Below are 72089 nucleotides of genomic sequence, written 5' to 3'. Positions count from 1 at the left end.
GCAGGGTGGGCTTTTAGATGACAGGTTGTATTGGACCTGATCTGATGGATAGGAGTGCTAGGGGGGGGTGACAGGAGGTGATTGATGGGTGTCTCAGGGGGTGGTTAGAGGGGAAAATAGATGCAATCAATGCACTGGGGAGGTGATCGGAAGGGGGTCTGAGGGGGATCTGAGGGTTTGGCCGAGTAATCAGGAGCCCACACGGGGCAAATTAGGGCCTGATCTGATGGGTAGGTGTGCTAGGGGGTGACAGGAGGTGATTGATGGGTGTCTCAAGGTGTGATTAGAGGGGGAATAGATGCAAGCAATGCACTGGCGAGGTGATCAGGGCTGGGGCCTGAGGGCATTCTGAGGGTGTGGGCGGGTGATTGAGTGTCCTAGGGGCAGATAGGGGTCTAATCTGATAGGTAGCAGTGACGGGGTGATTGATGGGTAATTAGTGGGTGTTTAGGGTAGAGAACAGATATAAACACTGCCCTTGGGAGGTGATCTGACGTCGGATCTGCGGGCGAACTATTGGTGTGGGTGGGTGATCAGATTGCCCGCAAGGGCAGGTTAGGGGCTGATTGATGGGTGGCAGTGCCAGGGGGTGATTGATGGGTGGCAGTGCCAGGGGGTGATTGATGGGTGGCAGTGCCAGGGGGTGATTGATGGGTGGCAGTGACAGGGGGTGATTGATGGGTGATTGACAGGTGATCAGTGGGTTATTACAGGGAAGAACAGATGTAACTAATGCACTGGCGAATTGATAAGGGGGGGGGGGTCTGAGGGCAATCTGAGCGTGTAGGCGGGTGATTGGGTGCTCGCAAGGGGCAGATTAGGGTCTGATCTGATGGGTAACAGTGACAGGTGGTGATAGGGGGTGATTGATGGGTAATTAGTGGGTGTTTAGAGAACAATATATGTAAACACTGCGCTTGGGTGGTGATCTGATGTCGGATCTGCGGGCGATCTATTTGTGTGGGTGATTAGATTGCCCGCAAGGGGCAGGTTAGGGCTGATTGATGGGTGGCAGTGACAGGGGGTGATTGATGGGTGGCAGGCAGGGGGTGATTGATGGGTGATTGACAGGTGATCAGTGGGTTATTACAGGGAAGGACAGATGTAAATAATGCCTGCGAATTGATAAGGGGGGGGGTCTGAGGGCAATCTGAGAGTGTAGGCGGGTGATTGGGTGCCCGCAAGGGGCAGATTAGGGTCTGATCTGATGGGTAACAGTGACATGTGGTGATAGGGGGTGATTGATGGGTGATTGATGGGTAATTAGTGGGTGTTTAGAGGAGAGAATAGATGTAAACACTGTGTTTGGGTGGTGATCTGATGTCGGATCTGTGGGCGATCTATTGGTGTGGGTGGGTGATCAGATTGCCCGCAAGGGGCAGGTTAGGGGCTGATTGATGGGTGGCAGTGACAGGGGGTGATTGATGGGGGATTGACAGGTGATCAGGGGGGATAGATGCATACAGCACACAGGGGGTGGGGTCTGGGGGGGGGGTCTGGGGAGAATCTGAGGGGTGGGGGGGTGATCAGGAGGGGGCAGTGGGCAGGGGGGGAGATAAAAAAAAATAGCGTTGACAGATAGTGACAGGGAGTGATTGATGGGTGATTAGGGGGGTGATTGGGTGCAAACAAGGGTCTGGGGGGTGGGCAGGGGGGGGTCTGAGGGGTGCTGTGGGCGATCTGGGGCAGGGGGGGGAGAAATCAGTGTGCTTGCGTGCAGACTAGGGTGGCTGCAGCCTGCCCTGGTGGTCCCTCGGACACTGGGACCACCAGGGCAGGAGGCAGCCTGTATAATACACTTTGTAAACATTACAAAGTGTATTATACACTTTGTATGCGGCGTTCGCGGGGTTAACATCCCGCCGGCGCTTCCGTATAGCTGGCGGGATGTTGCGGCGGGCGAGCGGTGACGGGCGCCGGCGGAGGATCGCGTCACGGATGACGCGATCGCTCCGCCCATGCCCTTAAATGGACCGCCGCCTCTGTGGGTGAGGCGGTCCTTAAGGGCTCCACTTCCCGGCCGCCCCTGTGCGTTAGGTGGTCGGGAAGTGGTTAATGGGCTGCAATTCCTGCGTGCCTGAATAGCAGCCATGGGCTCAAATTCGGATTCGGGTGATCTGGATAGTTGCTATCCGGATTTCACCCAGTAATGCTGTGCGGGCTGGGTGGGGGGGAGGGGAGTCAAGCTTACCTGTCTGACGTCTTCTTCGGTCCGTCCCTCGGCGCCTCCCACGATGCGCTCCAAGCGGCGGTCACGGGATGACAAACACTTCCTCCTTCCGGGTTGAAGGAGGAAGGGTTTGTAATCCTGTGACGCGCGTGGACTGCATCGTGGGAGGCGCCGAGGGGCGACTGAAGAAAACGTCAGACAGGTAAACTTGACCCCCCCCCCCGGCCAGCGTTACTGGGTGAAATCCAGATAGCAACTATCCGGATCACCCATTCGGATAATCCGTATTTTGACCCATCGCTACTGAATAGGCTTGGTGAGTTCAGGCTGTTTCCATTGTCCCTCTGTTTCCCTACCCTCTGTGTTGCTCTCTGTCCCCCCTGGTGTGGCTGTCTCTGTCCCCCCTGGTGTGGCTGTCTCTGTCCCCCCTGGTGTGGCTGTCTCTGTACCCCACCCCCTGATGTGGCTATCTGTCTCTGTACCCCCCCTGATGTGGCTATCTGTCTCTGTACCCCCCTGATGTGGCCATCTGTCTCTGTACCCCCCTGGTGTGGCTATCTGTCTCTGTACCCCCCTGGTGTGGCTATCTGTCTCTGTACCCCCCTGGTGTGGCTATCTGTGTCTCTCTCCCCCCCCCTGGTGTTGCTATCTGTGTCTCTCCCCCCCCCCCCCCCTGGTGTTGCTATCTGTGTCTCTCTCCCCCCCCCGGTGTTGCTATCTGTGTCCCCCCCCCCCCTGGTGTGCTATCTGTGTCTCCCCCCCCCCCCCCTGGTGTTGCTATCTGTGTCTCTCTCCCTCCCCCCCCCCCCCCCTGGTGTTGCTATCTCTCTCTCCCCTGGTGTGGCTTTCTCTCTCTCTCCCTGGTGTGGCTTTCTCTCCCCCCCCCCCCGGTGTGGCTAATGCTTTGTACACACTTGCGATAACTATCGTTTGCAAAGAACGATAGTTACCAGACAACGATAGTGGAAAGATTGGTATGCAACGATGGGATGCAGCGATCATCATACACATTTTAACCATAGTTCTCGCAGAAAAGAATGATCAGAAGGAAATGTTGCGTACATATTTATATAAAATAAAAAAAATAACCACTGACATGGAGTTACAATAGATACAAATATGATTGTTAACTTGAAAACAAAGTTTAATTGAAATGAGCAATGTAACAATTTTTACGGCCGCGCTACAAAGGAAGTACTGAAGCTGGGCAGAATTCAACGCAGGCGCATTGGCCCTTGTAACGATCGTTCTCAGCCAATGTCTGTACACACTATAGTTTTGTAACGATTGTCGGTAGATATGATCCGTCAGGTTGGATATTTCCATCTTCCTGATGTCGTTCTTTGTCGTTCATGTTAATGATCGTTGGGTAAAGTTCTTTCCCCGATTGTCGGCGGAAGGATCGTTAATGAGCTGTTTCAAACGACCATAGTTGCCAGTGTGTACGCATCATAACTCTCTCTCCCCCCTGGTGTGGCTGACTCTCTCTCCCCCCCCCCGGTGTGGCTGTCTCCTCTCCCCCCCTCCCTGGTGTGGTTGACTCTCTCTCCACCCCTGGTGTGATTGACTCTCTCTCCACCCTGGTTTGTCTCTCTCCTCCCTGGTGTGGCTGACTCTCTCTCTCTCTCTCTCCTCCCTGGTGTGGCTGTCTCTCTATCACCCCTGGTGTGGCTGTCTCTCTCTCTCTCTGTCCCCCCTGGTGTGACTGTCTCTCTCTCTGTCCCCTCTGGACTGGTGTGGCTGCCTCTCTCCCCCCCCCCCGTGACTGTTTCTCTCTCTCTGCGTCTCTCGCCCTGATGTGGCTGTTTGTCCCTGTGATTATAACTTTTTGTAAGGTGCTGACAATTTCGCCATGTTATTTTTAGTGACCTTTAACCTATTTTGGTTCCTGGACGTAGAAACTACGTCCAGGAACCATGCGCGATACCGTGGCCGATCGCGCGCGTGCACGCGCACTCCCGGCCGCGGATTCGGTAGCCACGGAATCAATGTATCGGGCTATGGTGCCCGATCACTGATTCCTCTCCCCCCGCTGAAAAGCGACAGCTTCTCTCGGAAGCTTCGCTTTTTCTGGCCGTTCCTTCCCCGATGCGTCACTCTAAGCGTGTGTTACGCTTAGAGTGACGTCATGTAAACAAACTCATGGCCGCCATCTTGTGGCCAAAAAGTAAAACTACAACAAAAAGTAAAAAAATTAAAATCAACACACAATTACATTAAAAAACTATGGTTTACATCCCACCCTCCCAAAAATACCCAAATAAAATGTTTAATATAAAAAAAAAAAACCATACACAAATATTATACAAATCATAATATCATAATTTTTTTTTTCCCTTCAGTGTCTCTTTAACCACTTGCCAACCGCACACTTATACCGTGCTGCGGCAAAGTGGTAGCTGGAGGACCAGCGACACACATCTGCGTCGCCAGGTGCCTACCTAATTGATCAGGAAAGGCCGCTCGCGCGAGCGGCCGTTTCCTGTTAGATCACGGAGCGGGTCTCCGTGAATAGCCTGCGAGCCGCTGATCGCGGCTCGCAGACAAAATGTAAACGCAGGTGACGTTTGTCTCCTTTGTTTACATTGAACGGCGCTGCTGCTACAGCAGCGCCATAAAGCAGATCGGTGATCCCCGGCCAATCAGCGGCCGGGGATCGCCGCCATGTGACAGAGGACAGCCTGTCACAGGCTGCAAAGGACGGATAGAGTCCTGTGCAGCCCCAATCACCAGGGGTGAGAGGGAGGGGGGAATTTTGCCGCGGAGGCGGGCTTTGAGGTGCCCCCCCCCGCAACACCCAGGCAGGCAGGAGCAATCAGACCCCCCTGCACATCATCCCCATAGGGGGGAAAAAAGGTGGGTGATCTGATCGCTCTGCCTGCAACCTGATCTGTGCTGGGGGCTGCAGAGCCCACCCAGCACAGATCGTAAAATAACACGCTGGTTGGGGGGGGGGGGGGGTAAAGGCTGAGTCATGTGTTTTGAGTATTTTGTATAAATTGGCATGTTTGCACTCTGTGATAAGTTAGGGAATTTTGGGTCGCAGTTTGGGCACTTAGCTTCTAAAAGGTTCGCCATCACTGCACTAGAGGTATGTGATTTAAAAAAAAAAAATCCCTCATAGCATTGCATTAACATGAACTTTACAAATCACTGGTGCTTTGAAAGCGCTGCAAGTGGGTTTCAGGCCTTAAGCCACCAGCCAGCAATAAAATACTCAAATTAACTTTTCAGCACTTTTTAAGCTGAGAAAGTGCAAATTACTGTCTAAATTATTTTAACTGCTCTGTGACTGCCTAACGCCGATGGGCGGTCGCAGAGTGGTTCCCCCAGGACTGACTAATGCCTATTGACGTCAAAAGGGGTGGGTGGAGATAAGTGGGGAATGTGCGTGTGGATGCGCATGCATCCCCGCTGAGTTTCCGTAAACAGCCTGTCAGCTGTGATCGGAGCTGGCAGGCTGTTGGGAAAAAAACCTGATTTTCTTTTGTATAGCACTGCAATCTAGCGCAGGGCTGTACGGGGGGCAGCTTTGTCACTGTCCCCTGTCACTGAGTGGCTCACAATCGGAGACCTCTCATAGGCTGATGCCTATGAGGGGTGATTATAGTGCTGGATCTCGGAAAAGAAAAAAAAATACATGGTGGCAGCAGAAATAAGATTTCACCAACAGAAAGCTCTGTTGGTGGGCAGAAAAGGAGGTAAGATTCATTTGGCTGCTAAGTTGTATGGCTGAGTAATAAACTGTTAAAGCTGCAGAGTGCTGAATTGTAAAAAAAAAATAGCCTAGTCACTAGGGGGGTGTAAGTCTGTAGTTCTCAAGTGGTTAAATAGAAGCTGAAAATGTATCACCTAGGAGAAACCTTAGGAGAAAAAGTGAATTGAATAACTACCTTAAGGGTTGCACACACTTAGCATTACCTCCCTGATTTCATAATACTGACCTTAACCACTTGCCGACCGCACACTCATACCGCGCGTCGGCAAAGTGGCAGCTGCAGGACCAGCGACGCAGTTCTGCATCGCCGGCTGCAGGCTAATTAATCAGGAAACAGCCACTCGCGCGAGCGGCTGTTTCCTGTCATTTCACGGTGGGGGGCTCCGTGATTAGCCTGCGGGCCGCCGATCGCGGCTCGCAGGCTAAATGTAAACACAAGCGGAAATAATCCACTTTGTTTACATTTTTACAACGCTGCTAACAGTAGCAGCGTTGTAGTAGATCAGCGATCCCCGGCCAATCAGCGGCCAGGGATCGCTGTCACATGACAGGCAGGAGCCTGTTAGAGGCTGCACAGGACAGATCCGTTCCTGTGCAGCCTCCGATCTCTCGGGGAAGGGAGGGAGGAGAGGGGGAATCCTGCGGTGGAGGGGGCTTTGAGGTGCCCCCCCCCCCCGCCACCCACAGCATGCAGGAGTGATCAGACCCCCCCAGCACATCATCCCCCCTAGTGGGGAAAAAGGGGGGATGATCTGGTCGCTCTGCCTGTCATTAGATCTGTGCTGGGGGCTGTAGAGCCCACCCAGCACAGATCTGAAAAAGCAGCGCTGGTCCTTAAGGAGGGGGGGGGGGGTAAAGGCTAGGTCCTCAAGTGGTTAAAGAGAGTACACGTGCTATATGAAACTCAACCAATAATAACCACCTCTGCTGAGAAACCAGCATGTGTACAATATCCCCGATGCCCCCAACCAGCGATCTGTCTTAGGAGGCTGCCATATTTTTTTTTCCTTTTAAGCAATACTAGTTGCCTGGCTGTCCTGCTGATCCTCTGTCTTTAATACTTTTAGCCTTAGACCCTGAACAAGCATGTAGCAGATCAGGTGTTTCTGACATTATTGTCAGATCTGACAAGATTAGCTGCATGCTTGTTTCTGGGCCAAATAGATCAGCAGGTCTGCCAGGGAACTGGTATTGTGTAATTGGAAATAATTATGGAGGCCTCCATATACCTCTCACTACAGTTGTCCTTTTAAGCGTGTGTACAGTAGTGATGGTCAAGTAGACACAAATAACTGAGTTGATGCTTCATGCAAATGTATGCAGATTGAAAATGAACCAATCGAATTTTACCTCAGCGGGATTTGATTGGTTCATTTTCAAGCTGCATGAATGTGCATAAATATGTGCATACATTTGCATCAACTCGAATTTATTTGCATCTGCTTCACCATCACTACTGTACATGCCTTAACACTAACCTCTTATCAAACAGACATTGACACTATCCTTATCTGATACTGTTGCTTAAAGAGGAACTTTATTAACCCTCCTGGCGGTTTGCTAAAAAAAAAAAATTTTTTTTTTTTTTTTTTTCATGTAGCGAGACAAAGACAAAGCTCAGCGGCATCCCCCCAGCCCCTCCGATCGCCTCCGGCGATCAGGAGATCCCGTTCAAAGAACGGGATCTCTTGGAGGGCTTCCCCCGTCGCCATGGCGACGGGGCGGGATGACGTCATCGACGTCTTGACGTCAGAGGGGATTCCGATCCACCCCATAGAGCTGCCTGGCACTGATTGGCCAGGCAGCGCACGGGGTCTGGGGGGGGGGCGGCTGCAGCGCGACGGATAGCGGCGGATCGGCGGGTAGCGGCGGCGATCGGGCACTGCACGCAGCTAGCAAAGTGCTAGCTGCGTGCAGCAAAAAAAAATTAATGCAAATCGGCCCAGCGGGGCCTGAGTGGTGCCTTCCGCCGGCATAACCCGAGCTCAGCTCGGGCTTACCGCCAGGAAGGTTAACTTCATTCCAATCGGTAGCTGATACCCCTTTTCCAACAAGAAATCTTTACCTTTTCTCATATAGATCAGGGACATTTAAATGGTGGATATTGTGGGGAAACCCCTCCCACTGGGTGATGTCATGATCATGGTCCTGATAGTTTGCTGTCTGTGAAACTCGCTGCATTGTGGGAAAGAGCGGCTTTTTCCAACTGCCAAGCAAGCAATATCGCCCTCTGTGCATAGAGCTCTCAGTAATGAACATTACGTACAGATCATCTGCCAGAACTAAAGCTGTCACCACAAATGATACATTTCAGAATGTAAAGATTTTATAATGGGCATACACTGTCTAAATAATCTATAAGGGCTGGTGCACACCGAGCGGCTTTTTGGGCGTTTTCAGATCCGCTTGCGGCTGCGGATCTGCTTGGTCAATGTATCTCAATGGGGTGGTGCACACCAGAGCGGGGGGCGTTTTGCAGAAACGAAAAATGCCTGGGTGAGGCATTTTTTGGATTGCGGGTGCGTTTCTGCCTCAATGTTAAGTATAGGAAAAACGCAAACCGCTCTGAAAAACGGCACTTCAGAGCGGTTTTGCAGGCGTTTTTGTTACAGAAGCTGTTCAGTAACAGCTTTACTGTAACAATATATGAAATCTACTATACTGAAAACCGCAGCAGCAATCCGCAAAACGCCTCATAAAAATAAAAAAAAGCGTTTAAAAATCTGCTAGCGTTTTGCGGATCTGCTAGCGGGTTTTGGTGTGCACCAGCCCTAAATGATTATTATAAAAAAAAATGCAATTTTATTTTTACTTCAGTTCCTCTTTAACCACTTGCCGACCGCACACTCATACCGTGCGGCGGCAAAGTGGTAGCTGGAGGACCAGCGACGCACATCTGCGTCGCCAGGTGCCTCCCTAATTAATCAGGAAAGGCCGCTCACGTGAGCGGCCGTTTCCTTTTAGATCACGGAGCGGGTCTCCGTGAATAGCCTGCGAGCCGCTGATCGCGGCTCGCAGACAAAATGTAAACGCAGGAGACGTTTGTCTCCTTTGTTTACATTAAATGGCGCTGCTGCTACAGCAGAGCTGTAAGGCAGATCGGTGATCCCTGGCCAATCAGCGGCCGGGGATCGCCGCCATGTGACAGAGGACAGCCTGTCACAGGCTGCACAGGACGGATAGCGTCCTGTGCAGCCCCGATCACCAGGGGTGAGAGGGAGGGGGGGGGGGGGAATTTCGCCGCGGAGGGGGGCTTTGAGGTGCCCCCCCTGCAACATGCCAGCCGGCAGGAGCGATCAGACCCCCCCCCTGCACATTATCCCCATAGGGGGGAAAAAAGGGGGGGGCGATCTGATTGCTCTGCCTGCAACCTGATCTGTGCTGGGGGCTGCAGAGCCCACCCAGCACAGATCATACAAAACCACGCTGGTCCTTAAAGTGAACCTCCAGACTAAAAATCGACTCAGCAGCACTGAAAAGGCCTGGTGTTTCTTTAACAGTTTCACAGCATCAGAACTTTGTTCCTCTTATACAAGCCTCATTTTTAGCTGCACAGAAGAAACCTGCCCGGGCATTTTCCCCTTGATTCTGTGCAAAGCATGATGGGATTTCTGATGTTGTTCTCCTTCTGCTGTTTTTGTGCAATTTTTTTTTTTACATTTTGAATTTGACATTTGAAGCCTAGCGTGTGCAGCTGGGAGGGGTTATCAGGACACAGGACAGTTGGAACCGTGTCTCCTGCCCCTTTTCACCTCCTTTCAACCAAAAAGATGGCAGCCCCCATGAATCACAAACATTTGCCTGTTCTTTTAAAACAGGGTGGGTAAAAAAATTATATTACCTATCTATTCTAATTAACATAACTAATGTAACTTAATGACAGTATGTTTGTTTAGGCTGAAGTTCCCCTTTAAGGGGGGGGGGGGGGGGTAAAGGCTGGGTCCTCAAGTGGTTAAATGAACAATAGCAAACAAACCAAAATATCACAATCCTTTCCCTGTCTACACATTCCAGATGTTCCAAACTGGCATCACTTACCTATCAGCATCTGAAGTGCTTCTATTTGATTTTTCTGCCCATCCCAGTATCATCCACCACCAATATGGTCTGCTTCTTGCTCAGTGGCAGAATAGTAACTGTATGCGTCATCTTAGTGTGTTGACAATGACTCAACAAATTGACCTTCATTGTTTTTCCTGCGGGTACATTGTAATTATTCTGCACGCAGGCAAATAAGCTTTCCAATGTCAGTTTAGTCACGTTATTAAAATCATTCACTGCAGGTACACCAATTATTTTGCAAGCATGTAAATAACCCTTTCAATGTCAATGTGGTCACATCATTTAAATATATTTAAAAAAAAAAAAATCACAAATAGGTTCTAGATGCTTTACATTGACATTGTTTTATTTGACTTAGTAAAATAAAAAATAACTGATTAATATCAAAGTACTTAAGATTATATTATTAGTGAACGGCGCGCCTTTCGATTCTGTTCTTGATTATACAATCTTACCACTTCTATGTAATATGGGGGAGAACTATTTATGGAACTACAAGTCACACAATGCATTGCAGGAGTCTGACAGCCACAGTCATGATTCATAAAGGCAAATGCATTGTGGGACTTGTAGTTCCTTAACAGCTGGAGAGCCAAGTTTGCAGATCACTGATCTAAAGTATCTATTCTGATTATATTCATTCTGGTTACCCTTCTAAAACGTTGAGCAGACCACCCATGTGACACTTCCTTTAAGAGTCCATTTCCACTAGCGCGGAAACTGCCGCAATTCCGCAGTTTCCCCGCACAGGAAAACTCTGCCATAGGGGAGAATGGAGCCGCCGGCCAAATCGCTTGCCCTAGCGATTCGGCCAGAACCCCCTGCTGAATTCGCGGCGGAGGCTGTGATTCCCATAGCCGTGCATGGCATGGCTGATGGGAATCACCTGCAATCCCGCCCACCAGCTCAGTGCCGGCGTGCATCTCGCAGATGCACGCCACACTAGTGGAAACGAGCTCTAAGAGGACCTGAGCGTTTTTTCTTCAGAAATCTGTTTTTCTGAACTCTGACATAATGCTTCAATAGGAAATATTTCCTCCTTCTGAACCATAAGCCACTTTTGGTAAGAATTTAGGATTCAGAGACATACAGTAACTATTCTTTTGTGAAGAATTCTTGGGCAAGAAACTGCAGGATAAGATGAAAAAAATCTGCCGGTCTCCTCACAAAGGAAATAGAGCTACTTATAACAAACAGTTTTTGTGATTTTCTTCCAGAGGTTTTGTCAGATAAAGCCCGTATCCTTCAGGAGAATGGCCTCACAATTTACACTTCGAAACTACAGCTTGGTCCTAATAAGCAACACACTTAAGCTATCATTCATAAAGCGTTCCCGCATGCGGACATGCTAACAGCCGGCTGTGTCCGCATGCGAAGCGGACTTTTCCGAACAGAGCGATAAATCACCACATTCTGCGGTGATTCTATGCGGAAATGTAACAAAATGTAAATTCATAAAAACTAACGCAGCCAGTATGCGGACGGGGATTACTGCTCCCCTGGATGTAGCGAGAAGCATGCGGAATACATGTAAGTGAATGGGACAGACCTCCCAAGCAGCAGCAGAGAGAACACCGCATGGAGGGACTCTGCCAGCTTCTCCTGTTTCCGCATACCTACCGCCAGCCTACCGCGGGATATCTCCGCACTCCTACCGCAACAGGCAACATTTTTATGAATGACCACCCAAAAGGCTGAAATACCGACAGCGGTATTTTCCCACACGGATTTTGGGTACCGACAACACTTTTATGAATGATAGCCTATGCCTCAATCAAAAAAAAAAAACAGGAGACCTAAGAACTAAAGTAAGGGCTGGTGCACACCAGAGCAGTTCTGGAGCGTTTTTTAAAACGCTTGCAAGAGGAAAACCGCTTGGCTAATGAAAGTGAATGGGATGGTGCACACTAGAGCGGCTCGCTTTTTCCACAAACGGGCTGCAGCATTTTTTTTAGATTTCTGAGGCGTTTCTGCCTCAATGTTAAAGTATAGGAAAGTGTAAAACGCTAGATCAAAGCGGTTTTCCAGGCATTTTTGTTACAGTAGCTGTTCAGTAACACCTTTACTGTAACAATATTTGTAATCTGCTACAAAAAACGCTCCAAAAAGCGCTAGGCATGTGTAGAAAACATGACTAGAATCACTCTGAAATCTGCTTCAAAAACCTCTAGTTTTGGAGATCTGCTAGAGGTTTTTGGTGTGCACTGGGCCAAACAAATGTATACAAAGCAATCGCTTCTCAAAGGCTCCTAAAATTCCTGCAAAAACACTGCAAGAGCCATCACTTCCACATGGAGAAAATTTGGAACACTGTCAAATCTGCCCACGAGTGGGCATCCTAGCAAAATGACTCCCAAACTAATGTGAGTTTGTGTGGGAAAAGGTTGCAAATGTATATGTATATGTATATATATATATATATATATATATATATATATATATATATATATATACACACATACACAGTGCAAGTACATTCTTTGAAACAAGATGGCATTGCCAAATCAAACCTAGTTTGAGACTTAGGGGAAGAGTGTATACAATAGGCAGGAGTATGGAACTACAAAATACGTAATTACGAGGAAAGGCTAGTGCACTCCTGAAAAATGAAGGCAATTCTTACTCGTGCAATTATGCAAAGTGTGATACCAGTGGTAAAGGTTAATTTCAGCATAAACAAACATACTGTCATTAACTACTTCCCGACCGCCGTATAGACAAATGGCGGCCGGGAAGCAGACGCCGCAAGGACCGCCGTATTGACAAATGGCGGCGGTCCTTGTTTGGGCATGGGCGGAGCGATCGCGTCATCCGTGACGCGATCCTCCGCCTCCGCCTGTCGCCGCTCACTCGCCGCAACATCCCGCCGGCCATACGGAAGCGCCGGCGGGATGTTAACCCGACGATCGCCGCATACAAAGTGTATAATACACTTTGTAATGTTTACAAAGTGTATTATACAGGCTGCCTCCTGCCCTGGTGGTCCCAGTGTCCGAGGGACCACCAGGGCAGGCTGCAGCCACCCTAGTCTGCACCAAGCACACTGATTTTCTCCCCCCCCCCCCGCCCCAGATCGCCCACAGCACCCATCAGACCCCCCCCTGCCCACCCCCCAGACCCCTGTTTGCACCCAATCACCCCCCTAATCACCCATCAATCACTCCCTGTCACTATCTGTCAACGCTATTTTTTTTTTATACCCCCCCCCTGCCCCCTGCTCCCTCCTGATCACCCCCCCACCCCCCAGATTCTCCCCAGACCCCCCCCCATGCACTGTATGCATCTATCCCCCCTGATCACCTGTCAATCACCTGTCAATCACCCGTCAATCACCCATCAATCACCCATCAATCACCCCCTGTCACTGCCACCCATCAATCAGCCCCTAACCTGCCCCTTGCGGGCAATCTGATCACCCCCCCCACACCAATAGATCGCCCGCAGATCCGACATCAGATCACCTCCCAAATCCATTGTTTACATCTATTCTCTCCTCTAAACACACACTAATTACCCATCAATCACCCATCAATCACCCCCTATCACCACCTGTCACTTTTACCTATCAGATCAGACCCTAATCTGCCCCTTGCGGGCACCCAATCACCCGCCCACACGCTCAGATTGCCCTCAGACCCCCCCTTATCAATTCACCAGTGCATTCATTACATCTGTTCTTCCCTGTAATAACCCACTGATCACCTGTCAATCACCTATCACCCATCAATCACCCCCTGTCACTGCCACCCATCAATCAGCCCCTAACCTGCCCCTTGCGGGCAATCTGATCACCCACCCACACCATTAGATCGCCCGCAAACCCGCCGTCAGATTACCTCCCAAATGTATTGTTTACATCTGTTATCTTCTCTAAACACCCACTAATTACCCATCAATCACCCATCAATCACCCCCTATCACTGTTACCTATCAGATCAGACCCTAATCTGCCCCTTGCGGGCACCCAATCACCCGCCTACATGCTCAGATTACCCTCAGACCCCCCCCCTTATCAATTCGCCAGGGCATTATTTACATCTATCCTTCCCTGTAATAACCCACTGATCACCTGTCAATCACCTGCCAATCACCTATCACCCATCAATCACCCCCTGTCACTGCCACCCAACAATCAGCCCCTAACCTGCCCCTTGCGGGCAATCTGATTACCCACCCACACCAATAGATCGCCCGCAGATCCGACATCAGATCACCACCCAAGCGCAGCGTTTACTCTCCTCTTTTACTCTCCTCTAAACACCCACTAATTACCCATCAATCACCCATCAATCACCCCCTATCACCACCTGTCACTGTTACCCATCAGATCAGACCCTAATCTGCCCCTTGCGGGCACCCAATCACCCGCCTACACGCTCAGATTACCCTCAGCCCCCCCTTATCAATTCGCCAGTGCAATATTTACATCTGTTCTCCCCTGTAATAACCCACTGATTACCTGTCAATCACCTGTCAATCACCTATCAATCACCCATCAATCACCCCCTGTCACTGCCACCCATCAATCACCCCCTGTCACTGCCACCCATCAATCACCCGCTGTCACTGCCACCCATCAATCAGCCCCTAACCTGCCCCTTGCGGGCAATCTGATCACCCACCCACACCAATAGATCGCTCGCAGATCCGACGTCCGATCACCTCCCAAGTGCAGTGTTTACATCTGTTCTCTACCCTAAACACCCACTAATTACCCATCAATCACCCCCTGTCACTGCTACCTATCAGATTAGACCCCTATCTGCCCCTAGGGCACTCAATCACCCGCCCACACCCTCAGAATGCCCTCAGACCCCAGCCCTGATCACCTTGCCAGTGCATTGCTTGCATCTATTCCCCCCTCTAATCACACCTTGAGACACCCATCAATCACCTCCTGTCACCCCCTAGCACACCTACCCATCAGATCAGGCCCTAATTTGCCCCGTGTGGGCTCCTGATCACTCGGCCAAACCCTCAGATCCCCCTCAGACCCCCTTCCGATCACCTCCCCAGTGCATTGATTGCATCTATTTTCCTGTCTAACCACCCCCTGAGACACCCATCAATCACCTCCTGTCACCCCCCCTAGCACTCCTATCCATCAGATCAGGCCCAATACAACCTGTCATCTAAAAGGCCACCCTGCTTATGACCGGTTCCACAAAATTCGCCCCCTCATAGACCACCTGTCATCAAAATTTGCAGATGCTTATACCCCTGAACAGTCATTTTGAGACATTTGGTTTCCAGACTACTCACGGTTTTGGGCCCGTAAAATGCCAGGGCGGTATAGGAACCCCACAAGTGTCCCCATTTTAGAAAAAAAGACACCCCAAGGTATTCTGTTAGGTGTATGACGAGTTCATAGAAGATTTTATTTTTTGTCAAAAGTTAGCGGAAATTGATTTTTATTGTTTTTTTTCCACAAAGTGTCACTTTCCGCTAACTTTTGACAAAAAAATAAAATCTTCTATGAACTCGTCATACACCTAACAGAATACCTTGGGGTGTCTTCTTTCTAAAATGGGGTCACTTGTGGGGTTCCTATACTGCCCTGGCATTTTAGGGGCCCTAAACCGCGAGGAGTAGTCTAGAAAACAAATGCCTCAAAATGACCTGTGAATAGGACGTTGGGCCCCTTAGCGCACCTAGGCTGCAAAAAAGTGTCACACATGTGGTACCGCCGTACTCAGGAAAAGTAGTATAATGTGTTTTGGGGTGTATTTTTACACATACCCATGCTGGGTGGGAGAAATTTCTATGTAAATGGACAATTGTGTGTAAAAAAAATCAAACAATTGTCATTTACAGAGATATTTCTCCCACTTAGCATGGATATGTGTAAAAATACACCCCAAAACGCATTATACTACTTCTCCTGAGTACGGCGGTACCACATGTGTGGCACTTTTTTACACCCTAAGTACGCTAAGGGGCCCAAAGTCCAATGAGTACCTTTAGGATTTCACAGGTCATTTTGCGACATTTGGTTTCAAGACTACTCCTCACGGTTTAGGGCCCCTAAAATGCCAGGGCAGTATAGGAACCCCACAAATGACCCCATTCTAGAAAGAAGACACCCAAAGGTATTCCGTACGGAGTATGGTGAGTTCATAGAAGATTTTATTTTTTGTCACAAGTTAGCGGAAAATGACACTTTGTGAAAAAAAACTATTAAAATCAATTTCCGCTAACTTGTGACAAAAAAATAAAAACTTCTATGAACTCACCATACTCCTAACGGAATACCTTGGGGTGTCTTCCTTCTAAAATGGGGTCATTAGTGGGGTTCCTATACTGCCCTGGCATTGTAGGGGCCCTAAACCGCGAGGAGTAGTCTTGAAACAAAAATGACCTGTGAAATCCTAAAGGTACTCATTGGACTTTGGGCCCCTTAGTGCAGTTAGGGTGCAAAAAAGTGCCACACATGTGGTATCGCCGTACTCGGGAGAAGTAGTATAATGTGTTTTGGGGTGTATTTTTACACATACCCATGCTGGGTGGGAGAAATACCTCTGTAAATGACAATCTTTTGATTTTTTTTACACACAATTGTCCATTTACAGAGGTATTTCTCCCACCCAGCATGGGTATGTGTAAAAATACACCCCAAAACACATTGTACTACTTCTCCCGAGTATGGCGATACCACATGTGTGGCACTTTTTTGCACCCTAACTGCGCTAAAGGGCCCAAAGTCCAATGAGTACCTTTAGGATTTCACAGGTCATTTTTGAGAAATTTCGTTTCAAGACTACTCCTCACGGTTTAGGGCCCCTAAAATGCCAGGGCAGTATAGGAACCCCACAAATGACCCCATTTTAGAAAGAAGACACCCCAAGGTATTCCGTTAGTAGTATGGCGAGTTCATAGAAGATTTTATTTTTTGTCACAAGTTAGCGGAAATTGATTTTAATTGTGTTTTTTCACAAAGTGTCATTTTCCGCTAACTTTTGACAAAAAATAAAATCTTCTATGAACTCACCATACTCCTAATGGAATACCTTGGGGTGTCTTCTTTCTAAAATAGGGTCATTTGTGGGGTTCCTATACTGCCCTGGCATTTTAGGGGCCCTAAACCGTGAGGAGTAGTCTTGAAACGAAATTTCTCAAAATGACCTGTGAAATCCTAAAGGTACTCATTGGACTTTGGACCCTTTAGCGCAGTTAGGGTGCAAAAAAGTGCCACACATGTGGTATCGCCGTACTCAGGAGAAGTAGTATAATGTGTTTTGTGGTGTATTTTTACACATACCCATGCTGAGTGGGAGAAAGATCTCTGTAAATGGACAATTGTGTGTAAAACAAATTAACAAATTGTCATTTACAGAGATATTTCTCCCACCCAGCATGGGTATGTGTAAAAATACACCCCAAAACACATTATACTACTTCTCCTGAGTACGGCAATACCACATGTGTGGCACTTTTTTGCAGCCTAACTGCGCTAAGGGGTCCAAAGTCCAATGAGCACCTTTAGGCTTTACAGGGGTGCTTACAATTTAGCACCCCCCAAAATGTCAGGACAGTAAACACACCCCACAAATGACCCCATTTTGGAAAGTAGACCCTTCAAGGTATTCAGAGAGGGGCATGGTGAGTCCGTGGCAGATTTCATTTTTTTATGTCGCAAGTTAGAAGAAATGGAAACTTTTTTTTTTTTTTTTTTTTCTCACAAAGTGTCATTTTCCGCTTACTTGTGACAAAAAATAATATCTTCTATGAACTCACTATGCCTCTCAGTGAATACTTTGGGATGTCTTCTTTCCAAAATGGGGTCATTTGGGGGGTATTTATACTATCCTGGAATTCTAGCCCCTCATGAAACATGACAGGGGGTCAGAAAAGTCAGAGATGCTTGAAAATGGGAAAATTCACTTTTTGCACCATAGTTTGTAAACGCTATAACTTTTATCCAAACCAATAAATATACACTGAATGGGTTTTTTTTAATCAAAAACATGTTTGTCCACATTTTTCGCGCTGCATGTATACAGAAATTTTACTTTATTTGAAAAATGTCAGCACAGAAAGTTAAAAAAATCATTTTTTTGCCAAAATTCATGTCTTTTTTGATGAATATAATAAAAAGTAAAAATCGCAGGAGCAATCAAATAGCAGCAAAAGAAAGCTTTATTAGTGACAAGAAAAGGAGCCAAAATTCATTTACGTGGTAGGTTGTATGAGCGAGCAATAAACCGTGAAAGCTGCAGTGGTCTGAATGGAAAAAAAGTGGCCGGTCCTTAAGGGGTAGAAAGCCCTAGGTCCTCAAGTGGTTAAAGAGACTCCGTAACAAAAATTGCATCCTGTTTTTTATCATCCTACAAGTTCCAAAAGCTATTCTAATGTGTTCTGGCTTACTGCAGCACGTTCTACTATCACCATCTCTGTAATAAATCAACTTATCTTTCTCTTGTCAGACTTGTCAGGCCTGTGTCTGGAAGGCTGCCAAGTTCTTCAGTGTTGTGGTTCTGTGATGCATCTCCCCCATCCAGGCCCCTCTCTGCACACTGCCTGTGTATTATTTAGATTAGAGCAGCTTCTCTCTTCTCTCTTATTTTTTTACAAGCTGGATAAATGCTCCTCTGAGCTGGCTGGGCTTTCACATACTGAGGAATTACAGACAAGGGCAAAGCTGTCTGCACTCTGCAGGAAGAAACAGCCTGACACTTCAGTAGAAGATAGCTGCAGGGGGAAAGAAACACACAAATGATCTCTTGAGATTCAAAAGGAAGGCTGTATACAGCTATGTGTGGACATACTGTACATCAATCTACTTCCTGTTTTGGTGGCCATTTTGTTTGTTTATAAACAAACTTTTTAAAACTGTTTTTAACCACTTTTAATGCGGCGAGGAGCGGCGAAATTGTGACAGAGGGTAATAGGAGATGTCCCCTAACACACTAGTATGTTTACTTTTGTGCGATTTTAACAATACAGATTCTCTTTAAGTTACATTAGTTATATTAATTAAAATAGATAGGTAATATAGTCTCTTACCCACCCTATTTTAAATAAACAGGCAAATGTTTGTGATTTCATGGGGGTTGCCATCTCTTTGGTTGAAAGGAGGTGACAGGGAGCATAAGACATAGTTCCAACTGTCCCGTGTCCTGATCACCCTCCCAGCTGCGCGCTCTTTCAAATCTAAAAAAAAAAAATTGCACCAAAACAGCAGAACAAGAACATCATCAAAAATTCCATCATGCTTTGCACAGCATCAAGGGAAAAATGCCGGGGCAGTTTTCTTCTGTGCAGCTAAAATGAGGCTTGGGTAAGAAAAAATAATTTCGAATGCTGTGAAACTATTAGGGCCCGTTTCCACTATCGCGGTTTCCGCCGCAATTCCGCAGTTTCCCCGCACATGAATCGCATGGGGAAACTCTGCCATAGTGGATAACGGCGCCGCGGCCGAATCGCTTGCGGGAGCGATTCAGCCAAAACCCCCCGCTGAATTTGCGGAAGAGGCTGCGAATCCCATAGCCGTGCATGGCAGGGCTCATGGGATTCGCCTGCGATCCTGCCCACCCGCTCAGTGCCGGACTAGTGGAAACGAGCCCTTAAAGAAACACAAAGCCTTTTCACTGCTGCTGAGTAGATTTTTAGTCTGGAGGTTCTTTAATGATATATCCAAACCGATTAGGATAAGGGAGTTGCTAGGAGTGGGGAAAGCCCCCAGACAAGTTTTCGAGCCATATACCAAAGAAAGATTTATTAATAGAGCAACGCTATTCCGTTTAACTCCTGTCAAGACTCACCAGATAATTTTTTCCAACTCTTGCGCAGCCTTCTCAGATGACTTCTGCTGCTCCTGCCTAGCTTTACCGGATGGCTCTTATTGCTCCTGCTCAGGTCTTACTGGCAACTCCTACCTAGTCTTTACAAATGAGCCCATATGCAATTAACTTTTTGTCCTGAGTTATCTTCTAGGACATAATTTTCATCTTCTCTTTAAAATAACTTTTCAGCATTTTACAATCGAAAAAGCACCAAAGATTTTGGTGGTAAAAATGCATTTTATGACAAGGTGTGGAAATATCACCTAGGTGAAAAGTCACTAGAAAAGGTGAATTGCATATGGGTCATGGTTTCCTTTCCCCAATAGGCCTTCAAGAGTCCTCCCCTACATTTTGTTCCAGTGCTTTCAGGACTCTCACCACTTGGGGTCTTGAGGAAAGAGCATCTCTTACTAGATAACCTAAAACACACCCTCTAGGTATGCATATTGTATACTACCCCACCTATTCCTTTCGATTGTAGGTTTGCAAGGGCAGGGCTCTTCCACCCTTTTGTGTCTTGGAATGTGTTATTTATTTTGTGTCTTGCAGTTTGTTATACATTTTTTTCACATTTGTCCCTTAATACCAATTCTGTATTTTGTACCAATGTCTATATTTGGTGTACTGTACACCATTGTCTGTATTATGTACTCTATGCTTGTTTCTTATACATCAATAATAAGGGTGCATATTCACTAAATAGCAGTAAATGTGCCATGTGTAGGCAGCAGATGGCAATTTTAACATTCCTCATGCCAGTTACATAGCAAGTGTTGCAAACCAACGCTACTTAGGTAAGGTCATGTTGTTACAGTAAGGCACGTTAAATAAACAATACACGTTACCTAGGTAACCAGGGTTGCACCAACTGCTCATAGTGCACTATATAACTGACATAAGCGACAGTAACATTGCCATGTGCTGTGTGGTCATGGCAATTTTACAGCTCTTTTGTGAATATGCCCCGAGGTAGGGTATTTCTGCTTCGTCACCAAAATAACTGATCTACTTAAAGCCAACTATTTCCAATATTCTAAAAGCAACCAGGATGCTAGAAACAAGCGATGGACAGTAAGGATGAGCGGGCAAAATGTACAACTTCGATCTAGGCCGGTTATGGTTACAGAACTTTTCCGCAAAACCAGTCCATAGATTCGCCATGTGGTCACTTCCTCCCTAATTTTTGACATCTAGAATGTATATGAATAGGTTTACAGGTAAACAAAGTAATACTTTGTTTCAGAATTGCACATCTTCAGTTTTGTGATAAAAAATGACTTTCACAGACATTACGCAAACATGATGCCGGAGTTCATGCTGGTCACAAATTATGCGTTGGTTGGATGAAACCTGCTATGACTTGGCGTTGGATCTAAGAAACCTGTTACCAGTTCACAAGAAAAGGCCAATTTACATTTTCTCATCCATAATCTTTGCTATGGAATGAAAACAACTGGAGTTCTATGAGATAGCAGAGAAGTCCTTTTCCATTCTATGTAAATAAGTGACGGCAGGCAACACTCACCAGCAGGTCATCCAGTCATGCAGCAGTGAGGAAAAGACTGCACTTATCTGTATTGCTACATAAAGCACAGAGACTTATGGTAACTAATGAAGCAGCACAGAGAAGAGCAATGCTCTTGGCCCCCCTGTAAAGATGCTCTGTGAATGTAAAGGATAACAGGACTATCTAGACCCTGGGCACTTCTAGCACCTTGACAAACTCTCTTCTATTTTTATCCTGACACATATTACACATGTACAAGACAACGTACACAGCATCTCACATTCAGATATAAAGAGTCAAGGTCATACGGACAAGGCTTTATTTCATCTATGCAGAAGAACATTTTATTGCATTTCTTACAAAACGGAGAACATGATTTTAATGTTCACTTCAATTCTGACCAGCCACATTCTTTTCAGGCATTGAGGTATTTTGCATGGTGTTTGATGTGATCATTTATAAATGTTGTAATAAAGAAGTAACTGTGATCGTATCCCTGAAACACAAACAAAATAGAATACACATAAACGGCAAAAAAAAATACAAAAAACAATTCTAGTTCAAATATTTTACACACACATACTCATTTACTGGACAGTAGCGCTTCTGGTTTCAGTATGAAAGATAGTTTGCTCTCAGTGTACAGCTACTTACACAGTTTCAATAAATGTTGCCGGCTGGTATTGGGGGTGAATCTTTAAAGGGAATGTCCAAGCAAAATAACAAAATGAGTTTCACTTACCTGGGGCTTCTCCCAGCCCCATGCAGCCATCCTGTGCCCTCGTAGTCACTCACTGCTGCTCCAGTCCCCTGCTGGCAGCTTGCCGACCTTGGAGGTCGGCGGGGTGCATTGCGTACATTTTTACGCATCCCCGCTAGTGCAGGAACATTAACACATACATTTTTACGCATTACTGGTTCAATGCGTAAAAATGTACGCATTGAACCAGTAACGCGTAAAAATGTATGTGTTAATGTTCCTGCACTAACGGGAATGCGTAAAAATGTACGCAATGCATCCCGCCGACCTCCGAGGTCGGCAAGCAGCCAGCGGGGGACTGGAGCAGCAGTGAGTGACTGCGAGGGCACAGGATGGCTGCATGGGGCTGGGAGAAGCCCCAGGTAAGTGAAACTCATTTTTTTATTTTGCTTGGACATTCCCTTTAAGATGACACTTCAATGCACAAGCACATACAGAAGTGTCCCTCGACTACAGCCGAACAATGCATAGTGTTGCTATGGGGAGGAGAGGAGTAATGACGGGGTTGTTTCCGGCTGACAAGGTATGGAGGGGAACAATGCGATTAGACGTTGCTGCTGTTTAAAAGGTCCTGCATGCTAGATGTTTTAACCAGCTCAGGGAACACTTGGCGGTTCAGGGTCTTTTCTGATAAGAATCAAGTTCTGTCTTAACATGTATACAAGGTTTTAATGAGATAGGAGTGACACTATATACCCAAAGCCAGTATACTCTATGGTTGTGCAGGATTCCTCCTGCCTGTGGAATGAATGTGTCCTTACAGTAAATCAGGCTGGATGCATTAAGTTTTACCCCCTGCTTTGTGCAGACTAATGAGATAGAGAGGGGGAGTTTCTCAATTATCTTTGTTGTTTTGCAGTCTTTACCTTTAAAGAGAACCCGAGGTGGGTTTGAAAAATATTATCTGCATACAGAGGCTGGATCTGCCTATACAGCCCAGCCTCTGTTGCTATCCCAGACCCCCCTAAGGTCCCCCTGCACTCTGAAATCCCTCATAAATCACAGCCATGCTGCTGACAAACAGCTTGTCAGAGCTGGCTGTGTTTATATCTATAGTGTCAGTCAGCTGCTCTCCCCGCCTCCTGCAGAACTCCAGTCCCCGCCTGCATCCCTTCCCTCCCTGCTGATTGGAGGGAAGGGACGGGGGCAGGGACCGGAGCTATGCAGGAGGCGGGGGAGCAGCTGAGACTGACACTACAGATGTAAACACAGCCTCACAGCACGGCTGTGATTTATGAGGGATTGCAGAGTGCAGGGGGACCTTAGGGGGGTTTGGGGTAGCAACAGAGGCTGGGCTGTATAGGCAGATCCAGCCTCTGTATGCAGATAACATTCTTTAAACACACCTCGGGTTCTCTTTAACCTCCTTGGCGGTTAATTTTTTCTGCAAAAATTGCAGAATTCCAATTTTTTTTTATTTTTTTTTTAAAGTTTCATGTAAAGCTACCAGAGTGGTAGCTACATGAAACACCACTAGAGGGCGCATGTGGCCCTCTAGTCCGATCGCCGCCGGCAACAATAGCAAACAGGGGAACGCGTATACAACGCGTTCTCCTGTTTGGCTTCTCCTGTCGCCATGGCGACGATCGGGATGACGTCATGGACGTCAGCCGACGTCCTGACGTCAGGGACACACGATCCAGCCCATGGCGCTGCCCGGAACTCATTGATCCGGGCAGCGCAGGGCTCTGGCGGGGGGGGCCCTCTTCAGCCGCTGCGTGCGGCCGATCGCCGCAGAGCGGCGGCGATCAAGCTGTGCGCGCGGCTAGCAAAGTGCTGGCTGCGCGCACAGCAATTTACAAAATGAAAATCGCCCCACCAGGGGCTGAGATCTCCCCCTGCGCGGCATAGCCCGAGCTCAGCTCGGGCTTACCGCCAGGGAGGTTAAGGAAAAAAAAATTCAACATACCACTAGATGGGCTTGATTTACATTGGCAGACACCAAATGCACTAGAATATTTACTTGTTATGTGGCTTTTTAAAATCCTGTTCATGTTGTTTACTTTACTTATAAAACTTTTATGCATATGTTTATTTTTAAACAAGGTGTGCATGCAAGGGATGGATGCAGTGTTTAAAGGAGTACTGTAAGGGGAAAAAAAAAAGTTTAACTTACCTGGGGCTTCTACCGGCCACCCGCAGACATTTTTGTTCCTGCGCCGGGACAAAATGATCCTCCTGCATACTGCGCGGGACATTCCCGGCGACGTGAGCAGTATCTAGGATGCGCATGGCCAGGGCCGCACAGGCACAGGGGACGATGACATAAAAGTCGCAAACCAGAGGTGAGCTGCGACGGGGGACCGCAGGATCATTTTGTCCAGGCGCGGGCACAGGACGTCTGTGGGGGCCTTTGGAAGCACCAGGCAAGTTAAACATTTTTTTTTCTCCTTACAGTACTCCTCTAAAGGGTGGCTCAGCCATGCTTCTTCCATTCAGATGTGATCATGTTTCTGGCAATCAAAGAGTTGTATTTACTGAGCTGCAATTGATGCTTAGGGACTTGGCCAGGACAGAGGCAGAGTGAAGGAACGTAGATCTACTCTCCATCGATGCAAGGGGGTTCATGCACAGTGTGCAAAACGTTCTTTACTTATAGACCTGAGTGTAAAGAGGTAACTTCCATTTGTTGTTTTTTTTTTTTTTGTGAAAACAGGAGTTTTGTAAAAAGTAGCAGCAACACTTGATTTCTCGGTTTTAAATACAAATAGATATCAGACTGTTATACATCCTTTTACTATATAACATTGTTTCCATAAGAAAGGCAGAACTCTGGAGAGAGCAATGTGCTTCAGTCTGCTCCAGGCAACTAGCTGGGTAATCTGGCTTACTAGAGGGCAGCCTGGAGCAGGGCTGTGGAGTCGGAGTCGTGGAGTCGGGCAATTTGGGGTGCCTGGAGTCGGAGTCGGGAAAAAATGCACCGACTCCGACTCCTAATGAATTTGTAACTGTAATTAAAATAGAAAATATGATAAAATGTTCTATTTCTCAGATAATAGTCATTAAAAGTAATGTATATATACAGTATACATACAGTAATAGCTGTGCTTAGTCCACAAAAATGAAATAAACCAATCAAAATTAGTTACTTGTGCTGCTTCAATAAAGCAGTCCCCGTATTTTTAAGGTCAGATATACACATCTGATTGTGACTGTATATATGATGTGTACACAGGAATCTCTTATATATACTTAACATCTATGCTGTAAGTATAAAGCCTGATGTGTAGCTGTGTCACTAATAGAGATGGTCAACGAGATGGAAATAATTCTGCATTGATGCTGATTTATGCAAATGTATGCACTCCCTTTGCTGATGAAATCAAATAATTTGATATGTTATTAAAATTTGGTTTGGTGACTACAAATTAAAGGGTAACTGAGACGGATGAAAAGTAAAGTTTTATACATACCTGGGTCTTCCTCCAGCCCCCTTCAGGCTAATCAGTCCCTCGCTGTCCTCCACCACCCGGATCTTCTGCTATGAGTCCTGGTAATTCAGCCAGTCAGCGCTGTCCAGCCGCATGCCGCTCCCACAGCCAGGAACATTCTGCACCTGCGCAATAGTGCTGCACAGGTGTAGTATGCTCCTGGCGGCGGATTGTGTGCATGCGCACTACGCCTGACTGGCTCAAGTACCTGGACTCATAGCAGAAGATCCAGGTGGTGGATGAGGACAACGAGGGACTGATTATCCTGAAGGCGGCTGGAGGAAGCCCCAGGTATGTATAAAACTTTAATTTAATCTGTCTCAGGTTTACTTTGTTACACAGTAGTACTATACTCTACATATGCACTCCCCACAGAGCTGCAGGGAATCCACTGAGAATGCTGTGCACATTGAACACAGAGGTGTTGTCTGTTTACAATCTCCTCATTCCCCTGCAGAATACCTGCACATCATTCTTACATGTACCCACACTTACATTGCCTAGGGCCTGATAGATGTTCTTTGTTCCGGTTTGTACCTTTTACAAGTACTCTTACCAAGGACTAGTTTTAGTCTAAAGGGAATAAATATAGTAGTCTACATATCCTTCTCACTTCAGTTGTCTTGTAAAATTCCTAAGCGTTGGCAGTTAAGAGACGAATTTCATGTTATATACTTTTAATCAACAAAATTGTAATATGCAAATTAGAGGAGTCGGAGTCGTGGAGTCGGAGTCATCCTAAACTGAGGAGTCGGAGTCGGTGGATTTTTGGACCGACTCCACAGCCCTGGCCTGGAGGATGCAGAATGATGCTGCTCTCTCCAGGGTCCCAACTGCACACACACATGTATACATAGCTAAATGCTCTTCCCCCAAATAGGAATGTATGTTAAACAATTCAATTCCTACTGCTGCCGCTTCCTAAACAGGGACCGCTTTTTTGCTTCGACAAGCCAGAAAAGATTGGACACATTGTTGAGGACCCACACGAGGGTGATGGTACCCATACATGGTACAATAAAAGGGTTCGATTTTCCCGTTTATTCAACCAAAATGATCGAATGAAAGACAAAAAAATCTTTTTTTCGATCAAGAAAAACAAACGATTATCCGATTTTTTCAATAAATATCTGATAAAACACGTTGGAAAAATCTTTATATACGATCCAACAGATAATCTAATCGGAAAAAGATTAAGAAATTGTACCATGTATGGGCACCTTTAGGTTGTGCATCACTAAATGCTCAGTGGAATCCAATAGTTCTGCATACTGCTCTAGTCACACCTCTTCCAAGCTTAGAGGTTAGTATTCTGCTTGCTGTGATGCCACTCAGTCACACCATCGTTTTCAAAGATATTAAAGGGGTTCTGTTAGGGGTTTCTGAGGAGAAAAACAGACCCTTACCTTGGGCTTCTATCAGCCCCGTGCAGCGGTAATGTCCCACGCCGTCCTCCTCCCATCTGCTGTTCTCCGCCGCCAGCCCCGGTCTAAGCGGCATGGGATCGAACTGCGGCTGCGCTACAGTGGCCGCGCACCCGCTTGCTTCCGCCTGCGTCATGGGAAGCTTACTGCGCAAGCGCAGTACAAGGCTCCGTTGTACTGCGCCTGTGCAGTAAGCCTCAGATGACGCGAGCGGAGGCACGGCAACGCGCATTATTCGTCTGTGTGACAGACGAATAATAGCCCGGTGCCGGCTGCGGGGAACGGCAGATGGGAGCAGGACAGCGTGGGACATTACCACTGCAGGGGGCTGATAGAAGCCCCAGGTAAGTGGCAGTTTTTCTCCTCAGGAACCCCCACAGAACCCCTGTGGAACCCCTCAGGAACCCCCACAGAACGTTAAAGTCGCACGTTACAACAACATGTAACGCACAATAACTTACAGCAGTGAAAAATCAATGGGCTGTTCACAGTGCAGACGTTGCGTTGGAGTCTAATGCTGCACGTTAAATAAAAGTGCTGCATGCTATGTGTTATACACGTTTTTAGCTGCGTTAGACTGTTTGCACATGCTCAGTAATTTTTTTATTTTTTTTTTAACGCATGCGCCGTTTTCGTTCTATCACTGTGCAATGAAAACGGCGCACCAAACACAGGGCTACATAACGTCCAAGTTATAGTCTTTCAATGCGTTTCATTAGGGGTACATTATGCAACCTTAACATCACATCAAACGCAACGTCTTACTGTGAAAGAGGCCTTAGTGAATCTTAGATGTATAGTCCAGAAACATTTAGCTTTATTTTCTATTCAAGTGCTGAGGGTTGGTGTGAACTTTTCCTGCACCTGATGACAGACACAAAATATTTTCTAGGATCAGCTTGTCATTGTCTTACACAACTAGGTTTTATCCAATTTCATTTTCTGAAGATCCACAAATTATATTTTGGAATCTAAACTCAACCTCGTACACTATTTGGACACCTGGGTTAAACTCTGTAAGACACAGTGAAAATCTCTGTGCTGAACAGAATGTGAAACCTTCATCACCTACAGGTGGGAGGCAGGGATCTTACATCCACTGACCACAAACTCACATTCTAGCGAATTGCAGAGCATGGCCATAGCATGAGCATCATACATACATTCATACATACATACATCATGGAGAGGTACAGCACTGTGGAAAAAGGGTGGGCTGGCCTGACACTCTTTGCTGTTGCTCTTTATGGGAGGCAATTGTGGCTCACAGAGATCTGGAAGCTAGCCCTGCAGAGCAATAAAGTCCACTCAAAGGAGGACAGGTCCCATGGTGCTCAAAGCTAAAGACCCTGTATAGGCCCCAAAGGGCAGGAGGAGAAGGGGATGAAGCACCTGCTGTGTATTGGGGGAAAGAGGGGGAGAGGTACTATCTGTAAAATTAGAAATTAGGCTCATAAAAAGGTTCAAATAACACCATGCAATTTCACTTCAGATCCTACACAAGTGAGATATCAAATTGATATTCAGATCTTACATCGATGAGATATGGACGAAACCTAGCATACAAACCTATGTGATTTTTATGATAATTATTCTGATTGGGTACACACACACACACACACACACACCAGGGGTGTCTCACCCACCAGGCAAGTATAGGCGGTTGCCTGGGGTGCCATGAGGTGGTGAGGCGCATTCCCCCGCCGCTGCTACCGTGACCATGTTTTTTTTTTATTTTAATTTTTTATATTATATTACCTCCCGACTCAGTCCCCGGTGCTCGGCACGCTACCATGTGCTCAGCAGTGCCTCCACCTCCACTTCTCCCCAGCCAATAGAGCAATCAATACTGCTCTTCTCTGCCAGGCTCCTTCTTTAAAGCCGTGCCCCTTCTTCTCAGTAGCCACACAGGTAAAGTGTTTACCTCACCTTTAACTCCGCCCCACGCCAGTCAAACCAGGAGCCAGCGGCCAGCCAGCTTATGCCCCCGACAGTCCGACCCCCCACCTGTGTCACTGGCTGCACACAGACACTGGAGCGAGACAGCCAGGGGACAGATGCAGTCACAGAGAGAAGAATGTGATGTGTCCGTGTTGGAGCTCCGCCCCCGCACAAGACAGCAACACAGCCCGGGAGAAGGGAAGTTTCTGCTCCAGAGTAGTGATGGGAATTCCGTCTCTTTTCAGAGAATCGGCTCTTCTGAATCGGCTCCCATTAAAGAGCCGGCTCTTACAGCTCTGAATCGGCTCTTCATTAAATATCATTAAACACCACTCAGAATTGGAGTAAAAGCCCCGCCCCCGTCTCCATGACAATTCCAGACTGCTTCTCTGACTGGGGCAATCCCTCCTGCTACTGCTCTCTGCCGCATACACTACTACAAGCTGCAAGAGGAGGACTACATCTCCCAACATGCCTCAGCGCCCTTTATTGCAGAGCAAATCAGAGCTGTGTGGGGCGGCTGAGGCATCGGCTCTTTCAAAACTGAGAACCAGCTCTTGTCGTTCGCAGCAAAGAGCCGGCTCTTAGAGCCGGCTCGTTCGCGAACGACCCATCACTACTCCAGAGATGATAAGCTGCATGCACAGGCAGAAGAGAAGGTATGCAGGCAGGCTGCTAAGAACACTTTCTGTCCTGTGTGCAGACTCCCAGTACTGTTATAACTGCTAGAATGTGCCCTGCTCTTTTGATACTAGAGTTTTCTTTGAAAGCTGGTTAGGCTGTAGGCTGGTAAAGCTGTAAACCTGTGCTTTAGTGCTGTGCTGTCTCTCCCTCTCCCCTCTCTGTTCCTCTGCCCCCTTTTCCATCTTATGCTGTCTCTACCCCTCTCTGTTCCTCTGCACTCTCTTTCATCTTATGCTGTCTCTCCCTCTCCCCTCTGTTTCTCTGCACCCTCTTCCATCTTATGCTGTCTATCCCTCCCCCTCTCTGTTCCTCTACCCCCCTCTTACATCTTATGCTGCCTCTCCCTCTCTACTCTTTCCCTCTGCTCGGATTCCGTGTATTTTCTGGTGAAACGCTTCCACATTACGATTATTTTCTGACAACGCTGCCCCATTACGATTATTTTCTGGTGAAACGCTGCTGCCCTATGATTAATTTCTGGTGAAATGTTGCTGCAATAAGTGTATTTTCTGGTGAAACGCTGCCACCTTACGAATATTTTCCGGTGAACTGCTGCTGCAATAAGTGTATTTTCTGGTGAAACACTGCCACCTTACGAATATTTTCCGGTGAACTGCTGCTGCAATAAGTGTATTTTCTGGTGAAACACTGCCACATTACGATTATTTTCTGGTGAATTACGATTCTGAATTACGATAATTACTATTATTTTCTGATGAAACACTGCTGCATTATGATTATTTTCCTGGGGGGGGCTTGGGGAGGGGGGGGCACCACAGGTTTTCTCGCCTGGAGTGACAAAATGACTAGAGGCACCCCTGACACACACACACACACACACACACACACACACACACACACACACACACACACACACACACACACACACAGAGAGAGCTGCAGCCACTAAGGGCACGCTCAGTAGGACACCCTGCAATGTTAGAGAGTCTTGCACAAGGACTCCTTGCTGAATAGGTGCTGGCTCACTGAATACTGTAGGAAGAGCAGATATCCAATCCCTAGTCTCCTGTGTCAGAGGCAAGGCCGTTTCTTGGGCAGTGCGACCTCCCTGGGCGCAGACTGGCAAGTAGAAGAAGGGGGGGTGCAGGCAAAAGGACATAGCGGCTAGGGAGCTGGTGAGGGCTGGTGCAGCCAACTGGAAGAAGATTACTAGCACGATGACCTTTCTTGACTCCTCCTGGGCGTCCTGCGGCCGACGTCAAGTCATCATGACGTCACAACCGCGTGATAACACCCAACGTCCTGTAGCAGTGTGCATAGCGCCCATGTAGGAGTCAGCTTGCCGGGGCTCTCTTCGCCTGTGTGTTTTCCTGGTCCATGCTTTCTCCTGGATGAGCGGCTAGTCACTAGTAAGAATGTAGATCTACTTGTGACCTGTGGCTGTGACTGTCGCTAAAGAGTAAGGGTTCGCAAGTCCAAGAGGGTGGGGGGAAAGGGGGCACAATTTTTAAACCCTCTCTGGGTGCAATTTAGCCTGTAAACTGCCCTGGTCAGAGGCACTGCTAAAAGTGTCTGTTATCTGTGATAAGAATCCCGGACTGAGCATTCAGTCTGGCTTTGCAGGGAATAATTATAGCTGAGTCATTATAGCAGAGCCACAAGGGAGCAGGCTTGGGCTTGAAAAGACACCAGAGAAGACAGACTCAGGGCTCTTTTCCACTATGAAATGCGATCGCAATCGCGTTTCAATTTCCCCCATGCGATTGAGCTACTATACTTAGTATAGTAAAGCTCAATCGCATCCAAAACGCGCCAGGACAGCGATTGAGTTTTGACCAAAATTGCATTGCAATCGGATTGCACTAATGGAAATTGCTGCTGCAGTTGCCATTAGTTTAATGTACCTTGTGATTTGCGATCAGAAGAAAATTGCACATCGCAGGGTAGTGGAAAAAGGCCCTCAGCTATAATCTTTCCGTAGCAAACCTAGACTGAGTGCTCAGTCGGGGATTCTTATCAGAGATGATAACAGTCAGTTTAAACAGAGAACAATGAAACAAAGAGCAGATTACCGTATTTTTCGGACTATAAGACGCACTTTTTCTTCCCCAAAAGTGGGGGGAAAAGTGGGTGCGTCTTATAGTCCGAATGTGCATCCATGTGTCCCCCCAGAAGGAAGTGCAGGGGCAGACTAGAGTGCACTCACCTACTCAATCCCGGCTCTGAGTGCTGCATCTGCCTATTTCACCTTCCCTGCAGGCAAGTGATAATCACAGGCTTTGTCCCCGCTGATGGTATCAGCCGACATGCTGCATAGGTGGCTCTGGCACGAGCCTGGTCATCCATATGATCTTCACTGCTGGTGGCTGACATCGGAGCGGTGCATCTGTGCACCGGCTCTCTAGTGGTTTCATCCCGATGTATGTCCGCATATCATCCGCGGGCCCCCCTCGCCGCAGATCCATGAACGGGAACATGGCGTCCACCCTTTTCTATTTCCTAGACTATTATCCAATCAGGCGGGGGGCGCTGTCCCTGACCGCCAATCACAGCCATCCTCTGTCTCCTCTCCTCTCCTGATTGGCCGCGATGGTCCCGCCGGTGGGACCATCGCGGCCAATCAGGAGAGGAGAGGAGGCGGAGGATGGCTGTGATTGGCGGTCAGGGACAGCGCCCCCCGCCTGATTGGATAATGGTCTAGGAGATAGAAGAGGGTGGACGCCATGTTCCCGTTCGTGGATCTGCGGCGAGGGGGGCCCGCGGATGATATGCGGACATACATCGGGATGAAACCACTATAGAGCCGGTGCACAGATGCACCGCTCCGATGTCAGCCACCAGCAGTGGTGAAGATCGTATGGATGAGGCGGACACAGAAAAAGACCAGGCTCGTGCCAGAGCCACCTATGCCGCATGTCGGCTGATACCATCAGCGGGGACAAAGCCTGTGATCATCACTTGCCTGCAGGGAAGGTGAAATAGGCAGATGCAGCACTCAGAGCCGGGATTGAGTAAGTGAGTACATTCTAGTCTGCCCCTGCACTTCCTTCTGGGGGGACACATGGATGCACATTGTCAGGGAACAGAGGACACAGGATGGACAGAGGACAGGGGTATGGACAGCAGACACAAGGGGCGTAGACAGGTGACACAAGGGGATGGACAGGTGACACAGCGGGACAGATAGAGGACACAGTATGAACAAATGTCATAGGGGGTATGGTCAGCAAACACAGGTGGCGCATACAAGTGACATAGGGGGACAGAGGACATGGTAAGGGCAGAGGTCACAGGGGCTATGGACAGAGGACACAGGTGGACATAATAATTGGGGGGAAAGGGTCTACAAGACACCCCTGCTCTGTAGATGCACCAGGTTTAGCATATTTTTTTTTTTCCTGGATTTTGCCCTCCAAACCTAGGTGCGTCTTATAGTCCGGTGCGTCTTATAGTCCGAAAAATACGGTAGGTGTTTACTGTCATGTTCCCACTGATTTATAAGATAAAATACAAGGGGGTGCTTCATCTCCGGTTCTCTTTAAGTAAAAATTGCATGGTGTGTATGAGGCCTAAAACTAAATTGCAGTAGGCTTCAAAACAGAGCTGTGCACATGCTGCCATTCTGTCCGCACATGCGCAGAAGTTACCGGGGCTGATTGCGGCCGAACGGAGACACTCGGGAGGACGGCGAAGGACTCATCGGTGCTCATGGAGCTGGAGGAAGCTCTGGGTAAGTATAAAATCTTTCTTATGTGTGCTCTCAGGTACACTTTAAATCACTTGGGCAATGGATATTCTGAAAACATGACCTGGCAAGTGTTCTTTAGCAAAGAAGCTGGGGGACGCACCATTTATCCCTAAATGTTTAAAGAACACCTGAAGTAAGAGGGATATGGAGGCTGCCATATTTATTTCCTTTTAAAAATACCAGTTGCCTGGCATTCTGCTGATTGTTCATGCATCAGTACTGTCCGAATCACACACCCGATACAAGCATGCAGCAAATCCAGTCAAAAATCTGATCTGCATGCTTGTTCAAGGTCTATGTCTAAACGTTTTAGGAATCTGCAGGACAGTCAGGCAATCTGCATTGTTTAAAGGAAATAAATATAGCAGCCTCCACAATCTTTTCACTCCAGGTGTCCTTTAACAGCATTCTTAAAAATACTGTGTATACTTGCCTCTTGCAGTCTGAAGACCACAGGGATTTTTTTCTCAGTACAAGCTGCAATAAAATTATCAGGCAGTAGCTGGCCTGCAGAGAGGAACTGGTCATCCTTCCCCTGGTCAATTAATACATCTAGCTGGGCTCCAGAGTAGGTCTTCACCAGATGGGTTGCATCATATGCCTAAGGAAAAGCAGAAAAACACCTTGCTTCATTTCCCACTCTGACACTAAGGCGATAGTGGAAGGGAAAAATACTACAACAAAACATTTGTAAGGCGTTTTTCTCCCATAGGAAAACCACAGAAGCTTGTCTCAGATCAGTACATAGTTGCGGTTTGTGATGTGTCGCAGGGGGAAAAGTATAGCCATACTACACAAAATTCTGCAACTTACTTCTATGGGAATCTCTTTCTAAATATTCTGACTTGGAAACTTTGTTACCCCCATTGAATCACAATCATCAATCTACTATGCTTTTCAAAATATTAAATACTAAATAGATGTAAAGACCAAGATAGTACACAACAGATACACAACTGTGTCCACACAGTAAATTAAACTAATAACCAGGGTTAATATAAATGCCAGACCCAAGGTCCTCATGCTGAGCCAAAAAAAAAGCATCATATAGGACCAGAGGAGACTAGATGGCAAAGAATATTGAACATTGACCAATTCTCCCCATTCATTTTTACCTGAAAAAGACAGAGAGGGCCTTCCCCACTCTGGTACAGCATATCTACACCCCTTTAAACTTCACTTCCGCGCCTGAGGCATAGATATACGTACCACCGCCGATGTCCGCTCCCCTGCTCGTTCACGTCGCCATCCGCTCGCCCGGAGATCAATGAATGGGAATTCATTGATGTAAGTCCCTCAAGCAATCTGCACAATCATTGTGAAAAAAAAAAGTTTCCCATCCACTGTACACTTCCTGTCAGCGTACATATTACGCTTACAGGACGCAGCACGGTGGCATAGTGGTTAGCGCTCTCGCCTTGCAACACTGGGTCCCCGGTTCAAATATCAGCCAGGTCAACACCTGCAAGGCGTTTTTATGTTCTCCCCGTGTCTGCGTGGATTTTCTCCGGGCACTCCGGTTTCCTCCCACATTCCAAAAACATACAGATAAGTTAATTGGCTTCCCTCTACAATTGGCCCTAGACTACAATACATACACTACACGCTACATACTTAAACATATAACTATGGTAGGGATTCGATTGTGAGCTCCGCAGAGGAACAGTTAAGTGACAAGAAAATACATATACTACTGTACAGCGCTGCGTAAGATGTCGGCGCTATATAAATACTAAATAATAGTAATAAAATAATAATAATAAATAAAAAAAAAATGACTGAGGCCATCTATTTCCAACTATTTCCCTCCCACACTCTCCCCAAGGTAATCAAACATTTTTTTTTTAAATAATGAAACAAAAAAAATTGTCAAAAAAAAAAAAAATAGTTATCGTAAGGACTGACATTTTTTAATATGTATGTCAAAAGGGTATTACTGTTATTTTTAAAATAATGGGCTTTTAAATAGTGCAGGACGCAAAACTGAAAAATATGCACCTTTATTTCCAAATAAAATATTGGCGCCAGACATTATGATAGGGACATAATTTAAACGGTGTAATAAATGGGGACAAATGGGCAAATAAATTACATGGCTTTTAATTAATGTAGTATGCATTATTTAAAAACTATAATGGCTGAAAATGTTTTTTTTCCTTATTTTCCCGTTAAAATACATTTAGAATAAAATAATTATTGGCATAATGTACCACCCAAAGAAAGTCTAATTGGTGGCGAAAAATGTAATTGTGATAAGTAGTGATAAAGGTATAGGCGAATAAATGGAAGGAGCGCTGAAAGGGAAAATTGCTCTGGTGCTCAAGGGGTAAAACCCCCTCAGTTGTAAAGTGGTTAACCTGCATCGTTCCTGGTGACACAATGGTTACCCCACGGCACACTCAGTATTTGCCCAGATTTACGTTTCTAGGCAAAAAATATTTTTTAGGCAAAAAAAAAATGGTTTATATTTGAGTATATAAAGTTAATTCATTTTTGGAGTAAAAGGGCATAAAAGGCAAACAATATTTCAATATTTTCTCCACACTTGCCATGCACTCACCTCCCATTTACTTGCGTCAGAACCTAAATATCCACCGAATGCTTTTTGACCCCATGGACATTGCACCGGATTACAGATAGGCGCAAAGGCAGAGACAGTCTAAAATAAATGAAAAATGTAAAACAGGAATTTATGTTTATATTTACATATTTTGTTATAATTTAAAACATTTCAAGTTTTCATCAGTAATGTGCATTTTATCAATCACATATTTGGAGTACAAAAATATTACTACATCTGCACATTTGAAATCAGTATTCACAATTATTATTTACAAGGGCACAGAAAACAAAACCATTGTTCTAGTTAATCAGATGAATTTAGTGATGGACACATAATACAAAACATTCAGGAGCAACAATAAATAACTCTACCATAACTGTCACAATGGTATAGCTCCTTCATGTTACCGTATAAATGGTGGCTTGTCAATCAAGGTTGTGTCTAGGGCTAGGCCCATTGTCAGGACCATGATATCACACTATGGGAGGAGTTTCCCATCAGTATCAGCCATACAGTCCCGCCCCCCACGGCTGTCATCGGCTCACCTCCTCCTATGCCGTAAGCAGAGAAGCACCGGCCCTGTTTTCTGTCATATTGCCCCACCCGGCTATTTTTTCATGCCACCCGGCTGGAAAAATTTTCTGGGGTGAACACTGCACCTCACCTAACAATCTGAAATCTAAGAGGGTGAACCTGGACTTTCAAGATCGCTGGGTTATTCAGGTAAGATAGCATATGGAGCTTGTTATCAGATGCCTTGTATACCGTGGTCTCAGAAACTAATTGATGACCTCCCTTTGTTCTGCATCAAAAAAAAAAAAAAGACCCTTTTGGACAAGTGCCTCCATATTATTATATCACCTTGTGTGTGTACAAAATGTACAAGTTTGAGGTTATTTCTGTGCAGTAAACTATCTCTTCATTTCATCTTTTCTTCCTACCCCATTATCTATTTCTTAACTACTGAAGTACAAAACATACTTCAAAGGATGCCACAGATCAGCAGAAGTCTTCAATACAAAGAATGAGTCATCCCTTCGGACATCAAAATGCTAAAGATAGCTTAATTGTGGGATTACGTTTCTCACAAGTACTCATGGGCACAGATAACCAAGATGTCCTTACAAAATGAATGCATAAACTACCTCTGGCCCTGCTTAACCACTTCATAGTCTCAGCTATTATAGACAGCAGTGGAAATGGGAAAAAAAAAGACACGTGCATTCAAAAAAGACAAAAGAATGGCTCATCAGCACCGCCTGTTGTATAAACGTATAACAATATTTAGTAGGTCAACAAAATCATACATATCTAAAACCTCTTGCAAAGATATAAAGCCGGCACCATCCAATAGTATCATGCTCTTTTATTGTAAATGCATAGCAATCACAGTGATTGTTATGCATATACAATAAAAGAGCATGATACTATTGGATGGTGCCGGCTTTATATCTTTGCATTGAACATCCGACTGGTTACCGGACAGCCTTGGCACATCCACACTGCTTCCACTGACGGGAGTGCTGCCTTCGCTTACATTATCTAAAACCTCTTAAAATGACAAACTGTATCCTCCTCCGATATATAATTGGTATAACGTAACAGCAATTAAGCACCTCTATATAATGATGTACTTTCCATAGGTTCAATATTGAAACCCTCCAATACTGAATCTGGGTTCAAGAAAGTGCTTGTATTAGTGCTATTCCACCTATATTGTATTTTTTGGAATATAAGATGCACATTTTCTCCCCAAAAAATGGGGAGATAAAGTCCCTGCGTCTTTTATTCCAAGGACAGGGAACCACAGACTTACGATCGCCCGCCGATATGAACCGTCAACCCGCCGCAACATCGTGGATTCCCTGCCTTATCCCCTCGTGTGATCCTCCGGGGCCCCCGCATGTCTCCTTCGCTCCCCATGTGTAAAATCGATTAACGGCAGAGAGGCTCTCCTCACCAGCAATTCCAGCGGCAGACTTCTCATCTCCGGCAGTGCTCCCCCTAGTGATGGCTTCTGTTGATGATGCAATCAGCAGAAACCATCTCTAAGAGGAGCCGCAAGGGAGAGGAGAGAACTGCATTCGCCGCTGGAATCGCTGGTTAGGTGAGCCATGCTGCCACTAATTGATTTCAATTGATTTTACACACAGGGAGTGAGTGTGTGTGTGGGGGCGGGGGAAGGGGGGGGGGGATGCAGAGGACCCCACAGGGGAATACACAGGAACAGGAGGAGATGCATAGGGGGCCCAGAGGACCACACAAGGGAATAGAAGGGGACACACAGGGCAACGAAGGACACAGTGGGACACACAGGAGGACACATAGTAGAAAGAGGACACAGTAGGACAATGATTGGGGGAGAACATCTACAAGATGCTCCTGAACATGGACATGTTAGGTTTAGTGTGTGTGTGTGTGTGTGTGTGTGTGTGTGTGTGTGTGTGTGTGTGTGTGTGTGTGTGTGTGTGTGTGTGTGTGTGTGTGTGTGTGTGTGTGTGTGTGTGTGTGTGTGTGTGTGTGTGTGTGTTATACACTCACCTAAAGGATTATTAGGAGCACCATACTAATACGGTGACCCCATTTCGCCTTCAGAACTGCCTTAATTCTACGTGGCATTGATTCAACATGGAGCTAAAAGCATTCTTTAGAAATGTTGGCCCATATTGATAGGATAGCATCTTGCAGTTGATGGAGATTTGTGGGATGCACATCCAGGGCACGAAGCTCCCGTTCCATCACATCCCAAAGATGCTCTATTGGGTTGAGATCTGGTGACTGTGGGGGCCATTTTAGTACAGTGAACTCATTGTCATGTTCAAGAAACCAATTTGAAATGATTCGAGCTTTGTGACATGGTGCATTATCCTGCTGGAAGTAGCCATCAGAGGATAGGTACATGGTGGTCATGAAGGGATGGACATAGTCAGAAACAATGCTCAGGTAGCCCGTGACATTTAAACGATGCCCAGTTGGCACTAAGGGGCCTAAAGTGTGCCAAGAAAACAACCCCACACCATTACACCACCACCAGCAGCCTGCACAGTGGTAACAAGGCATGATGGATCCATGTTCTCTCATTCTGTTTACGCCAAATTCTGACTATCGAGACTCATCAGACCAGGCAACATTTTTCCAGTCTTCAACTGGCCAATTTTGGTGAGCTTGTGCAAATTGTAGCCTCTTTTTCCAATTTGTAGTGGAGAGGAGTGGTACCCGGTGGGGGTCTTCTACTGTTGTAGCCCATCCGCCTCAAGGTTGTGCGTGTTGTGGCTTCACAAATGCTTTGTTGCATACCTCTGCTATAATGGGTGGTTATTTCAGTCAACGTTGCTCTATCAGCTTGAATCAGTTGGCCCATTCTCCTCTGACCTCTAGCATCAACAAGGCATTTTCGTCCACAGGACTGCTGCATACTGGATGTTTTTCCCTTTTCACACCATTCTTTCTAAACCCTAGAAATGGTTGTGCGTGAAAATCCCAGTAACTGAGCAGATTGTGAAATACTCAGACCGGCCCATCTGGCACCAACAACCATGCCACCCTCAAAATTACTTAAATCACCTTTCTTTCCCATTCTGACATTCAGTTTGGTGTTCGGGAAATTGTCTTGACCAGGACCACACCCCTAAATGCATTGAAGCAACTGCCATGTGATTGGTTTATTAGATAATTGCATTCATTAATATATATGTATAGTAGTCGGGTGGGGAGCGAAGAGAGAATGTAGGGCCGTTCTTCTCTGCACAACTCTGCTTATAGCATAAGAGGAGGTGAGCCGATGACAGCCGGGTGCTTACCAAAACTAGTCGGGTGGAGCACACGGCTAAAAGAGCCTGGGGAGAATTCTGGGGAGAACACTGCATATTATATATACAGTTTATATATTCCCCTGGACTTTGCTCTCTAAAACTAGGTGCGTCTTTTATTCTGGATCGTCTTATATTCTGAAAGACACGGTAATCATATTATCCACTGGATGCAAAAATAGTGAATAAAGTGCATATAAAACAATTGAATGACATCAACAGTTCTATAAATCCCAAAAACCATAAAGTGAAACAACTAGTGCTGAATACAATGGAACAGCATACAGGTGCATAAGGTGCAAACTAATGTGTGAAGAGATACTGCACCGTGCACAGGATACTAAGTTCAAGGGTCCGCAAAAAAGGGAAGTAACCCATATGCCAGGCTCCAGATGTATTATATGATATCCAGCACTTGAAGCAAGACACGATACATGTGGAGCCTGTCATAGGGGTTTATCACTCCCCTGTTCTTCCCCTGCTCTGCGGACCTCAGAACTCCGTATTCTATGCCCGCTGTGTAGCATCTCCTAGCACAGTGATCTGCAAACTTGGCTCTCCAGCTGTTAAGGAACTACAAGTCCCACAATGCATTGCGGGAGTCTGACAGCCACAGTCATGATTCATGATGGCAAATGCATTGTGGGACTTGTAGCTCCTTAAAGAGACTCTGAAGTCTCGTAAAATCATGTTTTTATTTAAAAAAAAATGTGTTTAACATTATTGCCCCACCTATTATTGCTGTAATCTAACTACATCCCCACTAACTCCCCGGGGGGCAATCCGAGCAGCACTTCCGTGAGAGGCAGAGCTATGAGCCGCAGCTCTGCCTCTCAGCGCGTCTCGGATCGTCGCCTCTCCCCCGCCCCTCTCAGTCTTCCTTTACTGAGAAAGGCGGGGATACGCGGCTGATTGATGCGTAAGGAGGCAGAGCTGCGGCTGAAAGCTCTGCCTCCAACAGCAGTAAAATCCATGACCAAGAAAGTCATGGATTTTGCGGGCGAGAGAGAGGGGGGAATTTAGTTAGATTTCAGCGGCGGGGATGCGGCCGTTTAGGTAGGGCTATAATGATAAACACATTTTTTAAATAAAAACATGATTTTTACGAGACTTCAGTATCTCTTTAACCTCCTTGCCGGTTATCCCGACCTCATCTCGGGGTAACATGCGCAGGAGGATCTCTCAGGCCCCGCTGGGCGGATTTTCAAAAAAAAAAATTTTTATTGCACGCAGCTAGCACTTTGCTATCTGCGTGCATTTCTCGATCGCCGCCGCCGATTCGCCGCTACCCGCCCCCCCCCCCCCCTTCAGACCCCTTGCGCAGCCTGGCCAATCATCGCTATGGCGACGGGGGAAGCCCTGCAGGAAATCCCGTTCTGAACGGGATTTCCTGCTTGCAAAGATTGCCGCCGGCGATCGCAGTAGGTAGGGGGATGCCGCTTGTCAGCGGCTATCATGTAGTGAGCCCTATCATGTAGCTATCATGTAGCGAGGCGCAGACTGTACTGGGCCTGCGCAATACGCTCCTGGTGACGTCAGCGGGAGCGAATACACGGCAATGCAGACGCAGTGGTTTTCAGACTTTAAAGTCTGAAATTCTATAAGTAAACTGGAGGCGGGACCGGAGCATCGGTGAGTGGCTGCGCGGGCACAGGATGTCTGCAGGGGACCATTAGAAGTCCTGGGTAAGTTCACCTCATATTCCCCCGACCCCCCTACAGCATTCCTTTAACCAAGGAGAGGGAATGCTCTGGGTCCTAATGAGCCTTCCCATTCTCTTTCCAGTGCCCTCATTCCCCCGCAGGCTCCAGGGTTTGAATCTCCCGCCATGGGAGACCGGCAACCCTAGCGCTTCTGAAGACCAGCTAGAGAGGTCGCTCGCACGTACGTACGTACGCAGTGTGTATGTACAGTGAAAACCATCAGTAACCAGGCTGTCCTGAAAGAGTTAATTTTCAGGCATGCAAGTGACATCTTCTGTCTTGTAGGTACCTTGCTGGAAATATAGTAAACCTCACTGATACGCAAAGTACAGCCATAAAAGTTTTCCTGAAAGAATACAACTTCTGAGGGCAAGGGAGATAGAAAAAGCTTAATAGTTCATGTATTTAAACTCTAGTACACTTAATAGACTACCACTGAGCACAGACAATAAAATGCTATCTGCTTTGGAAATATTTACATATAAAATAAAACCATGGGATATCTAAAAAAAAGGTCATTTTTAGGAGTAGGAGAATAAATACAACTGCTTATCTCATCAGTTCATTTTCACCTCAGGCTCACTTTAACCTTTTGGGGACCGCGTGCATTAGATTCTACGCCACACTTGTGAATGTTCTAGCCTGATGCGGCGTAGAATCTACGCCGACCCGCCGTTTCCGCTCCTGACGCGATCGTGCGCACCCAGAGGGGGAGATTAAGCTGTCATATGAGAGCTGGCATCTCCCCTCAGTGATCAGCAGCCATCGCGTATGGCTGCTGATCACGTGATCACTACGATCGCTGGCGGATCGTAGCGATCACTTTGACAGCTGCGGCGGCAGGGGGGAAAGAAGAGGATCCACTCACCTCCCTGCCGTTACCGCGACGATCGGCACTCCACACCGCTCTAACCGGCATCTCTGCTCGTTGTGATGCAAGTCCCTGGCCGCAGCTTCATGACGTCATCAAGCCGCGACCCGGGACTTAGCGTCAGAACAAGCGGGGATGTCGGAGAGAGCGGTGGTGTCCGCAGTGGCTCATCGCTGGAGCCTGGAGGGTGAGTGATAGCTGCTGCTGAAAGGGGGGGGGGGGACACCTGGCCACACGGGGGGGGGGGGGGGCACACACCAGCAAGCCCTAACAGGATCTGGCTGCCTGACCCCCCCAAACACCCCCCCCCCCCTCCAATGCAAAAGTGCCTGGTCCTTAAAGGGACACTGTAGGGCGTCGGGGGAAAATGAGCTGAACTTACCCGGGGCTTCTAATGGTCCCCCGCAGACATCCTGTGCCCACACAGCCACTCCCCAATGCTCCGGCCCCGCCTCCGGTTCACTTCTGGAATTTCTGACTTTAAAGTCAGAAAACCACTGCGCCTGCGTTGCCGTGTCCTCGATCCCGCTGATGTCATCAAGAGCGCACAGCGCAGGCCCAGTATGGTCTGTGTCTGCGCATTACACTCCTGTTGACATCAGCGGGAGCGAGTACACGGCAACGCAGGCGCAGTGGTTTTCTGACTTTAAAGTCAGAAATTCCAGAAGTGAACCGGAGGCGGGGCCGGAGCATTGGGGAGTGGCTGCGCCAACACAGGATGTCTGTGGGGGACCATTAGAAGCCCCGGGTAAGTTCAGCTCATTTTCCCCCGACCCCCCTACAGTATCCCTTTAAGGGGGGTTAGGCGGCCGGTCCTGAAAGGGTAAAAGCAGATCAGTGTAAACAATACCACTGTCACTCTATTCATGCTGTTAACATTGACAAGATTCACTAACAACACAGATACAAGGTATGTCAGCTGGCGACGATCCGCCCACAATCCTTCAGGCGACACTGCAGTGCCAAGGCTAGCGACATGTTCTGTTCCTATGCAGGGGCGTGGGAGTGACATTATGCGGTGGGTGGGGTAAAGTGGGTTGAACAATGCTCTTGGCTGTCGCTTGGCCATAGGGGTTTGGGACTGCTGTACAAACGCTGGATTCTGAGCGAGGCAATCGTTATCAGCCACCTCAGCAGAGTTTTATCTGGTTTGTGTACAGATCATAAAATATATGTAGGCAATAGAGCGAACCAATTCGATCAGATTAATGGAATTGATCAGTCTTTCAGAGTCAGTCCCATCGATCTGATCAGCTTGGTTAGTAGTTAATCAGCACGACTGACATTTCTGATCGATTACCACAGGGAAACGATTGATTGGCCGCAGGATTTTATTGTTAATGGCCACTTTTAGACAGGGCTGTGGAGTCGGTAAAAAAAATCATCCGACTCCGACTTCTCAGTTTATGAAACCACCAACTCTGACTCAGGTACCAAAAATTGCTCCTCAGCCCTGCCTTTAGAGAGTGATTCAGCAGTAGCGCGTTTCGCATGAGAATCTGCATCTTACTAGACATCTTAGGCTTATTTTAATATCATCAGGAAGAGACAGAATAAATCTGCTCTTACGTAGAAAAAAAAAACGTTTTTCTAATCACAGAAAACATAATATAAATGAGAGCGCTGGAAAAAGAGTTTCTGAAGATGGCGCATGCTTTTTACTTACAAATGTAGAGACCACAGTAATGATTTCCTCATTTACACTGGTACATTAGGCAAGAAAACAATGTCTACAAAAGCCATTACCTTGTATTTCCCAGGGTTCTTCAGCGCGCAGATTAAAGCACCGTGTCCCCCCATGGAATGCCCGCAAACAGAAATCCTGTCTGGGTCCGTTGGAAAGTTTCCATTTATGAGCTCTGGGAGCTGAAATAAGGGGGGGAAAAAAGATAACATTTATTTCATCTCCACTGCTTTGACAATTTATCTAAACTTCTGTGAACAGGTAATCATTACACAAACCTCCATTTTATAAATCTGTTGTACAACAAAGTAACATTATCCACAACTCAGCACAGTAACTAAAACCATCATCATTTCTATGGCTTGTTTATAGAGCATGAACTGCTGCAGAGGTTTTCAGTAAAAGAAGGGGGGATATAAACCATAAAACAGCATGTAACCAGTGCTTCTGCAGCAATGACTTCATGTGCGATCAGACAGAACATGTACAAGCAGGGAGCACCCTCTGAGTAGTGTCACCTACAATTTTATGCAGCAACCCAGCAGACTCTCATTACGCTCCTATTATGATAACACATGTTGACGTTTACAGTCATTTAAAACGGACCTAAATCCAGGACTTCAGCTTTGTTTATACTTCAAAGTGCAGATGGAGGTGATCGCACGCCATCTGCGCTGCTGATCCCATTCACTAAATTTTACTACATGCTTTGCTGAAAAGGGATGAGAGCAAGCCCATCGCAATGCTGTGCAGCGCATGTAGGGTTTGATTCACTAAATCGTGATAACTCCTAGCACGGCCGCGCTAGCGTTTTCACGCTCAGTCACGAATTTTCATGCTCAATCCCAAATGTATTTGCGATTGAGTGCAAAAACGCTAGTGTGGCCGTGCTATGAGTTTTCACGGTTTAGTCATCAATCACAGTTTAGTCATTAGAATCAAGCCCCTAGTGAGAACATCAAACAGTTCACTTAATGCACTTCTGGGGCTTGATTCACAAAAGTGTGATAACTCCGTTATCACGCCTAAAAGCTTTGCACGTGCAAACTACTTAGCACGTGCAAACTACTTAGCACCCTAGTTTGCACGTACAAACTACTTAGCACCCTAGTTTGCACGTACAAACTACTTAGCACCCTAGTTTGCACGTACAAACTACTTAGCACCCTAGTTTGCACGTACAAACTACTTAGCACCCTAGTTTGCACGTACAAACTACTTAGCACCCTAGTTTGCACGTACAAACTACTTAGCACCCTAGTTTGCACGTACAAACTACTTAGCACCCTAGTTTGCACGTACAAACTACTTAGCACCCTAGTTTGCACGTACAAACTACTTAGCACCCTAGTTTGCACCTGCAAACTCGGGTGCCAAGTAGTTTGCACCTGCAAACTCGGGTGCCAAGTAGTTTGCACCTGCAAACTCGGGTGCCAAGTAGTTTGCACGTGCAAACTCGGGTGCCAAGTAGTTTGCACGTGCAAACTCGGGTGCCAAGTAGTTTGCACGTGCAAACTCGGGTGCCAAGTAGTTTGCACGTGCAAACTCGGGTGCCAAGTAGTTTGCACGTGCAAACTCGGGTGCCAAGTAGTTTGCACGTGCAAACTCGGGTGCCAAGTAGTTTGCACGTGCAAACTCGGGTGCCAAGTAGTTTGCACGTGCAAACTCGGGTGCCAAGTAGTTTGCACGTGCAAACTCGGGTGCCAAGTAGTTTGCACGTGCAAACTCGGGTGCCAAGTAGTTTGCACGTGCAAACTCGGGTGCCAAGTAGTTTGCACGTGCAAACTCGGGTGCCAAGTAGTTTGCACGTGCAAACTCGGGTGCCAAGTAGTTTGCACGTGCAAAGTGGCTTTTCACTGCCATGCGAACACTTAGCACCCTTTAGTAAATCGAGCCCCAGATGTTCTTGCGTGTCGCAAATTATACATGTTGGCAAAATGTGCACACCAACATGTATAATGTGAATGAAGCCTTCCTCTCTGCTCTAAAAGAAAAGCAACAGCATAATAACCTTTAAAGAAGAACAAAAATATATTTGTTGCAGCCCACAGAACTCCTGAAATTCTACAGAGAGGTTGCTTCCTGGTTTCATGGGAACACAGAAACAGTTAACCTCCTCTGTGTACATAAAGCCTGACTGAACCCGCACAAAGAGATTACAGCTAAAATTCCAGATAAGAAAGAATAAGGCAGGCTGTTATAACTAAATACACACAGGGTGGATTTCTCTGTGTTTTCCTTATCTCCTGTGGAAGAGTTTAGGTCCTCTTTAATCTGAGAAATGGGCAAATGAATACAAGGGACTAATTCACAAAACTTCTCACCTACTGAGGAATCAGTTTCTTATATAAAACCTTCAAGTAACCAAAAGAATTTAACTTTCCTGGGGCTTCTTACAGCACTTCCCTACCCCCCCAGCCATCCTGTGTTCTCACCATCTTTCTGAGACAACCCCCCCCCCCACCCGCCAGGAGAGGCAGCTCCCTGAAAGTTGGCCGGCCACACGACTCCTTGCCGTGTTCCCATGCACGGCAGTGTTCTGTGCATGCGCAGTATGTGAAAATCGCTACGGTGCATGAGCAGGAGCCGAACAGGATGCGCGCGGCTGCCCATACTAGCCAGCTTTCAGGGGGTTGTTGCTTGAAAGAAGGTTACAGAAGGACAGCATGGGCACTTGACAACGGCAGGGGGCTGCAGGAAGCCCCAGGTAAGTTAAAGTGGTTTGGTTTTTTTAGGCTTAAAGGAGTGGTCAGGCAATCTATAATAAATTGAGTGGTACTTACCAGGGGCTTCCTCCAGCTCCAAGCTCCCAGGATGTCCCTCGCAGCAGCTCTGCCCGCAGCCGTTCGCCGCAGGTTCGTCCCGGTCCCCGGCAATGTACTGCACCTGCGTGAGCGCGCCGTCAATCACCGCCACGTGGGCCGGAGCGGACTGCTCAAGCGCAGTAGTTCTGCACTTGCGCAGTCCGCTCTGGCCCACGTGGCGGTGATTTACCGCGGTAATGTGTGCAATGCGATGGTAACGTATTACCGCGTCCTGTGTCACCTTAGCATGCAAGCGTAAACTGGTAAGGCACATACGGCTACATGTTGCCAATTGCTTCCCCTGCGCTAGAAAAAGTTAAATTGCTGTGTGCTCCATGTGCATGGCAACTTTACCAGAGTTTACTGCATCAAACCCCAGATGAGAAATCAGTAAGGAAATAATGAATGAGAACAACCAATCATTTTTCTAGTATGGAAAGTATTGGATGCGCAAAAGTTACCTCCTTCACTACATAGGAATACATTCTGTAGTTGGTTTTCCAGGGATCCTCAGTGGCATTCACATAGAAGCCAGCGCCTGTACCAAAATCCCAGCTTTCCTCTTCTCCATCAATATTGCAACCACCTGAAACACAGGAAGAAACATATTTCAAGCATATTGCAACAAATTATGAAAGAGAACCTGTAAAACCACAGTGAGTACAGGCATGTTGTGCTGCAACCTATGGCATGTGTGTTGGTTCCATTTATGACTCCGCCTACCCTACAAGCATTGCCCCCGCCTCCGTACAAAGAACGGCATTCAGAGAGCACTGATAAAGCAATTGCCTGCATAAGTCTTGCAGACACATACGAAGAATGTTGTACGATGGGTATCAGCAGAGCCCGATCCCTTGGGCTGCATTGCAAGGATGAGGCAACACAGACCTATCACTAGTATGCTAGCTAGCTACATGTTCTGCTGCTATGAATCGGCTGAATTGTTACGCCAGGCTGATTGCTTCCTGAGGCATCGAAGGGCATTGGGAGCCTGGTATACAGTCTAGACAAGCTAGATTCTAAGCAGAGGCAGTCATTATCGGCAGCCTTGGCAAAGTTTCATTTAGCGTTTCCACTACTCCATCATTGTATGGCAGAGAAGGTGGTCAGAAGTGTGCTACTCAAGGACTCTGAAAGGTAATTATTTACTTACCGCTGGATTCAAGAATGCCAATAGGAAGAGCCTACACCTCCTGCTACTCACCCCACTTGAACCGATGCACTACAGAGCAGGAGCAATAAACAGAGGCTTTTCTGTATCCCTTTAAAGCGGGATTGTCACCATAAAAATCACATTTCAAAAGCAACTGGGCTGAGTGTATTTCGTGATAAAGATGCTAATCCTGCATTCAAAACTTTTTTTTGCTGTTATGGTTTGGAGTTATCACATACCTTAGGAGCAGTGGCCCTTTAATAGCCATTGGCATGCAGTTGCATGCTGGGGGTTCTTTTTATCTATAATATATTCCTCCTCTTCCCTTTATTTCCCTGCCTAGCTGAAACATGATCCTCTGCTAACTCGTGTTTACAAGCAAGGCTGAGGTGACTCAGCGATTGGAGGAGAAAAGAAAAAAGTTACGGGAAAGAATGACATCAGTATTTAGCCTCAGACTGTGGGCAAAAGACATGGTTTCCACCAGGAACAGAATTATCTTAATTTACTGTATAAAATTCACTGAAATCAAACCGTGGACAGTACAATGCATGTGTTATGTAAGTAGATCAAGTATTTATCTACTTATATATTTGTTTGTTTTTCCCTGGCATAGTATGGCTAATCATCCTGCTTTAAATGTGTAGATCTATATACTGATACACAGAAGAGAGCCCTCTAGCGGTATACATGCACATCTAAAGGGATGCAGGAAGCCTTTTATTCTCAAACAAACTGTCGCAGGATCATGCAGATCAGAGGTAGAAGAATCCCAGCTTGCTGCAGAGACCTACTCCACAGCGTTCACATTGCACGCGTTTCCAGCCGCGTTTTGGAAACGCGTGCGGGAGGCCGACACGCACAACATCAGACAGTGCATAGACTGCACTGTCTGATGTTCACACTGCATGCGTTCCGGACCAGTGCGGTCCGGGAACGCATGCTGCACGCAATTTTTGCAGAAAACGCGCGGCTGTCCCATTCACTTTTCAGTTATGGGATCAGCCACGCAACGCATACAAACGCGGATGGCATGCGTTGCGTTCCGCATGCGTGGCCGTCCGCGTTTGTGATGTGACTTCTACATTTTATCGAGCAGGTCTTAATGAATTGAAGCAACATTTTTTGGTATATTACCGAATTACCAACGCATGTGTGGAAATCTTAGTGAATTTAAAAAATAAGTCTGAAATACTGAATGTGGTAATTTACTGACCTATTTTTTTCCTGAACAGCCCTTAGTGAATTGAAGCCAATATGGTGAAAATAAAAACATGACATGTAAACAGAAAACATACGTGGACTGGTGTCGGGGGCCACCACAATGAGCCCTTGTTCAGAAGCAGTTTGATGGTAGGCAGCTTTGGTGATGAAGTTTTGTTCAGTACATGTTAGACCTGTAAGCAAAATATTACACTTTGATACAAACACTGAGCACACAATGCATTTCCACCGCCCAAAAAAGTACTGTTTGAGATCAACTAGTAATTAGCACATGCAATTTGAAATATAAAAAAGCACTAAAATGTGTAAAAGCTTCTATGCTAGTTTATAATTGAAATTCCCTATTATAGCATAAGGCCATTGCAAACTGGAACCAATTAACATTGATTTTTGGATGCGGGAGGAAACTGGAGAACCTAAAAGAAACCCACACAAAAAAGGGGGTGGGGGAGAGAGCGACATACTATATAAGCTGAACATGATTGATTCTCTATAGGATTTGCTACTTTTCTCCTACAAAGATCATCTTCTAAGCATTGATGAGATAATCCCAACTACTGCTCCTGATTGTGGCTAACTTGCATAAAAGGAACTTTTTTTGCATCACTGTAAGTCTAGAAGATGCCATCGTAAACTGGCATTAGGGGATTAATGAAATGCGTGAAAGTTAAGTTATTATAACACACCAAATCTCGTTAGTAAAGCCAACATTAGGATGTCATCTCTTGGTTATATAAAATAAATCTGAAGTGAAAATGCAAACTGTTACTGCTGCCTTTTGTAAATGTTACTTGTCTCGCGGTCATAATGATCCTCAGAAAAACTAATTTCCCCAATTCAGAAGTACTATAAAGGTGCCCATACACTCGTCAGATTAGCAGCAGATAGATAAGAAATGCATCTGATGATCTATCTGATGCGTTTTTAGAACATTTTTTACCAGGATAGAATTCCAATAGATTTCATTTTGAAATCTATTGAAATTCGATCTGATGGCATTTTTTTGCCATCAGATTTCCATTAGGGCCAATGCAAAATGATAAGCAATCTCATCAGATCGACCTAGATTTTCCACCCTGCCAGTTCGATAAAAATCCATCAAAATCGGCCGTCGATCGGCCAACCGATTTACAATCGATCAATCAATTTTGATCGATCGGTCGGCCAGAAAATCGGCTGAGTGTATGGGCCCCTTTAGGCTTTCTTAATAACTGGCCCTGAACAGGTATACTCTAAAATGCTTTGCTGCTGTGTACAGCCTCACAGCCTAATCACACCACCACAAAAACTTTACTTGGAAATCACACCAGAACACAGTTGTTCCTAGGAAATGAAAGACATACTACGGTTAATTTTTGTTGTAGTCGTTGACGGTATAATAAATTATTATTAGGCAGGCTGAGAGACCTTGGAATCCCATAGATGTAAACAAAGTCTTAGGTGGGGAGCACACTTGCAGTGCCAGTTTTTCTATGCGATTCCTGGGTTTCCGTTGTCCTGTGTTCGTATTTGTAACTGTGCTTTCCCACACCATTTTTCAGATGCGGCAGAATACATTGTCATTGCAAATGCGTGTGTTGTGTGAAAAAAAAATCTGTTAAATTTAAAATTGCAGTAAAAACACGGACACAAAACTATGAATACCAGCCAAGGAGGTGAATATCACGTCCTTTTACGGTCGATGTGCTTGATTGCGCATGTGTACACACTCCAGCAGGTCCTTGTGTATGCATTTGCATATATGCATGATCCCGATGACTCCCAAGGCAGAATTCATTGGTGCCAGGGAACATGTGTTCTGAGTCAATCTGTGCCTGCTTTTTGTGAATGAGCACTGTTACAACTAGTAACAGTGATAGTTTTTGGCTGTGACCAGATGTGCATCATGTAAAATGGCCACAGTTTTTTGGAGGCGATTTCCCACATGTAGTGCATGTTTTAATGTGCGCTTTAACCACCATAGACCGTGTGTGTGTGTGTGTGTGTGTGTGTGTGTGTGTGTGTGTGTGTGTGTGTGTGTGTGTGTGTGTGTGTGTGTGTGTGTGTGTGTGTGTGTGTGTGTGTGTGTGTGTGTGTGTGTGTGTGTGTGTGTGTGTGTGTGTGTGTGTGTGTGTGTGTGTGTGTGTGTGTGTGTGTGTGTGTGTGTGTGTGTGTGTGTGTGTGTGTGTGTGTGTGTGTGTCTCTCTCTCTCTCTCTCTCTCTAGATCAGGGGTCTCAAACTCAATTTACCTGGGGGCTGCAGGAGGCAAAGTCAGGATGAGGCTGGGCCGCATAAGGGATTTCACAAAAAGTCAACCAGCAGCTCCCGCCCTCGTCCCTTGCATTGATTTTAAATTTCAAAATCAAATTCACACTGAAGCGAACTATTTTGCCTATTTTACCTTATAGTTCTCTTCAGTGCTCCCATTACAAGGAATCCGCCGTGTCCCCACCGCAAACCGCCGTGTCCCCGCCCCTGCCGGCGGATTGCCCCCAAATCGCCCGGGGGGGGGGGGGGGGGGGGGAAGGGGGGGGCAATCCGCCAACATTTCATGGAAAGGGCAGAGCTTTCAGCTTCAGCTCTGCCCCTCCTGACATCAATTGCGCCGCCTCTCCCCGCCCCTCTCTGTGAAGAAAGAGTAAGAGGGGCGGGCAGAGGCGGCGATGCGCCGCGATTGACGTCAGGAGGGGCAGAGCTGAAAGCTCTGCCCCTTACAGGAAATGCCGGCGGATTGCCCCCTGGGCGATTTGGGGGCTTTGCAGCCCTCGTTTAGCGGCGGGGATGCAGCGGATTACTTGGGAGCACTGAAGCGAACTATAAGAAAACTTTTGCTGGCGCGGGCCTCAAAATATTGTATCGCGGGCCGCGAGTTTGAGACCCCTGCTCTAGATGATGCAGAGGCTTCTCCGATCCCCCTCCACCCAAGCCCTGACCTGCAAGATCTTCTTTGCATCTGCACTACTGTCCATGCACGAGCGCAGCTGCACTGCCCAGGTGCAAGTATGACACGAGCCTGTGCAGTAGCACTAAGCCATGCATGAGCAATTTCATGCTACTGCACAGCACAGCTACGCTCGTACATGAATGGGAGCAAGACAACAACTGAACAATAACTGAAGAAAAAAATTGACTGCAGAAAAGCCCTAGACATTACGGACTTGATTCACCAAACCGTGATAACTCATATCACAGCAGTTTTCGTGCGCATTTTCGCACAAGCTATTGCACGCAAACGCGAATTTTCACGCAAAAACAATATCATTACGCATTTGCGAATGATAATTCGTGATTGCGCGTGATAATTTACGCTTGCACGCAAAAACGGCCATGATATGGTTTATCACGGTTTAGTGAATCAAGCCCTACATAAGAATAATGGATTGCTGTGCAATCAGTGTGTTATCAAATTAGGTATGTGTGACTTCATTTTTAATTGAAATTAGTTATAGAGTAAATGTTGCTGTCTTACAGCTTAGACCTATGTGAAAAAAAAATTGGTAGGGAAAAAATGAATACATCATTAAAAAAAAATGTAATTTTCTAAATTACGATCAAACTTTTGATCAGAATTTCAGGACAACTACAAAAACATTTTGAACTTTACAAACTACCCGTATTTGAATAACCCCAGTTGATTCTTTTTTAAAATGGTAGCATTATGAAACTTTTCTTCAAAGAAAGTATGTTCCAAAAAATTGCAGCTATCAAATGAGATGTATGTAGTAATTTTAATTTTAATCGTGATAAGTTGTAGAGTACATTTTAGCATAATTTACGGTTGAGGCTTACATCATGCTAACACTTTTTGGTGAAAAACTGAATCAAATGCAATAAATGCTTTATTTTTATATACTTTTCTTATCCTCTGTACCAAAATAACTCAAAAAAAAAAAAAAAAAAAAAAGAACTAAAGTGATTCAATTTAAAGTGGACCCAAATAAAATATACAAGATTTCAGAAATAAATCTATTTTCTAAGTTATAATAATAAATAGCAGCCTTTTTTCAGCTGCATGATGACAATATATAAAATATTTTACATTTATAGGAGGAACCCCTCCCTTACTTTCATATAACCGGGACAGAATCCGGCAGACTGGTGGAGGAGATAAAAAACAAAACACAGACTGCTACTGATGTCACAGGGAAGGTGATCTCAGCTTGAGTGAGATTTCACATAGACGACGCCCCTGTTAGGGAGGGCAGCTGATGACAAACACACCTATGATCTAAAACCTCCTACTAAGCTCAGAAGTAACGGCTGCCACCTGTATAACCCTAGTTATGAAAAGCGAAGGGTGAAAAGCATGCACTGAAATGCGCATAGGCTTGAAGCAGTGTGTATTTATGTTTGTGTCAGAGTGGTGCAACTAAATTTTTTTAATTAAAAAAAGTTTGGTTTGGGTCTGCTTTAACCAGCTGAGCGGTCTGGACGAGCTCAGCTCGTCCAACACCGCCAGCGGCTGCCGCTCAGGCCCTGCTGGGCCGATTTTAATGAAATAAAAAGCAGCACACGCAGCCGGCACTTTGCCAGCCGCGTGTGCTGCCTGATCGCCGCCGCTCTGCGGCGATTCGCCGCGAGCAGCGGCGAAAGAGGGCCCCCCTAGCCGCCTGAGCCCAGCGTAGCCGGAACAAAAAGTTCCGGCCAGCGCTAAGGGCTGGATCGGAGGCGGCTGACGTCAGGACGTCGGCTGACGTCGATGACGTCACTCCGCTCGTCGCTATGGCGACGATATAAGCAAAACAAGGAAGGCCGCTCATTGCGGCCTTCCTTGTTTATTCTGGGCGCCGGAGGCGATCGGAAGATCGCCTCCGGAGCGCCCTCTAGTGGGCTTTCATGCAGCCAACTTTCAGTTGGCTGCATGAAATAGTTTTTTTTTTATTTAAAAAAAACCCTCCCGCAGCCACCCTGGCGATTTAATCAGAACGCCAGGGTGGTTAACCACCCTGGCGTTCTATTAAGATCGCCAGGGCGGCTGCGGGAGGGTTTTTTTTAAATAAAAAAAAAACTATTCCATGCAGCCAACTGAAAGTTGGCTGCATAAAAGCCCACTAGAGGGCACTCCCGATCTGTAATTCTGATCGCCTCCGGCGGTCAGAATTAACAAGGAAGGCCGCAATGAGCGGCCGTCCTTGTTTTGCTTACCTCGTCGCCATAGCAACGAACGGAGTGACGTCATGGACGTCAGCCGACGTCCTGACGTCAGCCGCCTCTGATCCAGCCCTTAGCGCTGGCCAGAACTGTTTGTTCCGGCTACGCTGGGCTCGGGCGGCTGGGGGGACCCTCTTTCGCCGCTGCTCGCGGCGGATCGCCGCAGAGCGGCGGCGATCAGGTAGCACACGCGGCTGGCAAAGTGCTTTTTATTTCATTAAAATCGGCACCCTCTGGCGGTAATGGACGAGCTGAGCTCGTCCATACCGCTAAGGTGGTTAAAAGAGAAACACATAATTTGTTACCTTAGGAACCCAGCTTTTTAAATGTGTGCCATGAGGATATATTACTGTTATTTTTTTTTCAAACAAGGGCTTCCAATTATTGATAGAACAAAGAGAAAAACAAAGAAAAAAACAAACAGAAAACAGAAGAAAAAAATACTCCTGTATATCAAAATAAAATATTGCCCTCATACATTGCACTAGGGATGGAAATTAATTGTTGTGCTACCCAGGACAAATGGGCAAATAAAATGTGTAGTTTTTACCTACAATAGCACTGTTTATTTTAAAACTATAGTGTATGCAAATGCGGAAATGGTGTATGTTTTCATTTCCCCCTCATTTTCGCCTTATAATGCATAGAAAATATACTGTAATAATTAGTAACAAAAAATATCACCCACAAAAAGCCTAATTTGTTCTGAAAAGAAAAACCCCACAAGATATGGATCATTGAGGTGTGATGATTATGTGATGATACAGTTATTGGAGAATGAATTGAAATGTAAAAATTGCTCGAGTCCATAAGGTAAAAACAACCTTCAGGCCGAAGTGGATAATTGCATTACGCTAACAATGTGATTATATTTCTGCCACAACGCAACGCACCAGCATGAAAGTTTTACTAGTGTATGGAAAAAAAAAAAAAAAAAACAGCTTCAGAAATACGCACCTGAAAGCCAATATACAACAGGACATTTGGAAGTTTCAGCTTTTGGAGGCAAATAGATCCCAAATTTCATTTTACACTTGAGTTCTGAGCTATTCAAGAAAAGTTTAAACATTTTTAACAACATGGTAATCTTCTTTCTGCCATCCGATAAATGTATTGTCTGCAGATAAGTACAATTCATCTTTGCAGATTTAAACACAAATATATTGCAACAGAATATAATATAAAAATAAAATGTGTTTTTCAGATCTCATTCTATAGAAACCCAGATGAAGTGAAATACAGTATATCTAGAATAAAAAAAAAAATAGAAACAGCATATATATATATATATATATATATATATATATATATATATATTTTTTTTTTTTTTATAACATTTGTTAAGGAAGGTGACAGTCCAGCTCAGATCTGTGCTGACATTACCCTACTACCTGCAGTCTATACATCATATTCACACCCCCCCCCCCCCCCACACACACACACACCTCTGGGTTCCATATATTACGTACCAATCAGTGATTCAGTGATAGCTATCTGCTTGTCAGATCTAATCTGTGAACAAGAGGAAGTGAATTACAGAGTTCACTCATCAGGCTGATACAAAGATAAACCCCAGATATGGAATGCACATCATACATGGATAACTAATGCTGAGACATAAGGACAGTTTCCCCAGAGGAGACAGTGCGGTCCAACAGGAATACAGAATGGACCCATGCTATTCTATGGTAATTTTATTCCAGATCTAGGTTTGTCCATTGCAATACTTTAATGGAAAATCCCAGCCTGCAAGACTTCTACTGACAGTGGATGTGTCGGTATTCAACCAGTATGCGTCAAGCATTTCCTCTGGATTGCAGCTATAGCATATCGGTACTAGTCAGATGAGCATGAATGAACCCAAGTGTAGATGAGGTTTGGAGTTCTGTACAGACCACTAATAATGGAGAAATGTATGTAAACAACACTGGGAAATTTGAGAGCAGGGTAAAGCCGAAAAGCGGTTCACGCGGTTCCAGGCAGTGTTAACTACTATTACCCCTCCAAGGTGCCATTGTCTCGGGAAAGATGTAATTCGGCTTCCAGCTATTGCTGGTGGCCAAATTAAGCTGTTTTTAAAGTAATTTGGGTACCGTCTTGATCAGGGCTGTGTAATGGGTACAAAAATCTTCTGACTCAGACTCCTCAGTTTATGAAACCACCGACTCAGACTCCAACTCCAGGTATCCAAAATTGCTCCGACTCAGATTCCTTAGTCTAATTTTACAAAAGTTATGGATTTGGTTCAAAAAACTTCGACTCCTCACTTTATTGAAACCACCGATTCCGACTCCAGGTACCCAAAATTGCTCCGACTCCTCGACTCTGACTCCATAGCCCTGGTCTTGATGGCGTCCAAATTACTGTCTGAGTGCCGCTGTAGCCGTAATTCACATTGTGGCCTATGGTAGCGCATGGTGCGCCCAAATTTCCCTCAGCTGTTTTGCATGGTTTCGAGTCATAGCTCTTCAGGCAATGAAAATACGAAGTACATTTAAACTTCATTAATAATCAAGGGATAACCTGGGGTCAAATCAACATGTAATTTTATAAGAAAGAACACTCATTCTTTAATAATTTAAGCCAACCTACACTTTCCTTCTCTTTGCCCCTCCCCTACCAAACACAAACAGACACCCCCAAACCCTCCCTGTTTGACTCACCTGAATGCCCATGTGTATGTGTGTATAAAAGAGTGAAAACAACAAACAATATAACTTTGAACAAGCTGTGAATCAGCGATGTGATGTATTTACCTGTCATGCTCAAACACTTTCTGGTAACCCTCAAAGCATTTGTTGCTAGAAATCTGTTTCAGGGCCATATTCTGCTGGAAATAAACACACAGTATCGGTACTGAGCACACTATAGATATGCTGACAAGATCTGAGAAGACATTTCCAAGCAGGGAAGGTCTATAGCAGACATCCCCGCTGTCAGCTCACTATGAGCCACATTCAATTATTATACAAAGTCATACATGGAAAAATATACTTTGAAGAATTCAGTAAATTTTAGACACTGAAAGGACTAGCGTGAATAGCGCAACCTCTGCTTAGCTCCATGGGTGGCACACGCAGGGAGTGTTTCCACAGGAGCTACATCAAATGCAGTTATAAAACATTGAGCTGCAACATAGGAAACCTACCTGCAGTGTCTTACCAAAGAAAGTATTCTGTATTGAAATGTGTCTGCAAAAACAAAAACATTAAAATGTAATTGCTTTAATGTCATATGACCCATAGTGAATGGTTGGCTTCATAAGGACACCATATGGTGCACAAAGAGCCTGACATTTTCTAACACATTATGAGGATGGCATGTTGGATATTTTTGCTGCTTTTTTCCCTCAGACAAATGGTAAGTTTAGCCTTGGCCTTACTTCAGCCTGCTGCGATGGACTTTGGGCCCTTTTCCACTTAAAGGATTAATGCAGGGAACAGTAAACAATGGAAGGGGGTAGGGGGGGGGGATGAAGGACACCCTTCTTAGTCCATACATTTGACCCACTTTAGGTAATACTCCACTTAAAGGAATGCACTATGATGAAAACTGTAAATTGTAAAATAAACATATAAATACATCAATCCAACTGAACAGTATCGGCCTGTTTGATCAAATCGCCATGGATTCAAACAGAGATATTCAGCCAACACCACTAAACAGTGCAAAGATTTGTGCACTGGGGAGACCAAGCAGCTGTTCAATAGACTCAGTATAGTACGTTCAGACCTGGCTGTAAGTTCCCGTTTTATTTTCAGTTCAGGTTTACTTTGAGGCTGTAGTACCTGAAAAGGATTGTGTTGATGTACAAGGAGATTCAGGCCCTAAATCTCCAGTACAGCACTAATACTATACAGTACCTTTTCTCCAAGATGTTCATTGACCTGTGCATTTTAGTGTGAAGTATTTGAAATGAGTGTACTTTAAAAGGACCCTGAGCAGTCATAAAAATGAAATTGTGACTTACCTGGGGCTTCCTCCAGCCCACCGTAGGCCGCGAGGTCCGCCGGCGTCCTCCTGTCTCCTCTCCCAGTCCCAGCTCCGTTATTGTACGACTTCAGCCTGCTTCCCGCTTTGCTTTTACGCATCATCACACCGGCCGGCGTGAGAGCCCAATGCATACGCATTTCAATATTAGTGAACCAGCGTGATGACGCATATAGGCAAAGCGGGAAACAACCCTGACGGCTTCAGCCCAAATTCGTACAATAACGGAGCCTCCAGCCAGGACCGGGAGAGGAGCCAGGAGGATGTCAGGGGACCTCGTGGCCTACGGTGGGATGGAGGAAGCCCAAGGTAGGTTACAATTTCATTTTTAACCCCCCTGGCAGTATTCCCAAGCTGAGTCCAGGCTAGGTATTAGGAGCTGGAAGCAGTAAGCCCGAGCTCAGCTCGGGCTGACAAAAACCGCCGCTCCTGCTAGTTTCCTGGATCCCACGCGCGATCAGCGCTGGCCAGCGGGACCCAGGCTTCTCCCCCCGCCCACTGGGATCCCCTTCAGTTTCGCTCTTCTTCCAGGATCCCAGTGGCCAATCTGTGGCAAAGCGCTGTACATGTACAGAGGTACCTTTACAGTGTGACGTCATCAGGGGCAGCACAAAAATTGTGGACCTGAACTTTTACACAGGGCTGAAGGAAAACCGAGTAAAGCGCCCTGTATGTATATAGAGTTTAGCCTGTCTGAGTCCCAAATCTAGACCACGAACAGCACAGCACAGAAGGTAAACATAGATAGACGCAGCCTGTATTTATACGAGAGAGTTTCACTCTTCATTTGTCTCTAATTACAAGTTGTTAATTGATCTTTCACCTGTGTCACCTGACTGCCGTGGCAGGTAAGTCAGATAAGCTCATTTGAAAGCACAGGATGTTAACAATATAGCCATTTGGTTCCCAACTGCTTTTGAGCCGAGTGCTTCTGCCTTACTGTTACCGATTTTTGCCTGGGTTTTGACTATTCTCTGTCTGCCGCCTAAGACTGATAGCAAAGGGAATAACGTTTGAAAGGAATCATGCTTCTACTTCCTCAATTGTGATGTCGCCCTCTGTGCCATTCCTTGTTTCAAAATATACCACACGAGGAAGGTGTATTAGGTATATATGTACATACTGTATAGTCTGCTGCCTTATTTGTACAGTTTCACTATTTTTTAAGCGTATTCATAAATTATTGTATTTCAACAATTTTGTGTTGCAGTCTTATATGCAGGGTGACTACAATACCTTTATTCTGATATATTTTGGTTAGTTGTGACTTAAAGAGAAGCCGAGTTGGGTTTGACGAATCATATTAGTATAGCGTCATAGAAGGAGGGGGTATACATAGATGTCCAATGTGCAGCATGCGTAATCAAAGTGAAACATCATCATACATTAGTACAATGAAAGAAAAGAGAACCCTATATGATAGCACCACTCAGGACAATTATGGATAGTATCAAACCATATATATCTTTATTATTAAATAATTGTGTTTGTAAAACATTGCACTTCACAAATTATCCATGGTTAACGGGACGGCGTCTCCCTCCCACCTTGAAAAAGCGGGGTAACTCCCGCGAAACTAGTGGGTCTGTTTGAGGGGATCCTTTGCCGCACTCTGCCTTCGCTCTGCCTACCTCCTTCATTACTGACCTGGCTAATTATTGATCTAATGCTTTCTTTTTTCACTATGGGCTGCTTACTCACATTCACTGGTCCTGCCTTTACCCTTTATCACTGAGATATATATATATATATATATATATATATATATATATATATATATATATATATATATATATATATATATATATATATATATATATATATATATATATATATATACATACAATATACATTATATATATATATATATATATATATATATATATATATATATATATATATATATATAGATATAGTAGGTATTTACCATGCATTGCGGATATATTGTTATTGGGCAGAGTATGTGATAGGTCTGTTTCCCAATTTTAATTGTTTTTAACCATGGATAATTTGTGAAGTGCAATGTTTTACAAACACAATTATTTAATAATAAAGATATATATGGTTTGACACTATCCATAATTGTCCTGAGTGGTGCTATCATATAGGGTTCTCTTTTCTTTCATTGTACATTGTCACCTAAACCCTAGCACACTGCAGGCTTATGTGGGAGTAGCGGACGCACTCTTTTGAATCATCATACATTAGAAGACATGTTAAAGAGACACACCATGATTAAGAAGGTGGTGAAGTGGTGGTGGGTGCTGTGTCCTTTCATTGCATCCCCATCAGAGAAAAATCTTTGCAAGATGCTGCACACACAGATGCTGTACAGACACAAAAGATCAGTATCTGCAAAAGATCTGTTCCTGCCAAAGATCCGTTCCTGCCAAAGATCCGTTCCTGCCAAAGATCCGTTCCTGCCAAAGATCCGTTCCTGCAAATTGCATTCATAGTCTATGAGATCTGCAGATCATCATACACACCTTATTTAACTGACATTCATCTGCAGATCAGACAATCATCTGCAGATCTGAAAATCCATCCTGGTGGATCTGATCTGCAGATGAATGTATGTTAAACAAGGTGTGTATGATGATCTGCAGATATCATAGACTATGAATGCATTTTGCAGGGACGGATCTTTTGCAGATACTGATCTTTTGAATGTCTACAGCATCTTTGTGTGTAGCATCTTGCAAAGATTTCTGTCTGATGGGGAGTTCAGCTCCATAGAATAGACTGTGTAGGTATGGCTCTCATACTACATGGAATGGGGTAAAATTGGTCTGTGATCTTTCATTTTCCAAAGACTATGGTCTGATGTGTGTATGTGGCCTTAGCAGGCCAACCGTAATGTTTACTGGTCACCTTTCTCCCTTAAGGCTCATACACACATCAGACCATAGTCTTTTGAAAATGAAAGATCACAGACCAATTTTACCCCCTTCCATGTAGTATGAGAGCCATACCTACACAGTCTATTCTATGGAGCTGAACTCCCCATCAGACAGAAATCTTTGCAAGATGCTGCACACAAAGATGCTGTAGACATTCAAAAGATCAGTATCTGCAAAAGATCTGTTCCTGCAAAATGCATTCATAGTCTATGAGATCTGCAGATCATCATACACACCTTGTTTAACAGACATTCATCTGCAGATCAGATCCACCAGGATGGATTTTCAGATCTGCAGATGATTGTCTGATCTGCAGATGAATGTCAGTTAAACAAGGTGTGTATGATGATCTGCAGATCTCATAGACTATGAATGCAATTTGCAGGAACTGATCTTTTGCAGGAACAGATCTTTTGCAGATACTGATCTTTTGTGTCTGTACAGCATCTTTGTGTGCAGCATCTTGCAAAGATTTTTTTCTGATGGGGAGTTCAGCTCCATAGAATAGACTGTGTAGAGTATGGCTCTCATACTACATGGAAGGGGGTAAAATTGGTCTGTGATCTTTCATTTTCAAAAGACTATGGTCTGATGTGTGTATGTGGCTTTAGGGTGCCCATACATGGTACAAGTTTTTGATTAGATAATTTAGTTCGATTATTCTGTTAGATCTAATATAAAGATTTTTCCAGCATGTCCGACCTGATTTTTTCTCGAAAAAATTGGATAATCGTTCGAATTTCTTGATCGAAAAAAATATATTTTCAACTTTCATTCAATCACTTAGATCGAATAAACGAGATAATCGAACATTTTTATTGTACCATGTATGGCCACCATTATAGAGTTTCCAGGTGTCTAATGGTCCTCCTTCAACCCCTATACAGTTCCCTAATGTCTAGTGGTCCTCCCTCCCCATAAAGTTCCCTGGTGTCCAGAGGCCCTTCTCCCGCTCTATACAGTCCCTGGTGTCTAGTGGCCCCCTCCTTCCAATTGGAGCAGTGCTTTTCGGCACTGCTAGATTTGGGCGCAGCCAGCGCCGCCATAGACTATAATAGGAATCAGTCTATAGCGGTGCTCAGTGAGTTACGTCTGCGCCGTCAGAAGACAGAGCCGAGGATGCTTAAAAATCACAATAATTTGGCCTCCAGCAATAGCTGGAAGCCAAATTATTTCATTCCCTACCATCCATGGCGGCCTGGATGGGTAATAGTAATTAAAACGGCCCGGACTTGTGCAAAAGCAGGATCAGCCATACCGGCTGTATCCTGCACCCAAGTCTACCGGCGCCGATTTCAAATGTACTCCCTTCCCATATAGAGTTCCCTAGTTTTTAGTGCTTTCCACTACCTCCCGCATATGGCATTCCACCACTGTCCCCTGTATGAATCTGCCGTCTCTTCGAGCCACTGGAAGGCTTTGTGAGCACTGATGTCCCCGTGTACTCCCAAAGGCTTCCGAGGGTCCCCGAAGGCATATTTTCAAAGAGTCAAAACATGCAACTGGGGTGACAGTGCTGGAAAGAGGGGACTGAAAGGGGACAGGGAAGGCTCTATAGAATCCAAATCTATAGGTATCTGACTTTTTTTCTAGCTTCAGTTTTACTTTAAGAATGAACCTACAGTCCCCATCTCATTCACCAACCAGCGACTATCTGTATCTAATTTTATTTTTTCTATTCTAGCAAATGCAGAAAGTATTTTAACCACGTAGCGTCAGTAGAAATCTGAAACTAACAGTATAATGCACACTACTGAGAACAGAAGTGACAGTCCTGCAACTTTAAGGGCTGGTTCAGACGGACGTCTGCGTGGCGTCGCGTTTGGGAGCATTGCGGTGGCTGCGCGGTCAGGCAGTAGCCTTTGCGACGCGTTCCGATGCGGTCGCGTTTTTTCTTCCCCTAGGGGAACATTAGCCGTCACGGGTGGCCGCCCCCTGGAAGTTACATGTTGCTTCCAGGGGCAGCTCGAACGCTAGCGAAAATCGGGACCCGAACGCCGCGTTTGTGTAAACGCGTGCAAAAGCTCGGTGTAAACGCTCCCATTCACTTGAATGGGAGTGTTTATCGCGACGTTCCGACCGCTTGCGGTAAACTCTCAGCAAGCGTCCGTCTGAACCAGCCCTAACACTGACAGGCAGGGATGTAAACCAACCAGGCAGCTTCTGTCAAGTAATCAATGATTAGTTTTCCTGATCTGATAAGCTCTCAGCTAGGTTTAATACAGCCCCCCCCCCCCCCCCCCCAAAAAAAAGGGCACGAGGGGCCAGGGAAGAGTTAAATCCCTTCAGTGTACAAGGGAGTATGTGACCAGTGAGGAATTACTGCAACAGGACAGTGTTGCCATTGCTTTCTTCAAACACATCTTGTGAACATTAAGCTATGTGCCTCAGTAATTTGTCAAGCCTCTCACCCAAAATTATACATAGAACTTCCGCACCTGCAATTTGCTGATAAGCAGAATATTCCAATTGCCTCAAGTTACTCACTAATATGAAGCACACATGCATGTGCTGCTATGTTTAGCTGTGTCCACTCCTCCCTCAGACAGCGCCACGCCCCCTCAGCACAGACAGGTATCTACATAACTGTCTGACATTTATTTACCAGCGCTGGCATATGATTTATAACAATGTAGGTGAAAGGCAGCCATCTGCCACTACCTGCAGAGATTAGACAAGTTGCCGCTCATAATTGTCACAGCCCTGACTACCGAATTCGTATTTACATGCGTTCTATATGTACTTGTCATAACACAGGCAACAAAGTGCAGCGCAGGCATTTCTCTAGCGCAGAAGTTCTGCTGACAAGAAGACGCAGAGCGCGCGCTCCGTGACCACGTATCTGGCCGGGCAAATTCGCGCTCTCTCTCTCTATTCTATACACCCGCCCTACAGCTGCACACACCGCACACCTCACCTGCACAAACCCCTCAGCAACCCGGCTGTCATGCAAAGTTACAGTACGCAATCGCAGTGTAGCTAGCGTTCTATCCTATACTGTTCAGAGGCCACACTGCCCTCTGCAGTCTGGGAGGGAAATCTAAGAAGGCGCGCAATGGATAATATCTTCGGTCCCAGAAATAGCTGTGGCAAGGCTGAAATTAAAGGACAACTGAAGTGAGAAATATATGGAGGTTGCCATATTTATTTCTTTTTATACAATACCAGTTTCCTGAAAGTCCTGCTGCTCTATTAGAATGTAGTAGTGTCTGAATAATGCCAGAAACAAGAATGAAGCTAATCTTGACTTTCAGGTCTGACAATAATTTCAGAAACCCCTGATCTGCTGCATGCTTATTCAGGGTTTATTGCTAAAAGTATTTGAGGTAGAGGATTAGCAGGATATCTAGGCAACTGGTATTGCTTAAAAGGACATACATATGGCAGCCCCCATATCCCTTTTGCTTCAGTTGCCCTTTAACTACTAGCCAACCGCTTCAAGCCAATTGACGTGAATGCGGCGGCAGCCCCAGGACCGCTCTACGCCGATTGGCGTGAACGGCTCTCTTTGGGCTAGCAGGAGATCGCGCGCGCTGCTGCGCATTCATCCCTGCTTAGAACGCGGAGAGCTCCTCCTTCAGTCTCCAACTCAGAGACTGTTAGACGACGAAACCACCATCTAATTCGGCTGTACAGCACTGCAATCTAAGGTAGCGCTTTACTACACGGCTGTCCCCTCTGTTACCACGGAAGTGATCCACTGTCATAGGCTGAAGCCTATGACAGCCGATCATGCTGATTGGCTGGCCGGGGGAGGGCGGGTGGGAGCGGGGTAAAAATGAAAAAAAAAAATAAAGAAATTTATTATTAGAATAATAAAATAAATATTCATGTAAAAAACATAAACACTGGGGGAGCGATGAGACCCCACCAAAAGAGAGCTCTATTGGTGGGGAGAAAAGGGGGGAGGGAATCACTTGGGTGCTGAGTTGTGCGGCCCTGCAGCCAGCCCTTAAAGTTGCAGTGGCCAATTTCAAGAAAAATGGCCTGGTCTTTAGGGGGGTTTAACACTGCGGTCCTGAAGTGGTTAAAGGGGTTAAATAGGCTATTGTAAAAAAAAATGAAAATTGTTTTCAGGTGAAATCTGTAACAATGTTCTATCTAAATCAGTGGTTCTCAACCTGTGGTTCGCGGACAAAATGGTTGAGAACCGCTGCATCGCAGTCTACAATTAAATAATAGCAGGCAGCTGTTAAATCTCCCCCCTAGCGCCGCTATGCCCCATTCACAGGCACTCGTGCGGGAGATGTGTAGTAGCCTAGCTCTCGGATTGGCCCAAAGGCTGTCTGTCACAGAAGCGCGTGCACCCGCCAGCTCCACCATCGCAGCCAATCGGAGCCGCTGCTGTGACAGACAGCATTTGGGCCAATCAGAGAGCTATGCTACTACACATCTCTTGCACAAGCACCTGTGAATGGGGAATAGCGTGCGCTACGGGGGAGATTTAACAGCTACCTGCTATTATTCAATTCTAAACTGCGCTCCAGCGCTGGAGGGGGAGGGGGGGGTTGGCCATTTAACTGCAGCAAGTGTGCATGAGTTTTTCTGGGGGGAGATGGGAATGGTTGAGCAAGGAGGAATAGATGTGCTCTGGCCACCATTTTCCTGTGGCCAGGAATAGAGAAGCAGGCCACAGGAAGAGGAGGGGAAGGCAAAGGAGGTGGCAGAGGCTCTTCCGTCCAGCGCAATTTGCAGACTGTTGCTGCATGTGGCTGGACGTGTGAGAGGGAGCTCTCAGGCCCAGTGCACACCAAAACCGCTAGCAGATCCACACAACGCTAGCAGTTTTAGTTGCGGATTGCGAGATTTGGCCCCGTGCACACCGAGCGGATTTTGATGCGATCCGCCGGTCGTATCCACCTGAAAATCAGCTTGGCTAATGTATTTGAATGGTCTGGTGCACACCGGCGGTTTGAGGTTTTTAGCAAACCACAAACGTACAGCAGGAGGCACGTTTGCGGTTTGCAGATGTGGCCGGCAGATCCGCCCGGTGTGCACTGGGCCATACTGTGCATCACTGTATCAGAAATACTAATCCCAAAAGCTTTTATAAAAGCTATTATTAGGAGAAGGAGGGGTGTTATTATTAAGTGGATAGGTAGGCTGGTGGTGGTGGTGGAAAAAAACTGTTCTTTTTTTTTTTCAATCTTTTTCCTTGCTGAGGCCCATAGATTTTTATTGTGTGTGCTGTTATACTGCGTGACTAGTGCAAGGCAATCGTACTGTCACTCCTGCCCAGCATATCTCCACAAATGTGAAAAAAAAGTGTACAATTTGTTCTTTTTTTCAATCTTTTTCCTTGCAGAGGCCCATAGATTTTCATTGTGTGTGCTGTTATACTGCGTGGCTAGTGCACCTGTATTTCGTTAGAATTTGGCTCCACCCACATCATGTCATGGCCACACCCACTTCTTTCGCTGCTGCGTGCTTTGCTTATTCAGTAGGGGGTACATTTGTTTAGGGATGACCCACACAGGGGTACATGTGCTGAAAAGGTTGAGAACCACTGATCTAAATGATACTGCAATACCCTCTGTTCTCTCCTCACTCCTGAGAATGAAATCATAATACCGGTAGTGAATGAAATGCTATTTCATGGGTTTGTATGCCGATTTCAAAGCAAATTGCATGCCGCTTAAATAGGGCTGAACAAATGCATAGCTCTCAACTTTAACAGGGACAGTCCCTCTTCGTGAACCAAATCCCTTCTTTCTTCTTTATTTGTAGCTTTTTTTCGGGACTGATGTTTAGATATATGTAAATACATATGTATTTTTCTACTGAAAAAAAATAGCGTGTAATTTATTCTAAACTTTATTCTTAGAGCTTAAATTGATACATATATTATTTTTCAATATTAATGCAAACAAAAACTAAGGATGATGGGAAAGGACCAGCGTATAAATAAAACTATATTTATATAATTATACATTTTATTGAATTATAAAACGACATCCTTTGCTTGTGAATTCTTTGTGGTGTGCATGCCTATGGGTGTAATTAGAGGTGTGGCAGGGGAGTGTCTAGAAGGCGCCCCTCTTCTTTTATCTCAAAAAGTTGGAACACATGAAAATGCACTTTAGCCTGAGCCAATTCAAAGCTGCATAGAATGTGTAATGATCCGCTCAGCTGTCTGCACAGGCAGACAGCTGTTTGACCATCCCTTAAAGAGAAACTCCGACCAAGAATTGAACTTTATCCCAATCAGTAGCTGATACCCACTTTTACATGAAAAATATAATGATTTTTACAAACAGACCATCAGGGGGCGCTGTATGACTGATTTTGTGCTGAAACCCCTGCCACAAGAGGCTCTGGTACCCTACGGTACTCTGGGCAAACTGCCACAATGTAACAATGACACACACAGGAAATGGCTGTTTATAGCTGTCTGTTAAAGCCAGAACAGCTACATAATCTGCCCACAGTAACAATGTCACCATGTAATACATGTCAGAATGTGAATCTGGGAGAGGAAAGATTTTACAATGAGCAAACTCTGACTAAATCATGTATACATAATTATTGTAAAAATTAAGCACCTTTTTATATTAAATTATTTTCACTGGAGTTCCTCTTTAAGTCTGAAGGCTGCAGGTCTCTGGAAGAGACCTGTCTTCACTTTGCAAGTTTCAGACTTGCTCTGCTACTGAGGAATTTGCATACACTTGTCATGCAAATTGCCTAGCTGCCTCCTTTGATGGCTTGCAGTATAAATACCTTGTGCTCCCAGAATTCCCTGCTGGTCATGATGGTTTGTTCCTGCTAACACCTGGAGTGTCAGCCATTGCTATTGTTTGCTAAAGATTATCTTAGAGTAACTCCTTGGGACTGCACTAGGCATCGCTTCTAGTGCAGTCAGGTTGTATTATCTGTATTGCCTTGTTCTGTTTCTCTGCCTCGATTGTCTTGTTGTCAGCGGCGGTCGTCAGGAAATCGTTCTGTCTGTCTGGGAGTGTAGGCCAGAGCTGCGGTTGCTACTGGCTGCTCCATCTGTCTGGATTGCATTCGCCCTAGTGGTAGTGGCAGTGCTTCCATCTGTATTCTGCTTTAGGGGTGTTAACCAGAGCAGCGGTTGCTACTGGTAGCCCCATCTGTTTGTCTGTCTGGATCGCATCCGCTCTAGCGATAGCAGCGGTGGTTCCTTCTATATTCTGCCTTAGGGGTGCTAGCCAGAGCAGCGGTTGCTACTGGTAGCCCCATCTGTCTGTCTTGTCTGGTACAAACGCTTGCTGTAGGCTCGGTGAGGTAACCGTTTAGCAAGCGTTCGCGTTCTCTATTTCGTGTTTGTGTTTCATTGGTTAGTTAGGGTGGCACGCTTATCACTGGGCGCCTAACGCGCGGTGATCGTGCTTAAACGCGTTCGCTGTTGCGAATGAGTGCGGTGTTCGCGTTTAGCTAGCGTTTGTTATTTTCCTTGATGTTCTGATCATTGTTGTTTGCTGTGCCTTTCTTGCTACACTTGTATTCTGTCTTACTCGGCCTTGTGTCACTATTGGCAATCGCCACTCTTGCGATTGCGTTTCCACTTCGTTTCTGCTGTTGTGTGTTCACTGTTGCTGGGTGGCGACTAGATTGGTGGACACACATACATTCTGTCCCTGTGCTCATTCTCACTAGCAATCGTCATCTCTTACATACATACCATCTCTGTGCTTACTCAGTCTTGTTTCGCTGTTAGCAATCGTCATCTCTTGCGGTTGCATTCTCACTTGGTTTCCGCTGTTGTGTGTTCGCCGTCGCTGGGTGGCGACTAGATTGGTGGACATACATACATTCCTTCCCTGTGCGTATTCAGTCTTGTGTCGCTGTTAGCAATCGCCATCTCTTGCGATTGTTTTCCCACTTGGTCTTCACTGTAGTGTGTTCATCGTCGCTGGATGGTGACTAGATTGGTGGACACACATACATCCTGTCTCTGTGCTCTCTCTCTTTAAGGGCTATCTTGCCCTGCATTGCTTCCCCTCGTACAATTCCTATCTGGCATCTGTGGCAGTACAGAGGGGTTGTTCCTCTGTTCTCCACAGCTCCATCTGCCGGCAGGAATTCCCCTCTACAGGTGCATAGCACCATTGCTGGATTCTCTCAGATTATACGCTTGTGGAGGATTTCCGCAGTGTCAGCGCGCATCCAGTGCGCTGGCCACGGAAATAATTACACAATCGTTACAGAATGTGCATTATACAGTATTTGTTTGCAATTGCAAGCCAGGAAAATGTCATGTTATTTGGAGCTAGGTAGATCATGAGAAAGGCTAAATCCTCATAGTTCATGGCAAGGACTCTATACTGTACACCCCTCTTCTGGAAGAACAGTGGTTGTAATTACAATAAAAATGTCTAAATGTGAAGTAAAATTGTGTACTATTCTATTCAACATCCACTTCTTACATTGAGATTAAAGAGAACCCGAGGCGGGCATTTTAAATCTGAAGAGAACACAGAGGCATGTCCTTTGCACAATGACATGCCTCTGTGTCTCTGTATTGCCGCCTCTAGTCCCCCCGGGGTCTGCTGTGCCCCCATGTAAAAAGCGCCAGGCTAGCGACAATCTCCTTGTCACTAGCCTTGTATTTACCTGCAGCCTGTCAATTTGTCAGCACTCCCCTGCCTCTGTCCTCACCACTGCCCGCCTCCGTGAGCTTCTTCCAATCAGAAAGCTAATCTGCGACCCAGGAAGTACCTCCCAGGTCACGGCTTAGCTTTCGATTGGAGGAAGCTCACGGAGGTGGGCAGCGGTGGAGACAGAGGTGGGGGAGCGCTGACTAATTGACAGGCTGCAGGTAAATACAAGGCTAGTGACAAGCAGATTTTCGGTAGCCTGAGGCATTTTACAGGAGGGCACAGCAGACCCCGGGGGAACTAGAAGTGGCAATAGCGAGACACAGAGGCATGTCTTTGTGCAAAGGATATGCCTATGTGTGCTCTTAAGATTTAAAATACCGTACCTGCCTCTCACCGCCAGGAGACTTGGGTGCAGAATACAGCCGATATATGGCTTACCCCGCTGCTGCACAAGAACCCAGCGGCACTAATTACTATTCCCCCTCTAGATCCATGTGGATGGTGGGGAATGATTTGATAATGATAATTTGGCTGCCGGCTTTTGCTGGTGGCTGAATTACAGTGTTTTAAAAGTAACTTCAGCTCTGTCTACTGACGGTGCTAAAGTTACTCACTGTGTGCCGCAATAGATGTAATTCCTATTACAGTCTATGGTGGTGCCGGATGTGCCCAAATCTCCTGCGATGGATTCCTCGTGTTTGCCACACGGCAGCGCAGGTAACTATAAAGGTAGTAAGAGGCACCCAGAAGTAGATAAAACTGAGTTAAAAACAGCTAAAAATAGAGGTGGTTTACCTCAATAACAATATTTCATATAAATATTAATTTTATTAACTACTTTATCCACCACTACAGTATATCTACATCCTCTGTGACTTCATCTAAGCCACGAGTCAGTAGATATACGTCTTGTAGCAGAAGCTTGCGCCTGTGCACATTTCTGGCACTATCTGATGCAGCACTAATTGGTGAACGGGAATATATGTTTCCTGAGCGAATAAGATTGATTTTTTTACCATTAAAACTACTTTTCTTTTCTTTTTCTTTTTTTTTAACAGTCAAAGTTTATTGTTTTCCAAAAACAGATTAGAAATACAACACTGGTAATAAAACACCAGAACACAACAACCCCACAACAACCCTAACCCTCCTTCCCTCCCCCCTACCCCCACCCCGACCCAAGTGCATCATGCTGTCTAAAGGAGACAGTCAGGAGAACAAGGGGTTAGCCCCACCGCTAAACAACAGTCTCAGATTATTAAACAGCAATATCGGGTGTGCAAGAGGACATATACTCAGACCATTGAAGCCAAATTTTTTTCAAATTTCAAAGGACAGTTCCTGTTGAGGTAAGTTAGTTTATACCAGACCATAGCTTTGTTTATTCTCTTGAGCCAGGGGTTCTTGGAGGGAGGTTGATCAGAAAACCATTTGAAGAAGAGTTCACACCGGGCGTAGAGGCATAGAATCTTGACCAGTATAATCTGGTGATTGGATAGAGTGGCATCAGTGTACAGACCAAGGAGAAGAGATCTGGGATCTACCACAATCCTTTCACCCATAACTTCTGTTAATGTTTTAGCTACCATGCCCCAGTAAGCTTGTATCTTATTGCAGGACCATATTATGTGAAAGAAGTCCCCCTCCGCCCTCTGACATTTAGGGCATAAGTCAGATTTTTCTGGGAAGATTTCATGTAACTGAATGGGAGAGCGGTAAGTCCTGTACACCAGCTTAAGATGTAGAAATTTATCGGTGGCCGATATCGTAACCTCCTCCATACTAGACAGGACCTCTTCCCATTCGCTATCTGTTAGGAGTCCCACATCTGCCTCCCACTTGATTTTAGCTCTAGCAAATCTAGGTGTAGTCTGGGGGATTAGCCTAGAGTAGATCTCAGATAGAGGTCTTTCTAATTGTTGTCTCATGAGAGGGCCCTCAATACGATCTGATTCCTAGGTCCAGCGGCCAGGGAATTGCATTTGCCAGGCGTGGTGGACTTGGAAGTAGTGAAAAAGCATATTATTTGGTAATCCAAACTTGGTTTTCAGTTGGGCAAATGAAAGCAGGGTACCCGAGGGGGCAAGATGTATTAGTTGCTTAATTCTGTTACCTGCCCAGACCTGAAGGTCCGGAATGGAGGTAAAGTGGAGGAGATTCGGGTTGCCCCAGAGAGGAGTGCATGGGGAGAGGGTGTTCGGCCCCGCAGTCCAGCCCTGCTAGCTTCCCAAGCTTTAATAGTAGTTTTCATAGGGGTTGTAACAGGAGAATACCTATTGACCCCTCTGAAGGGGAGATTTGTCAGAGCCTCAAAGGACCCGATGACCGCTGCCTCCAATACCACCGCTGTGTTACGCTCATCCTGGGAACACCACCAATGAATGGTCACCAGGAGAGAGGCCAAAAAGTACTTCGTGAGGTTCAGAAGGGCAAGACCTCCTCCGTCCATGGGAAGCTGCAGGGCGTTAAGTGAAAGACGTGGAGCACCCTCCCCCCATATGAAGC

At 45.9% G+C, this 72089-nt stretch overlaps 1 protein-coding gene across 3 annotated transcripts; it reads right to left on the bottom strand.

The window, feature by feature from the left end:
- Positions 1-21544: 21544 nt before the first annotated feature.
- ESD (esterase D) lies at positions 21545-63998 on the bottom strand. 3 transcript variants are annotated; one of them, XM_068267739.1, is made up of 10 exons: positions 63938-63998; positions 57279-57321; positions 56887-56957; positions 55088-55176; positions 49074-49172; positions 47084-47208; positions 43881-44000; positions 35749-35847; positions 33622-33789; positions 21545-21735 (listed from the first exon to the last, which is right to left on the bottom strand). In XM_068267739.1, exons 1-10 carry the CDS (start codon positions 63967-63969, stop codon positions 21655-21657), a joined length of 927 nt encoding a protein of 308 aa, XP_068123840.1. In that variant the 5' UTR covers positions 63970-63998; the 3' UTR covers positions 21545-21654. The 3 variants fall into 3 exon arrangements, with proteins under 3 accessions (XP_068123840.1, XP_068123839.1, XP_068123841.1); XM_068267738.1 differs by having other exon boundaries at positions 56887-56960; positions 63938-63994; XM_068267740.1 differs by lacking the exons at positions 57279-57321; positions 63938-63998 and adding an exon at positions 55600-55642 and having other exon boundaries at positions 56887-56963.
- Between the last annotated feature and the right edge of the window lie 8091 nt (positions 63999-72089).

This window comes from Hyperolius riggenbachi, chromosome 2 (assembly GCF_040937935.1).
Source record: "Hyperolius riggenbachi isolate aHypRig1 chromosome 2, aHypRig1.pri, whole genome shotgun sequence".
Lineage (NCBI taxonomy): Eukaryota > Metazoa > Chordata > Amphibia > Anura > Hyperoliidae > Hyperolius > Hyperolius riggenbachi.
Note: the sequence above shows the minus strand (reverse complement) of the source record. Positions and strands in the feature narration are given on the sequence as shown.

Coding starts and splice junctions, on each gene's coding strand:
- ESD (XM_068267738.1), bottom strand. CDS start 63,969: ATGACAGCCGGGTTGCTGAGGGGTTTGTGCAG. Junction 49,173..55,087: donor TGTTGTATATTGGCTTTCAG/GTGCGTATTTCT, acceptor TTTTGCTTACAG/GTCTAACATGTACTGAACAA. Junction 35,848..43,880: donor AGAACCCTGGGAAATACAAG/GTAATGGCTTTT, acceptor CATTTATTTTAG/ACTGTCTCTGCCTTTGCGCC.